This window comes from Juglans regia, chromosome 6 (assembly GCF_001411555.2).
Source record: "Juglans regia cultivar Chandler chromosome 6, Walnut 2.0, whole genome shotgun sequence".
In the NCBI taxonomy this organism is placed as follows: domain Eukaryota; kingdom Viridiplantae; phylum Streptophyta; class Magnoliopsida; order Fagales; family Juglandaceae; genus Juglans; species Juglans regia.
The window spans coordinates 811164-882270 of record NC_049906.1 but is presented as its reverse complement, the minus strand read 5'-3'; the positions used below and the strand labels follow the sequence as shown (position 1 = coordinate 882270).

The 71107-nt window shown below is 36.7% G+C and overlaps 8 protein-coding genes and 1 pseudogene across 10 annotated transcripts in view; 6 read left to right on the top strand and 3 right to left on the bottom strand.

The window, feature by feature from the left end:
- Positions 1-13895, top strand: part of LOC108991521 (somatic embryogenesis receptor kinase 2) — a 17922-nt gene extending 4027 nt beyond the window's left edge. The window contains exons 4-11 of the mRNA XM_018965797.2: positions 179-322; positions 999-1070; positions 1188-1259; positions 1347-1459; positions 11424-11555; positions 11632-11973; positions 12322-12716; positions 13363-13895. Of these exons, the coding sequence (XP_018821342.1) occupies positions 179-322; positions 999-1070; positions 1188-1259; positions 1347-1459; positions 11424-11555; positions 11632-11973; positions 12322-12716; positions 13363-13677 (1585 nt within the window). The 3' untranslated portion in view covers positions 13678-13895. The remainder of the gene's footprint in view (positions 1-178; positions 323-998; positions 1071-1187; positions 1260-1346; positions 1460-11423; positions 11556-11631; positions 11974-12321; positions 12717-13362) is intronic.
- A 2131-nt stretch (positions 13896-16026) lies between these two features.
- On the bottom strand, positions 16027-19949 carry LOC108991522 (IST1 homolog). Its single transcript, XM_035690999.1, has 7 exons — positions 19852-19949; positions 19590-19762; positions 19177-19309; positions 18932-19035; positions 17736-17907; positions 17498-17638; positions 16027-17407 (listed from the first exon to the last, which is right to left on the bottom strand). The coding sequence occupies exons 2-7, from the start codon at positions 19637-19639 to the stop codon at positions 16394-16396; spliced, it is 1614 nt and encodes a 537-aa protein (XP_035546892.1). The 5' UTR covers positions 19640-19762; positions 19852-19949; the 3' UTR covers positions 16027-16393.
- A 579-nt stretch (positions 19950-20528) lies between these two features.
- On the top strand, positions 20529-26521 carry LOC108991523 (angio-associated migratory cell protein). Its single transcript, XM_018965799.2, has 11 exons — positions 20529-20732; positions 20866-20919; positions 21069-21110; positions 21491-21610; positions 22709-22854; positions 22937-23084; positions 23183-23266; positions 24390-24505; positions 25080-25150; positions 25786-25876; positions 26097-26521. The coding sequence occupies exons 1-11, from the start codon at positions 20630-20632 to the stop codon at positions 26322-26324; spliced, it is 1203 nt and encodes a 400-aa protein (XP_018821344.2). The 5' UTR covers positions 20529-20629; the 3' UTR covers positions 26325-26521.
- Positions 26522-28635: 2114 nt separating this feature from the next.
- LOC108991524 (protein EPIDERMAL PATTERNING FACTOR 2) lies at positions 28636-29563 on the top strand. The gene is made up of 3 exons (XM_018965800.2): positions 28636-28793; positions 29070-29128; positions 29300-29563. The coding sequence occupies exons 1-3, from the start codon at positions 28676-28678 to the stop codon at positions 29495-29497; spliced, it is 375 nt and encodes a 124-aa protein (XP_018821345.1). The 5' UTR covers positions 28636-28675; the 3' UTR covers positions 29498-29563.
- Positions 29564-40129: 10566 nt separating this feature from the next.
- On the top strand, positions 40130-49499 carry LOC108991526 (putative 1-phosphatidylinositol-3-phosphate 5-kinase FAB1D). The gene is given in 14 exon segments (XM_018965801.2): positions 40130-40399; positions 41293-41583; positions 41718-41751; positions 41845-42480; positions 42829-42976; positions 43056-43397; positions 44053-44868; positions 45339-45673; positions 46013-46139; positions 46267-46422; positions 46894-48354; positions 48426-48695; positions 48868-49128; positions 49130-49499. Coding segments are annotated over 13 exon segments (4968 nt in total). The 5' UTR covers positions 40130-40399; positions 41293-41354; the 3' UTR covers positions 49283-49499.
- A 141-nt stretch (positions 49500-49640) lies between these two features.
- Positions 49641-52988, bottom strand: LOC108991527 (annotated as a pseudogene).
- A 266-nt stretch (positions 52989-53254) lies between these two features.
- LOC108991529 lies at positions 53255-56360 on the bottom strand. 3 transcript variants are annotated; one of them, XM_018965809.2, is made up of 2 exons: positions 56133-56360; positions 53255-53821 (listed from the first exon to the last, which is right to left on the bottom strand). In XM_018965809.2, exon 2 carries the CDS (start codon positions 53786-53788, stop codon positions 53495-53497), a length of 294 nt encoding a protein of 97 aa, XP_018821354.1. In that variant the 5' UTR covers positions 53789-53821; positions 56133-56360; the 3' UTR covers positions 53255-53494. The 3 variants fall into 3 exon arrangements, with proteins under 3 accessions (XP_018821354.1, XP_018821351.1, XP_018821353.1); XM_018965806.2 differs by having other exon boundaries at positions 56206-56356; XM_018965808.2 differs by lacking the exon at positions 56133-56360 and adding an exon at positions 55116-55943.
- Positions 56361-58391: 2031 nt separating this feature from the next.
- On the top strand, positions 58392-59132 carry LOC118348749 (E3 ubiquitin-protein ligase RNF12-B-like). The gene has a single exon (XM_035691069.1). The coding sequence runs from the start codon at positions 58392-58394 to the stop codon at positions 59130-59132; it is 741 nt and encodes a 246-aa protein (XP_035546962.1).
- An 11791-nt stretch (positions 59133-70923) lies between these two features.
- LOC108991518 (protein ARABIDILLO 1-like) overlaps positions 70924-71107 on the top strand; it is a 2258-nt gene continuing 2074 nt past the window's right edge. The window contains exon 1 of the mRNA XM_035691068.1: positions 70924-71058. Coding sequence (XP_035546961.1) covers positions 70924-71058 — 135 coding nt within the window. The remainder of the gene's footprint in view (positions 71059-71107) is intronic.

Here is a 71107-nt window from a genome sequence, read left to right as displayed (position 1 = left end):
GCATCCTCATAGTGCAAATTATAGCTAAGTGACACTTTGGGTAACTTTAAGTTCTGAGTTGAACTAAGTTCATAAAGATTTACCCAGTTGCTAAGCTTATGATTTGTTATTTTTGACATCAAGTACTATTTAAAACCTTATTATTTTGTGCAAGTCATTTATCCTCTTTCTATGACAGGGAGCTTTACAGTAATAATATAAGCGGACAGGTTCCCAGTGACCTGGGGAATCTTACTAGCTTGGTGAGCTTGGATCTTTACTTGAACAGTTTTACTGGTCCCATCCCAGACACATTGGGCAGGCTGTCAAAACTGAGGTTCCTGTGAGTATACTCATACTTGATTTTCTTCAAATATTGTGGGCATACTTGTAAAATAGTCTCATATTGTGTCATTTTTGTATTTTTCATATCATGTTGTCTAGAGTTGGGCCTGTAGATAAGTAGAGAATTCTCTTTGAAAGAAAGGCCCAAGTCAATTTACTGGGGAATCCTGAGGCCTAACAAGGAGTCTAAGGGGTCCAAGAACTGCAATGAGCACATTGAGAAACAAAGATTTAGAAAGTTACATACTAGAACAAATAAACCTTCTATTCTTCATGTTTAAGATCAAAACTAGGGTTTTGATGCAATATGTCTTGATGAAATATTCTTGGGTAGTAAAGTGCGAACATATTTTATTGGCTGAATTCCTGAATTACCGGAATTCTTGGGTTATGCCTAGTTCTTGATTTTATAGAACTTTTTTTTTTTATATAAACAATTCCTGAATTGCCAGAATCTGTGGACTCTTGGCAACCAAATGGGAGAACACAAGTTTGACTTCCATATGTATTCCACGTTGCACTAATATATCAAAACAAATGGGTTATTTAGGTTTCTGGATACGTCCTTTTGATGTGTAATGATTCCTGATCATTTTGATTCTGATTTGAGTGGTATCCGTTGATTTATTCAGATCTTAACATTGTGTTTTCTTGTAATGTTTGTGTGAGGATAGTCGGCTTAACAACAACAGCCTAGTGGGTCCAATCCCTATGTCACTGACGAATATCTCGTCACTACAAGTGCTGTGAGTGTCAAGATAATCTCAATATTCAGTTTCTCTCTTCATCAATAGTGTGCGTGTGTGGGGGCATTATCTGATTACAAGAATTCGATGTTACCACATTGCATTTCCTGAATGCAGGGATCTCTCTAATAACCAACTCTCTGGACCAGTTCCAGACAATGGATCCTTTTCATTATTCACTCCCATCAGGTTTCCTTGCTAATTATGTTAACTGTAATTATCTCCACTGACATTGATTTTGAAGATTATGCTGATAGGTTGTTTTCCTATTTTCAGTTTTGCTAACAACCAAGGTCTATGTGGCCCAGTTACTGGACACCCTTGCCCAGGCTCTCCTCCATTTTCTCCCCCTCCTCCTTTCGTACCACCGCCTCCAATTTCTGCCCCAGGTGATCTTATTGCTGCTCATTATGATTTTGGAGCTACAATGATGCTCATTGCTATATGTTTCTGAGTATTCCCACATTTGGAGGCCGTGATTGCGATTTTTTTTTTTAATATTTTTCTGTTTAAGTAAACAATTGTATTAATAAAATAGGCATAGCCCAAGTACACAAGATGGTATACAAGAGGAAACACCTATCTAGGATGAAGAAAAGGAAACAAGAAAATCATGTAGGTCTAAACCATTAAAATCTATAGCTATGGCTCATAGGAATAACATTCTATTCTTTTTTGGTCAGTTAAGTTTCTTCTCTCTCCTAAAACACTTTTCTCTCCGTACACATGCGAAATACTACGTCTTTGGTTTTTCTTCGTTGGTGTTTTGTTAATGGCGTAAGAATATTTCAGTGATTACTGTAAGGTCCAAGATTATGAGGGGCCAATTTATAGAAGTGGTGATTGAATCCAAATGTTTTATTTTGTCAAAACTTGGAGATGGTGGTATGCGAGTAATAGAGAGAAGATGGAAAACAGAGCATTCGGTGGTGCTGGGTTTCTCTTCAATCTAGTGGCTTGTGAAGGTACTCGAGGAGTGTTTAAGCAAGGGGAAAAATGAGGTTTATTCGGAAACAAGGAATGGATATTGCAATATTATAGCACAACGTTGTGTTAATAGGAGAGGGAGATTTATTGAAGTATCAGAGTATAACCAGGGGGGGAGGAGGAATGCTATTGCATTCCTGAGGGTGAGAATGGATGGGGATGGAGGAAGATGAGGGAGACGCTGAGAGAGAAAGGGAAGGATGGCTTGAAAGTGGGTGGTTTGAATGGAGGAGGGTTTCGGAGTCTCGGGTCTGGGGCATTGAGACATCAAGAACGGTCGTATAAGGAGGCTTTGTCCATGAATGCTAACCTGCGTGATGGTGGTGTGAACTTGTGCAATGGCGGTGCGAACATGCGAGATGGTGGTAAGAGAGTTGCAGATAGAGGACAAGGGCCATGGCATCAGGAAGGAATGTTGAATCAATGTGGTGTGTCGAGCCATTCTGTGTGTCAGGAGTCGTGGGAAGTCAGAAGGAGATTGATGGAAATGCAGGGGCAGCTGCGTTCTCTGCAGAGGGACGTGGTTGTAATAGTGGAGTTTGCTGGTTCATTTAAGTGCAATGGAGGACACGGGGGTTCATAAAGGGAAATCCAAAGTTATGGATCATGGGCCGGGAAACACACAGAATAAGGCCCAGGAGAAATTAAAAACATATAAGGGTTGGGCTGTGTGGAGAAAGAAGAGTGGGCCGTCGCGGCCCAAGTTCAATTTACTACGGGCTGATGGGGCAGGGCCTTCTAGGCCTATTGGGTCTTCTGGGCCGTCTCAACCCAGGTCACAATCTAGACTCGGGTCAGCCCAACCCGATACGTCGGATGCGAGCCAAAACAAATTTCCACCCGAGTTGCACAGCCTCGGGTTTGTGCCAGATAGCCAACCAACGGCGTTGGGTCAGCCGACGGTAGCACAGACGGCACCGACGGTGGCAGAGGATGCCGCCGATGAGGTGTCGCCGGCGTTCAGTGCGCATCAGGCGTTGGTGGGTTTCGAGGCTCGCTCTTCTCTGCCAAACGAGGGACAGAAACTGCCGATGAAGGGAGGTGGGTTGTTTTCGACTCCAGTGGACCTATCTGTGAATCACTTGGAGGAGTTTGAGGTGGCTGAGGAGGAGAATGATTTGGATGACTTGATGCACTCCGTGGAGGATGAACTTTTCATCCATGAGGCTTGCGGGTTGGAGGAGCTTTCGGTGGGGGGAGGTTTTCAGAATAATAAATTGGGGAATCCAACCCCATTGAATTACTATTTTCCTGATCAAGTCTCAAATTGGGTTATACACAAAGCAAAGGAAATCCAAAATGTGGAAGGGATTGTTTGTGATGGGTATGAGGAGCAGTTCATAGCTTTGTTAACTGCTATGGAAGCTGGACATAGCCAAAATAAGAAGGGGGAATCGAAGAAAAGCCGAGAATTGAAAAGATTGATGTGGTCGATGAATTCGGAAAGTAGTTCTAGTAGGAATAGGGCAAAAGGGAAGGGGCTAACGGTTTCCCAATGAAGCCTAAGATTGTTTCTTAGAATGTCCGGGGTCTCAACGTGGTAGAGAAACTTCTTCGGATTAGGCATTTAATTCGTGAGTGGAAAGCGGACATTGTGTGCTTACAGGAGACGAAACTGAAAATGATTAGTAGGAAGATTGTGCGGAGTTTATGGAGCAATGTGTATGTAGACTGGGTATACTTGGCCTCTTCAGGGGCATCGGGAGGAATTGTGGTGATGTGGGATAAGAGAGTGGTGGAGAAAGTGGAGGAATATGTAGGGAGATATTTGATAGCATGCTCTTTTAAATGTGTTTCAGATGGTTTTTCGTGGGCATTTGCAGGAGTGTATGCGCCTAATCAAGATATAGACAGAAGAATGTTGTGGGATGAGCTTGTAGGGGTGTATAGTTGGTGGGAGCTCCCTTGGTGCATTGGAGGGGATTTCAATGTGGTTCGTTTCCAAAGTGAATGTTCTGAAAGTAGAAGATTGAGACCAGCAAGTTTGGAATTCTCGGAGTGTATTTTCGACTTGAATTTGATTGACCTTCCACTTGTTGAGGGTGTAGCAACATGGTCCAATAATCAGATTTGGTCCCGTTTGGATTGATTCTTAATTTCACCTGAGTTGGAAGGTCATTTTCCTGATATCTGGCAAACACGTTTGGTACGCCTAGCTTCAGATCACTGGCCAATTTTGCTAGATTGTGGAGGTATTCGCAGCGGTAAAAGGTATTTTAAGTTTGAGAATATGTGGTTGAAGTCTGAAGGTTTTGTGGTAAGGGTTAAACAATGGTAGAATTCGTACCATTTCGATGGTACACCCAGCTACATTTTTGCTAATAAATTGAAAGCGTTAAAAAGAGACTTAAAGATGTGGAACCAACAAACTTTTGGCAATTTAGAAGATAATAAAAATACTAAGTGGGAGGAAATACAGGAGTTAGAAAGACTACAAGAAGGGAGACCACTTACTGAGGAGGAACAAGCACATAAAATTATGCTAGCTGCAGATCTTGAGAGAATAATTCTACAAGAAGAGATGTCGTAGCGCCAGAAATCAAGAGCTCTCTGGCTAAAGGAAGGGGATTGGAGCACAAAGTTTTTCCATAAAATTGCAAATTCTCATAGAAGAAATAATACCATCGAGATGCTGAAAATTGAAGGGGTTGAGTGTAGAGAAGAAGAGGTAATAAAAGATTAAGTGGTAAGTTTCTTTGGAGAGCTTCTCACTGAACATGTGGAGTGGAGGCCTACCTTGAATGGATTGGTTTTTGATACTATTGAATCGGAGGAAGTCACAAGGATGGAAAGGGCTTTTGAAGAGGAAGAGGTCTATGATGTAGTGAAGAAAATGGCAAAAGATAAGGCCCCCGGCCCTGATGGTTTCTCCATAGGTTTTTATCAAGATTGTTGGGAGGTGATAAAGGTGGATCTTATGAAGGTGTTTCAGGAGTTTTTCTTGGTAGGTAAATTTGAGAAAAGTCTTAATACCACTTTCCTTGCTTTAATCCCTAAAAAGGTAGGGGCTTTTGAGATTTTCGATTTCCGGCCTATTAGTCTAGTGAATGGTACATACAAGATCATTGCTAAAGTGCAAGCAAACCGTTTGAGTGGGGTCTTGGGACAGATCGTTACTAAGCCTCAAAATGCCTTTGTGAAGGGTAGACAGATACTTGATGCGGTTTTAATTGCTAATGAGTGCCTGGACAGTAGATTGAAGGCTGGCAGCTCAGGACTTATGTGTAAGATAGATATGGAGAAGGCATATGATCATGTTAATTGGGATTTTCTTCTATATCTACTGGGTAGGTGTGGATTTGGAGAAAGCTGGAGGTCGTGGATCAGATGGTGTATCTCCACGGCAAGATTCTCTGTGTTAATCAACGGCAGTCCATAAGGCTTCTTCCCGAGCTCTCGTGGTTTGAGACAAGGGGATCCATTATCTCCATTACTTTTTGTTATTGTTATGGAGGCACTAAGCAGGATGATTTCAGCCTTAGTGACTAATGGTTATATTAGTGGTTTTCAGATTGGATCGCCGAATAGGGGTAGCACTACCATTTCACATTTATTGTTTGCAGATGATACGCTTATTTTGTGCGAGGCCAATTCAAATCAGTTGAGGACTGTGAAGTACAAAATTTGAGTTGGTGCCTATTGGAGAAGTACAAAATTTGAGGGTGTTGGCTAGTACACTGGGTTGTAAGATAGCGTCTCTCCCTATAAGCTATTTGGGATTACCATTGGGTATAGCCTCAAGGGCGCTTTCTATTTGGGATATTGTGATCGAGAAAGTAGAGAGAAGATTGGTAGGTTGGAAGAGAATGTATTTGTCAAAAGGGGGCCGGATTACGCTTATTAAAATTACGCTTTCTAATCTACCCACTTACTTCTTATCCTTATTCCTTATACCGGCAAGTGTGGCGGGTCGCCTTGAGAAGCTACAGAGAGACTTTCTGTGGGGGGGTTTAGGTGAGGAGTTTAAATTCCATTTAGTCAAGTGGGAAATTGTGTGTCGTCCTATCTCCAATGGTGGGTTGGGTATTAGAAATTTGAGGATGTTCAATCGGGCACTACTTGGCAAATGGTTGTGGCGTTATATTAAGGAACCGGCTGCCTTATGGAAGACTGTGATTGAAAACAAATACGGTGGTTTAGAGGGGGTTGGTGTACTAGAGAAGTTCGAGGGGCCGCTGGAAGGGGGCTATGGAAACACATTAGAAGAGGATGGGTGGTTTTCCATCATCATACAAGATTGCAATTGGGTTCAGGTTCAAATATCAGATTTTGGAAAGATGTTTGGTGTACCAATAGTACTCTAGAAGACTTGTTTCCTACACTTTTCGTGATTGCAAATGCTAAAGATGCCATGGTGGCAGAGGTAATGGAAGTCATAGGTAGAAACATTCACTGGAATATCAACTTCTATCGGGCAGCATAAGACTGGGAGATGGTGAGTTTTGTAGATTTTTTTAGTCTTTTGTACTCTTGTCACCCAAATATCCAGCATGCAGATGATTTGTGGTGGAGTCCAACAAGGAAAGAGGTCTTCACTGTTAGCTCATTTTACAAGGTACTCACACAAGTTCCTGACATACAATTTCCCTGGAGAAAGCTTTGGCAGAATAAGGCTCCTCCAAAAGCTTCTTTCTTTGTGTGGACAACGTCTTTGGGGAAGATTCTTACTACGGATAATCTAAGAAAAAGAAGCATAATTATAGCAGACTGGTGTTGTATGTGTAAAAGAGGGGGTGAATCGGTGAATCATTTACTTTTACATTGCGAGGTAGCCAGGACTATTTGGGATGCGGTGTTTTACAGAATGGATTTAGCGTGGGTTATGCCAAAAACTGTGTTGGATGCTTTGGCTTGTTGGACCTCAATTAGAGGAGTGCGTTAGATCAAAGCGGTTTGGAAAATGATTCCTATCTGTATTATGTGGTGCTTGTGGCAGGAGCGCAATGAGAGGATTTTTGAAGACAAAGAGATCAATTGCGGAGCTAAAAATGTTCTTCTTTAGGACCCTTTATACTTGGGCTATTGCCGTGTACTGTAATGGCATGGAATTTCATGAGTTTTTAGTTTCTAATATTCCCACCTAATTAGGATGGGAGCATTAGAACTTCTTTTCTTGTAATTGACAGTTGTGGATGAATATATACTTATTTTACTTATAAAAAAAAGGAATAACATTCTAACAAAAAAAGATCTAAGATCCTCAAAAGATCTCTCATTGTCTTCGAAAGTCCTGTCATTTCGCTCCTACCATAAGCACCATAGAATACAAATAGGAACCATTTTCCACACTGCTTTGATTTGTGGAACACCTCCTAGATTTGTCCAACAAGCCAAGAGCACCTCCACTCTGGCGGGCATAACCTACGCTAACTCTAATTTGTTAAACACCGCAACCCATAACGCTCTAGCAACATCACAATGCAGTAGATGATCCATAAATTCACCACTCTTCTTGCACATGCAACACTAGTCTATTATGATCACTCCACGAAATTATCTATCGTCAAGATCTTTCCCAGTGAAGTTTTCCATACAAAAAAAGTCGCTTTGGGGGGCGCCTTATTTTTCTAGATCCTCTTCCATGGAAACTGAGTATTATGCACTTGCGTGAGAGACTTATAGAACGATCGAACCCAAAATGTGCCTTTGCCTGCCCGTACCCACCACAACTTGTCATTTCCTTGGATGCTTGGTCTCACAAAATACAAAAGTCAGAAGAACTCCTCTAAACTACCAACTTCCTAGTCTTGAGCCGCCCTGCTAAAGATGATGTTCCACTATATTTGATCCGTAGCTATCACCATAAAATCAACGACGGAAGCTTTTTTCTTACATGCAATCCTGAATACTAAGGGGAATAAATCTTTTAGTGTATTATTTCCACACCATATATCGCTCCAGAATTTTATTCTAAAACCATCTCCCAACACAAGTCTAGTATGACAAGAAAACACCTCTCATCCCCAATTAATATGCTTTCAAATCCCACTCCATGAGGCCCATTTACCTCTCTGCTACACCAACCCCCCCCCCCCCTTTCATATTTATAATCAATCACCGACTTCCATAGAGCTTCTGGTTCCGTGTTATATCATCACAACTATTTCCCAAGTAATACCCTATTGAAAATCTTTAGATTTCTAATACCCAACCCACCCAAGGGAAGTGGAAAACATACCGTAGTCCATTTGACTAGATGGAATTTAAAGTCATCCCCCATGCCACTCCAAAGTCTCTATATAGTTTCTCAATCCGGATTGCCACATGCTAGAATTGGGAATAGAGATTAAAAAAAAAAAAAAAATACGTTGGTAGATTAGAGAGAGAGTACTTTTGATTAAAGTGATCATGCCCCCTTTCGACAAATACAGTCTCTTCCAACCAGCCAATCTACATTCGATTTTCTCGATCACTGTATCCCATATTGTTACAGTCCTTGAGGCAGCCCCCAATGGTAAACCCAGGTAGGTAGGGCAAACACCTTGCATCCAAGAGTATTAGCTAGTTGTCTAATATTACGAGCATTACCAACTAACACTAATTCTAATTTTTCAAGGTCTACTTTCAAACCCGATGCTGCTTCAAAGCAAAGTAGGAGTGCCCTCAGTGCCCGCAATTGGTTTTGTTCTGCCTCACAGAATATAAGCGTATCATCTGCAAATAACAAATGAAAAATGTTAATAATACTTTTAGAGGGGTCACCAATTGAGAATCCAGCCATGAAACCACTACAAACCAACACCGAAGTCATTTTGCCCAGTGCCTCCATAATAATGACAAAGAGGAGTGGGGACAGTGGATTTCCTTGTCTCAGACCTCAAAAACTATTGAAGAAGCCAATTGGACTACCATTTACCATTTACTAGCACAGAGAATCTCGCTGTTGATATGCACCTTCTAATCCATGAGCACCATCTCTCCCCAAGCCCACACCTCCCAAGCAAGTAGAGTAGGAAATCCCAATTAACATGATCATATGTCTTCTTCATATCTAACTTACATAGAATCCCCGAGTTACCAAATTTTTGTCTACTATCTAGACACTCATTGGCAATGAGGACTAAAGGCTCCATTTGGGTACTAGAGTATTCTGAGAATACTCCACTAGTATTTATTAGTGGATTATATTTATTTGAATTAATTCCTATGTTTTATCTATGTATTTCGGGTATAGACAGATTTGTACAGCTGTATAGGATTTATAATTTGAATATTTAGATTGGGTAGATAAGTATAGGAAACATATCTTATCCAAGATTTGAATCCCTTTAGGATAGGAAGTCAGATTTAGAATTTTTGATCTATGTAATCTATTTGTTGCTATTTAATGAATGAGAAGGAACAAGAGGTATTCAGCCAAAGAAAATTGTTACTATTCATTATTTTATCATTATTTTTCACCTATTTTTCATTTCTTTTTAGTACTATTTAGTACTATTTAATATTTTATTATTACTTTTTTACTATTATTCACAGAATATCTGAGATCATCACACTATCCAAACGTAACCTAAATCTAGGATTTACCTTCCTCGGACAAATGCGTTTTGTTATAATCTTCCCCAACACCTCCCCTAATCGGTTTGCAAGTACATTAGAGATGATCTTATACACCCCACTCACAAGACTAATGGGCCGAAAATCTTTGACATCCGATGCTCCAATCTTCTTAGGAATTAGTGCTATGAATGTGGCGTTAAGGCTTTTTTCAAATTTTCCAGCCATGAACAGCTCCTGAAACACCTTCATTAAGTCCTCCTTCACCACTTCCTAACAAGTATGGAAGAATCTCATAGAAAATCTATCCAACCCAGGTGCTTTGTCTTTGGCCATTTTCCTCACCACATCATGAACCTTCATCTCCTCGAAAGGCCTCTCCAACCTCAAGACATCTTGGGCCGCCACCCCATTTGTTCTATATGCAAATGTTAAAAAAAATCAACAACATGATCTCTAATTACAGGGGCCTCGGTACATGTTGCACCCTCTATATTCAGCATCTCTATAATGTTGGTTCTCCTGTGAGAATTGGCCATTCTATGAAAGAATTTTGTACTTCGATCCCCTTCTTTCAACCACAAAACTTTAGATTTTTGGTACCATGAAATCTCTTCCAGCAAAATAACCCTCTCTAATTTAGTAACCAGTAACTAAAAACTCAGTAACCGGTAACCACCTCTGACTTTTGAGAAATTTCTTCTAAGGAAAGAACCCGGCCCTCCTGTGTCCTCTCTAGCTCCTAAAGCTCTTCCAATATGGACTTCTTTTGTTCCCCTATATTGCCAAAAGAGTGTGTTCCAAATCTTCAAGTCAATTTTTAAAGCTTTCAGTTTATCTGCAAGAATGAAACTAGGGGTTCCATCAAACTGATATGAGGACTACCGTTGCCGAACCCTGTTCACAAAACCTTCAGTCTTCAACCACATGTTTTCGAATTTAAAATACCGAAACCCTCCTTGGATACCACCACAATCAAGCAAAATAAGAAAATGATCCAAGCACAGACAAGACAACCTCTTTTGACATACTTTTGAATACTGAGCTTCCCAATCCGAGGATACTAAAAATCTGTCCAATCTAGACCAATTATGATTATTTAACTACTTGAATGCCCCTCCCATGAGAGGTATGTCCACCAGATTCAAGTCGAAAATAAATTCTGAAAATTCTGTCATTGCTGGTCGCATTCTACTATTTTCTGAGTGTTCACTTGGAAATCTTACAACATTAAAGTCACCACCTATACACCATGATAATTACCACCAGCTAATTCTTCCCATAACATACTTCTCTTGCTGTCCAAGTTTGGCCCGTAGATGATTTTTCATGTGCTTTCCATTGATATATCATTTTCAATGTCCATTTGAAATTTATTTAAGCAGTAGTCTTTAGTTGATTTTTCATATATTATATAGCAATCAAGAATTTTGCTTCTTCTTTTTTTTTTTTTTTTTTTTAAGTTTTTGAAGTTTTATTTTCTTCTGCTGAGCAAATGCATATCACAATCAGAGGCGATGTTCATTTTGGTTCTCTATTTGCAGGTCAATTGCATTGCATCTTGCATAGTCTGATCTCTTCTTGTTTTTTTTTTTCAATGCTATTGATTTTTTAGTACCTTGGTGCCATTTTTTCTTTTTAATTACTTCAGTTAAAATTGAGATGAACTCTGACTCCAAATCATTTCTTAATGCATTGACAAGTAACTCATTCTATTAACCTAGGTAATTTTCAGTGGATCACATCTATGTTTGAGGCATGCTTTTGATCATGCTTATGTTTTAGGTTGTTACCATGTACATGGGGCCATATCAGAAGTGGAGACGACATATCTAAGTGTTCTAATTTTTCCTTTTCGTCACATTTCAGGTGGTAATAGTGCCACTGGGGCGATTGCTGGAGGAGTTGCTGCAGGTGCTGCTTTACTGTTTGCTGCACCTGCAATTGCATTTGCATGGTGGCGTCGAAGGAAACCTCAAGAGTTTTTCTTTGATGTACCTGGTTAGTTATATAAATAAATGATGGGTCTGTTTAACTTGTTTGCTGGATAGATTATCACTTCTTACATCTGTTACAGCCGAGGAGGATCCAGAAGTCCATCTGGGGCAGCTTAAAAGGTTTTCACTGCGAGAATTACAAGTTGCAACGGATAGTTTTAGCAACAAAAACATTCTTGGTAGAGGTGGATTTGGGAAGGTTTACAAAGGACGCCTGGCAGATGGTTCACTGGTGGCTGTAAAAAGACTGAAAGAAGAGCGTACACCAGGTGGTGAGCTGCAGTTTCAAACAGAAGTTGAGATGATCAGCATGGCTGTGCATCGAAACCTCTTACGGTTACGAGGATTCTGTATGACACCAACTGAGCGGCTACTTGTTTACCCCTACATGGCTAATGGAAGCGTCGCATCATGTTTAAGAGGTATAGCTTGTTAATATTTTCTGAAATTTTGTACCGATCAAAAAAAATATTTTCTGAAATTTTGCAATAATTTTTTACTGCTTCTATATGGACTTTTTCCCTTGTCCCATTGATGGGGGATTCTTGTGCCTGTTATCTGCTTACAACTTTGGACCCCTGCTTGCTTTTTTTTTCTTTATGTTTTAACATGGGTTATATTTTTTTTTTTCATAAAATAGTAAAAACAGAGTATGTAATGACTTATATGTGAACCGCTTACCAATAAAAAAGTGTGAACCAATAACAACTTTCTAGAAGGAATGATGTTTTTTTTTAACTAATATATTCTCGTTATATGTGTTACTCTAGAACGCCCACCATCTCAGCCACCACTTGATTGGCCAACAAGGAAACTGATTGCACTGGGATCTGCAAGGGGTCTTTCTTATCTACATGATCATTGTGACCCAAAGATTATACATCGTGATGTGAAAGCTGCAAACATTTTGTTGGACGAGGAGTTTGAGGCTGTTGTTGGGGACTTTGGGTTGGCAAAACTTATGGACTACAAGGATACCCATGTTACAACCGCTGTACGGGGGACAATTGGGCATATAGCTCCAGAGTACCTATCTACAGGGAAGTCTTCTGAGAAGACTGATGTTTTTGGGTATGGGATCATGCTTCTAGAGCTAATCACTGGGCAGAGGGCTTTTGACCTTGCTCGGCTTGCAAATGACGACGACGTCATGTTGCTTGATTGGGTATGTGCTTCTATCACCTAACCAATGCTTATTGGTTCAATTCACTTTCCTCTGCCATTTTATTTTCATTAGCTGACACCTATGTGACAACTTTCTCTTGGACCTAGGAGAAAGTTCGTGTGGAAACCCAATAGGTAAAACTTGACTCTTGATGTTTGCATTTGTCATGTACTTTTAGAAACAAAAGGACGTTTTGTAGCAAGCTTTGGGTAGATTAATACTGTCTGGTGATATAGGTCAAGTTCATAGGTTGCAAATTCTTTTGGCTGATGGATATGAAGGTTATTATGTTTCCTTTTTTTTCCCACAAAAAGCATCTGACTGGTTAAAAAAAGGCTTCAGAGCTCTTGGCACCCCTTTGTGTTGTGAGAATTAGATCCCCAAGGGTTGAACGAATGCTTGTAATCAAGATCATCCAGTTTTGAAAGCCTTGTTTATACTTTTTTTTGATAAGTGCCTTGTTTATACTTGTTTATGTGGTATTTGTTTCTTTCCCTTTTAAGCCTGCTGCACCTTGCATAGCTCTTACTCTTTTCTAAGACAAACAGGAGAAAACAATGAAATATTTGTTATTTGTTTCATGGGCTTAAAAGTGCTCAATGGTAATCAATATTTTCGACATCTAATAGAACTGTGCAATTTTCAGGTGAAAGGACTTTTGAAAGAAAAGAAACTTGAAATGTTGGTTGATCCTGATCTTCAGAAAAATTACATAGAAGCGGAAGTAGAGCAGCTAATCCAGGTTGCACTGCTTTGTACGCAAGGTTCTCCAATGGACCGGCCGAAGATGTCAGACGTGGTGAGAATGCTCGAAGGCGATGGGTTGGCGGAGAGATGGGATGAGTGGCAAAAGGTAGAAGTTCTCCGCCAGGACGTAGAACTTGCTCCTCACCCTAGCTCTGATTGGATTGTTGACTCCACAGAAAATCTACATGCTGTTGAGTTATCAGGTCCAAGGTGACCCTGGCTCAGTAGAAGTAAAGAAAGAAATCATATAAATTTTTTTTTTTTCCCCGCTTAATGACAATTTTCTGATGATGTCTCCTGTAAGTCCACTCTGCATTGTATTCATTACATTTGTGCATACGAGTCAGCTTTGCCGAGGTGCAATGTGTATCATTTGCTGCAGTTCGACGAAGCTTTGATGATTTTGGGTTAGATGAAGCTGCGGCAGTTTGATCTTTTGTGCGCTGTCATGTTTATGCACGCGGTTTCTAATTTGATTAATGATTTGGGAGGGAAAGTAGTGTTAGAAAACCTTCCCACTGGAACTCTTCCAATGGCCCACTGAAGCATTTACGCCCGCAATTGGGGTTGAAACTTGAAAGAAATGAAATTCCAGTGGATCGTTTCAGGCTGGAATCTTTGACCAAACCAAGAATTTATAAACTCCCCAGTCTGAAGCTAAGGTAACGAAGCTCATTAACAATCGTCTCACAACAGATGATTACTATGTCCCTTGCATTGACACTCATGCCTGATTAGCCTCGTAGCAATCTGTGAATATGAATACATCCCTTCTTTGAACAAATACCTTCTGAGCAAACTAAGCTGGCAGATGATCGATGGCAGCAACTCTATTTGGAAGTTAACCCTGGTGAACAAATACCTGAAAAACTCCTCTTTCTTTGAAATCTCCCCAAAAGTTTCGGACTCTTGGGTTTGAAAAGGCCTCTTAAAACAGAGGGATTTGCTAAAGGACAGTGCGTGCTTCCAGATCAATAATGGCACCAACACTAGAGTCTCTTCCCATTCCTCAATCTGACTCTATCTACAAAGACCCCACTCTACATGTGTCTGAATTGACTTTAGAAGAACCAAGGAGTTGGAACGTCATTCTTCTTCAAGCTCTTTTCCATCAAAATACAGTGAATGAAATCCAAAAAAAAAAAAATCCTGTTGCTCAAAGTAATTTACATTCAAGGAGAGATAATTTGGTCTGGACATAACATGCTTCTGAGAAATTCTCAGTAAAATCTGCCTATACAGCAATTACCTTGAACTCCAATGATCATCAATCCCCTTTACCTCTGAACCTGTGGAAAAAAAGTCTGGAAACTTAGAGTACAGGACAAACTTAAGCTGTTTACTTGGAAAGTCCTGAACAATAATTTCCCCACAAAATCCTTTTTGAAAAATTTATTTCCTTTTGAGTGATAGTCAAGCAGCTTGTACTATTTGCAATTATGAAGAAGAAACCCCTACTCATTTGTTTCTAAAATGCCCCTTCACTAGGATTCTATGGAGACAGTCTCCTTGGCCCCTGGACAGTTCCTTTTTTGCATCTATAGGGAATATCAATTGGATAAAGTGCTTGTTAACACCTTCAAAATCCCTCAACATCCCTTCACTTGAAGAGCACCAGTTTCAACTCTTTGCCATTATTGCCATGGCCAATAGTATCTGATTTCTGAGAAACAAAATTGTGCATGACTCTATCCAACCAAACTTGGAAAAATTTGTAGATGGTGTACTTAAGAATTTCAAAGAATATTGTAATGCTTGGCGGAATAAGCAACTGATTAATCCTCTGAATTGGAAAGCTATACCAAAAAACCATTTTCTGCTAACTTCTGATGTAACTGTGAGAAGCACAGGCAGTACTACCATAGCAGTATGAAGATCAGAGGATGGATCCTTGATTTTTGTTATAACCAGCTTCATTAAAAGTCAAAATTCCAATCTAGGCTGTACACTGGTATTAAAGAAGCAAAGGCTCAATAGATTAGAAAAATCACAATTGGAGGGGACTCCCAAATGGCAATCTTTGCGGTTGAGGTACCAGAAAAAACTGCAGCTTGGATCATAGAACCAATTGCCAGGGATACTAGAGTTCTTCTACAATCTTTTGAGAGTCGGAACAGTAGGAAAATACATCGAGATCACAATCGATGCGAACATTCTATTGCGCAATGGACAGCTTCCAATTGCTTATATGGAATCATTCCCCTTATTTCTATTCCACCTTGTCTTTTAGATTTCCATAATGGAAAAACCCTCCTTACTAAGTCTGTAATATTTTAGCTACTCCACCGGATGTTGTTTGCTTCTGTTTTCAATGCATGGCCTTGATTTAAAAAAAAAATACATCCCTTCTATACTGTCGTTTTTTAAATTTTACTCGATTGCTAAGCATGAAATTCTGGGTTGGAAAAACTTACCAAGAATAAGGAAAAAAAGGTAATATACTACGTTGGAAGAACCTAACGTAGGAAGGATCGCCAAAAACTTCTTCATGGCTGTTGTACCAAGTTCTACATTCATCCCATTAACTCATTTGAGTCCGATGTTAGACATGAACAACCAGATGTCTCCGTGCCATAGCAATAGATGCTTGTCAAAAATAAAATAACAAACAAAACAAAATCAATGCATGTTTGTACACTCAACATACTGTAGAATCAACCATCAAGGTTGACTTAACATACATTAGAATCAACCATCAAGGTGACTTCTTAAAGACAAGCAGTTGAATCTTCTTGATGCTAGACGCTCGTAGATATAAAGGGATTTGATACAAATTATATTCCATAATATCTAACGACTGCACTCTTTAAGAATAAAAGACGAATAAATACCACAACGTAAAGGTTGTTTGAGCATGCATCATTCACTCACTGGTATGACACTGAAACAAAGATGAACAAAGGTCTTATGGTATGTATATATAACCCAACTTAGAGTTCATGGGTGGATCGGGAATTGTCCATGGAAGAGTGAGCAGCAGAACCAAGATTTGGATTCTGTGATGTATACAAGTTTGGGTATGAGAAGTATGGATCGTCATCCATTGAAGTCGGTCTCTGCAGCCGGTGAGAAGCAAGGTCATTCTCAAAATCATGATCAATGGGATGACCGGAATCAAAATTCACTCTGATTGTGTCAAGTGAAGAAAGACTTGATGCCTCCGGTCTCTGGCAGTCTTCACGATCTTCATGAGGTTCAGGGAAATTTAAAACCTTATCATCAGAATTACCAACTAAGTTTTGATGATCAAAATATGGATTTTCTTCACCAGCAGACTGGTTGGCAATATCCTTATAAAATGGGTTCTCGCAGTCCTTGTCAGGGCATTGGTCACTATTTTTCCTGGTGAGCTCATCAATTCTGACCTGTGCAAGACTAGCTGCTGAGCGAGCTGCAGCTGCTGCACGCTCAGCACTTTCAGCAGCAGCCTGAGCAGCAGTCAAGACATCCTGCAAATCCACATTGACCTCACTTTTTGCTCTTGAGAGAGAGGTTTGTGGTTTACTTTGTGCCATAGAAAATGATGCAGAAGATAGCGATGGGGGAGAGATAAATGGCAAGAACTGAATATCTTCCACACCACCAACAGGAACACTAGGCTGTTCATCTTTGTTAGCAAAAGAATTTTCTCGCATAATTTTATCAGGTTCCAACTGTGGCTGCTTTGAAGGAATGTCAATAACTCCAGAATGCTTTGATGATTCATGATCGATATTAGGGTGTGGAGCAGCTTGTAATGGTGGGGCCAGTGCTGGTGCTGAAGCAACATTTGCATTTGGCTGTACCAACACTTTAGGAACTTCAGGAAGATCTAGTGAATCAAAGCCAGAATCAGAATCTGGGTGATCTTCATGGGGCTGCTCAGCTGCAGAGTACAATGTTTCATCATGTTTTTCTTTAGGAAGGGGTAATGCAGACCCACTAACAAACTGAGTTGAACCATTCTGGCAAGAAAACAATACATGTAAGGGAGCAAGAAGTTAACAAGGATTTGAAAATAGATAGACTAAAAGGCAGGGAAGTATTTCACATACCAATAAATCTTCATGAGATTTGTAAAGCTCAGTTTCAGAGGCGGCTGGATCCCAATCTAACTCATGCTCTTCAGCTATTTCTTTCAGAAGCTTTAGTTTCTTTTCAGGTGAAGGAGCACGAATTGATAGCAGTTCTATTAACTGCATTGTAATTCAGAAGGAAGATGCCATCATAAGTTAAAGAAAAAATATTAGTTATCCTCACAATTAAGGCACCTAGGAGAGAAGCTCATGAAACCTGGCGATTAACACCACAATCTGGCATGAGCTCTGTTGTAGCTGATACAAATTCTTTGCCATATTTAGTCGCAAAAAGCATTTGAACCTGCAGCAACTCTGGTAGATCTGCACATCTTGGTGCTGCAAAGCACACACTGGATATTGCTTCCTTCAAATCTAGAGGAATGTCCCTGAGAAACATTAAGGGTTTATATATGCAACAATTGAAGATAGCACAAGTCTTGACTGTACGTCACTAGAAAGCTTCTAATGAATATTAAATCTTTTGTTAACAGTTCACAAGAAACTAATGAATCTAAATAACCAAGAAACATGGCTATACATGTAATAACATTCATGGTGTGAACGGGAAATAAGTGGTCAGTATATTAGAAGGCATAAACAGATTGACAGTGTGATCTACAGTAAAGTTCCAAGAAATTCAAAGTAAGGAAACCAATGAGCTTTTCTGTAGAGATATAATAGACTTAAATGCTGACTTAAACTATGAGGTAGCTGATAAAGATGTCATTAAGGCAGATGAAGGAAATCTGGGAACGTTGAGAAATACAAACAACAGCATGAACTCCATAAAAGTATCATCAATAGCAAAGATAACTCATAGGGTCCATCACACGCTTCTTAAAAAATCATAACACTAAAGCTCAGTGAATTTGAAAATCACACAAACGTCACAAAAGTGGATCAAGAACTAAGACATTTTTGTTTTCATCCAGATATGCAGACTCTTTTCCATTTTGGGTCTCGAGAGTGTCCACTTCATTGAAAGTGGAAAAATAAAAAGGAAAGCTAAATGGTACCTGCCGAATTCCAAGCATGCGTCCAAGAACCCCACTTTAAGTGGGACAAGCACTAGATAATGATTCTTTTGATTAAAAGTTAACGGAATTGCCAAATATATTGCTTAAGTTCGTTACTCCCACTTCTGTCAAACTTTCGAACCACTAAGTCAAAGACTTCAAGTTTTATCCATAGCCCCCCAAGTTGATTGTGAACCTTGAACGCTATCAATTTCAGCTTCTAGTTCGCTATGTTTTTACTAATTTAACAAAGCATGATATGGTATATGAGTACCACATACCAAAATATTAAGCAAAGAAAATACGTAAAACATATTTTTTTTTTTTGATAAGTAGAAAATACGTAAAACATAGTATAAGAAAGTGTACTAATTAGTATTATTAAAACGTTAACCTTTGTGATTCAATAATTGGAAGGCGGACAACAATAAGCTCACAGAACAGCTCAATGATCTCCTGAGCAGCCATCATATTCTCTTCTCTAACAATATGCTCAACCTGAAAGGATAATGTAAACGAATCGTTACCACCCTGCATTGCCAGAGTTTCATTTTTTCCTTTCAAACTAAGGCAATGGATTCACCAAAATTGGTTGCAAAAGACAGTGCATTAAATCAGAATATCTAAACATAGTCATACTCGAATGCGAGCGGTGGCTTCTTGACCCGTCTCAAGAAGCTTGGCAATGTCACGGCGCATCTGCTTTATCTGAAGCTCTCTCCTATTCCTCAGCAACTTTATCCTCGGAATCGTCAATTTCAGTAGGGTTTTACTGTTATATACATACATAAACAGATACAAAGGATTTATATAGCAATCTTCCAAACCCAGAAAACTTCGAATCAGTAAAAGAAATCCCATTTTTCACATTTACAAAATATAGATTATCCAAACCATTCGCAATCCCTCCGTTGGTAGCGAAGAGAAAGAAAAATACAGAAAAGAAACTCCAACGTAAAGGTAAAAAAAAGCAATTCAGCTGAGTTGTAAACCAATCAGTATCGAACACATAAAACAGGTAAATAGAGAGAGAGAGAGAGAGAGAGAGAGACCATTTGGCAGCTTTGAAGCCCTTGTTGAAGAAGGAATCGAGCATCGACATGATCCAATGCTTTTCAGCTCACAATCGGACCAAACAACGGAAAAGGAAAACTGAGTCGTCGGTAATTGAGAAGGAGAAATGGAATTGGAGGATGGGAAAAGGTTGAACAGTGGTTAACCAGCTCTGCTATAATACCAACAGTTTAGGCTTACGGACGAGACGCGTATTTACAAAAACAAAATAAAAAACGAAATCCGAAAGCGTTTGCTTACGAACGAAGGTAATTAAAAAAACACGAAGTGAACGCGCGGGGATCTTCTCTTCCCTTCTGATCACCTCACCTCACCTCTCTGCGGATTGATTGCTCTAAGGTCTCAGTTATGGTGGGGACCACTTAACCTTGAAAGGTAGCTGCTTCTGGCGAAGCTGCATGAATGCCTAATGGGCTTCTTGGGCCGCTACGAAGCCTTTTCTTTCATTATTAAATATATCCAGGCCATTCTCAATCGCTCTTGTGGGCTTATATTTTCAGATTTTGGGCCTCCAAAGTCCAAAAAGAGATGGTAGAAATGTTATACAATAAAATTTATAGTTTAATGGAATATATCATATTCTTAAATTCTTTTTATTATAAAATAATATAATTTTTAAATTTATTTTAATAAAAAAATTAATCTAAATGGAATATATCATATTCTTAAATTCTTTTTATTATAAAATAATCTAATTTTTAAATTTATTTTAATAAAAAAATTAATTTAAATGGAAATTACTCGTACAACTCCATATAATTATATTTAAAAAAAATTAAAATTAAAATTCAAATAATATCTATTTTATAATAATAATTTTTTTTTTCCTTTTACCATTAACGAGAGTTTTCCGTTACTGCAAATAAAATTTATCTTTTATTATTATATATTATGTTTTTTAGCTGCGGCACTTTTTCATTCTATTTAGTATTTACAACATAAACCCTTTAAAACCTCTGTCGTCTCTCTCTGTTAGAAGCCGCTCAGCAGAAAAGGAATCAAGAGGAAGAACTGCAAAATGAAGGGCCCACCGCCACAGCATGTGGAAGAAGACGACGAAGATGGCGAGTTGTTTCTCGATGAAGCCGATATTGTTGAAGAGTTCCCCGTCGATGAAGAAGGTCCTCTCTCTCTCTCTCTCTCTCTCTCTCTCTCTCTGTTCTCTAACTTTACATGTTTGTATATGTAATTATGTTTAGATATATGATGTGGTCATTTATTTCTTTTATCCTATGTGTGTTTCTGTGGATGCAGATCTTCCTGATGCAGACGACGACGAAGCTGGCTCTGATGATGCAGATATTGATGGTAGGCCACTCAGCTTCCAATTCATCCTTATCTAGTCTACGTATGCGGTTTTTTACAATTTCTGCGTCATCAAAACTAAGAAAAAGTACGTTCTTTAGTTCATTTTCAATATGATTAGTTCAATTTATGAGTTTTTTTGTTGTTTCCAGAGGAGCCCGATGATTCCGTGCATATATTCACCGGTCATACCGGTAAGAACTTTCGATTTCTATATTTATGCCTTTTAAGCATTTCCTCTAAAACCTTACACAAATATTATTGCATCTGATACAAGCCTATCGGACCGCCCTGTCGCCTGTATATGTTTTTTATTTAGTTCCTGTATTATTTTGAAGGGACTTACCTAGTTCGTAAGTAACTCTTATTTTGAATAAACTTATGGTGTTACTTCATTATCCAATTCTTAATTTGTGCGAATTAGATACATATATAGGACTAATTGATTATGCTCATCTAGTTGTGAATTGGGATCAACATGGCTTTGAATTTCATATCCTGATGTGTGAAGCTGAGTACATCCTACATTTTATAACTACGAATTTATGATTATGTTTTACTATTTTCTTCACAGGTGAGCTTTATACAGTTGCCTGCAGCCCAATGGATGCTTCGTTAGTGGCAACTGGGGGTGGAGATGACAAAGGATTTCTTTGGAGGATTGGGCATGGAGATTGGGCTTTTGAGCTCCAAGGTATGTGCAAGGTACACCAGTTATATAGTTTTCTCCCTTGCTGTTTACAGTGGTGGGGCAATATTTTCCTCCTACGAAATGATAACCACATTTCATTCTTAAAGATTTCTTTTTTATAACATCAAACAGAAAAATAGAACTTTCTATTATGTTGTAGAAAGGAAGGCCCTACCACGCCATTAATTTCACATATTATAGGAAATGAAATTATATTCACTATTACCCAAGTGTCTAATTTTATTTTTTTTTATCGGTAAACAAATTTATATTGAAAAAGAGTAGGCAAGAGCCCAAGTATACGGGATATATATAAGTGCAGTGCCTAAGCGTGCTAGTTTAGTGATACAAGGAATTCATAGAAGGTCATGCCATGAAAATCAATTACAATCGACCAATGTAGTAAAGTAGTGAAAAATAAGTTTCTAAGCTTATCCATTGACTGCTCTTGATTTTCAAAACTTCTTGCATTCCTCTCCCTCCAAATACACCACCATAGGCACAAGTGTCTAATTAATTGAAGTTTAAAAAGTAAAACGTTAAACTAGCAGTTTATCTGGTTCAAACATCATAAGAAATGTATAGATTGATTCAAAATTAAAAGGTTGATAATTGTTGTTTTCCTTTCTATTCTAGGGTATTCATATATGTTGAGAAGGGGAAAAAAAAAGACAATATGATTTTAGACTCATGGTTCAACATTACAGAGTACCTTGTAAAAATGCATTATTTTGAATTGACCATCAAGTTTTCTTTCCAACATTGTCAATTGGCTTATTTTAATAATTTTTAAGTAGCTTCAACACATACTCCATGTTTCATTTGTACCTTCCTCTATAGTGGGTGGACCTTTATGAACTTTTAGGTTTTAAATGTGAGGATTCCTATTTTTTTTTTAATTAAAATGAAGGCAACTGACCGCATTAAGTTTCACATGGCTCGACCTGACCCCTCATTGAAGATTATTGTTTGCTGTAGTGGCTTGCACATGAGCCAAATTCATCATCTGTACCTGGTCACTGGTAAAGCTTGCATAAGCTGGGTCCTGGGGCTGTTCATCTCCAAGTTCTTAATCGAACCTCTCTTGTTTTTTTTCTGCAGGTCATGGAGATTCCATTTGCTGTTTAGCCTTTAGCACCGATGGACAGTTGCTGGCATCTGGATGCTTGGGTGGACTTATTAAAATCTGGGACATACCGTCCCAAAATCTCAAATTTTCACTTGATGGTCCTGGAGAGGGCATTGAGGTGAATTTGTTATGTACTATTGGACATAATATGTTGTGCCATCATATATTCAAAATAAAATTGACTGTAAATTTCCTTCCAGTGGATCAGGTGGCATCCAAGAGGACATTTGGTCTTGGCTGGTTCGGAGGACTCTACTGTTTGGATGTGGAATGCTGATAAAGGTGCCTGCCTCAATACATTTTCAGGTCATGGTGGTAGCGTCACTTGTGGTGATTTTACCCCCGATGGTATCGATCTACTCCTTTGTGCTATTTTGGTAGAAGGAAATTTTTTATTATCTATTTCACTTATTTCAGTTTTTTTAACCTTTTTCCTGTTGCTTAAGGTAAAGTAGTCTGTACTGGTTCTGATGATGCAACATTGAGGATATGGGATCCAAAAAGTGGTAAAAACATTCATGTGGTAGGAGGTATGTTATTGAATTTCAGCTCCAAATCTCCTGTTTTGTTTTTCTAATGGAAATTCTAGTAGTTAAAATTCAACCTCAGAAAGGAAAGTGTAGAAGTTTCAACCTCAAGAAATGAAGTATAAAAGGAACTGTCAAAACTCTTAAATAAAGTGACAATGGATAATTCATGATCTGCAAATTATTTGTCGGAAACCAAAAATATTGGCACATTTTTAAGCCACTTGAGGAAGAATCTAGAAAAGCTTTCCTCATTTGCTGAACCATATGAGGTAGGGCAGATTTAGAGAATCTGTCTGTGTGCTCTGGTGGGCTTAGGGTGTGAAATTAGTGGGTTAAGGACTTGGGATTTTATTATGATGTGATTAGGGTCTATAGTTTAGAAAATGGCTTGGAAAGCATTGGATTTGAAAGGGTTAAAGGGGGCCAAAACAAAGAACACATGCTGGAAGAGTTCTGTTCTGTAAAATAATTATGTTAGGGTTTGTTTCATTTGTTATTTGTGGCCAAAGGCTTAGGGATCATATGTCAGGTTTCATGGTTTTTTTAGGATTAACGAAAGGGTTTGATTTGGGCTTGCAGAAGAGATGATAAGACGCCGAGATTGAATTGAATCTGTTCACAGCTGTTGATGTGAACAGTAATTTTTTTTTTTTTTTTCCTATACGAATCAACTCTAAATCATTGAGTCCAAAGGCACCCATATGGACTCTTGATAGAAACTTCTCCTAATAGGTGTGAAACTCTTACTTTGACTCATGAAGAAACTCATGGCCCATGACTATGGCCCACATCCCGTAATTATAGAAATTTGAAAATACCCTTTTGATCAAACAAATTTGAAAATATCCTTAACTCTAGAAATCCAAAAAGATATGATAAAAGGTGCTCAGTAGTCAGGAACCTAACAAGGCATTATCTCTTGTATATGTTCTGTGTACTTGGGCTATGCCAATTCTTATAATGATATTAATAAAATTGATACTTATAAAAAAAAATAGTCAGGAATCTAGATGGTGGAATATGCTCTCTGATTTTGATTAGTTTTGTTTAAAGAATATTGGCATGAAGATGGTACTTGTTTTTGGGCTTTGTTTGATGTTCTTGGCACTTGCATCATCTCAAGGTCACGCATATCATACCAAGGGACTTACATGCATGGCGATAAGCTCCGATTCTACGCTTGCCCTTACTGGTTCTAAGGATGGTTCTGTTGGCGTTGTGAATATAACAAGTGGGAGAGTAAGTATTTTTGTTGCATATAATATTCATTATGCAAGTTTGATATCAATTATTAAAGTAGCTGTCAAGGTATAATTTAGCTATTTTTCACTGTGGAGTAATCAACCCCATCATTTTCTGCTGTAGTGCTGGGGGCGCCCAGGGTAAAGGATTCTTTTTTTCTGTGCTCAGGCTCCTTGGGTTCTGTAGGATGCACTTCTTTTTTGCTGTCCTATGTGGCCAAATGGCCCTTCTGACCACATATCATTGGAACTTTTTTTTTTATTTTTTATGAATAAACATATCATGGTGAACTTAGTCTGGCTCATCTGGGGTCTTTAGGTGTTATAGCCTTTTAAGTTTGATTCTGCCTAGTACTCTTGCGTTTACTTTGTTGCATGTGTTAATTTCCCGCTAGGTTGATCGTGTCCCCTAATCACATTAAAATACAGTGTCCATTTTGGTCACATCTCAATTGAAAATTGATAGTGTTTGCACATATTTGCTTGTTTAATGTGATTGAAAGTATTGGTGAATGTGGTTTTTCCTAATTTAAATGCTGCCCTGTAATATAGTTTCATGATGCTCCTGACAGGTTGTTAGTATGCTCAACTCTCATTCAGATTCAATTGAATGTGTTGGTTTTGCACCAAGCTCCGGAGCAAGGTAATCAACTCTCTTTCTCTCTCTCTCTCTCTCTCTCGCGTGTGTAGATGTCTATGTATATATATACACATCAATTGCCTTGTAACTTGATGTCACTTTCTCCCCTTCTTATGAGCGATGTCTAGGGATTGAGTCCCTATACCCCTAGCTCCTTATATAAAAATAAAATGTGTGTGTGTGTCTGTGTGTTCTATTAGTTACCCGGGAAAAGCAAAAGGTGGTTCTATTCATTGTAAAAGAAAATCTTATGAAGAAAATTTTTGTAGAAATAAGGGGCATAGCTGAAATGAAAGACCTAGGACTGGAGGTTTGACACTAAAACTAGAGCAGGATCTATAGATTAGCACCAAAATTCAAAAGAGTCAGATTTGGGAATGAAGCTTCAACAACTGATAAGCACTGGAATTCTTATTATAAGTTACTATATAGGATAATGAGATGCTAAGTTGACCTCCAACGGAAGAAGAAATGGAAAAAGAACTTGCTAAAAAAACATATTTGCATGCGTATTGGTTGGGAAAAATGTTAGTTATGGTAATGGATATAACCTCTTCTTCTTTTCTTTTTTTTATTATTATTTTTTTTTTATGAAGCCCATCAGTAACTCTTATGTGACTCAAAATTATGAGTGGCAGCTCGCTTTGGGCGGCAACAGGAGGCATGGACCAGAAGCTTATTATCTGGGATCTGCAGCACTCCATGCCCCGTAGTACATGCAAACACGAGGTTTAAATGTGTTAGATTTTGGGATCTGCAGCACTCCATGCCCCGTAGTACATGCAAACACGAGGTTTAAATGTGTTAGATTTTGTAGAAAGTTACATTCTATTTATTTTAATAATTTTCCAACTTGTACTCGTCCGGTCAGTTGTGTTGGCATACTTAAACTCAGTAATTTAAAGATTTACTTCACAAATCTAAGAGAGGGAGCTCTACCTTCTGACAGGATGGAGTGACATGCTTGACATGGATCGGCGCTTCTAGTTACTTGGCTACAGGTTGTGTTGATGGCAAAGTTCGAGTTTGGGACAGCCGCTCTGGTGATTGTGTAAGAACCTTCAGCAGGCATGCTGGAGCAATTCAGTCCCTATCTGTATCTGCTAACCACGATTTCCTCGTTTCAGTTTCACTTGATGAAACTGCCAGAGTCTTTGAGATTGCAGAGTTACGCTAAACAAATCAAACTTTTTTCTATGCTTCACGTGGAAGTCTTCCTGGGGTACATCGCATTTGACATACAAAGAACAGATTGAAATTTACTAATATATAATTAATTGTGACGATATTTGCAGCGACTCAGACTCAGGTACTTCTGTAAAGTTTCTTCATTTATTATTGGTTCTTCTTGTGTTGTTGTTTTAGATAAATCCAGAATCAGAGCACTCGCATCTCTTTAATGCTCTTCTTTTATATAAATGAATGCAAGTAGTTTAATGCTCTTCTTTTAATATAAATCTGCTCAATGTTTTGGCTATTAATGCCTACTACAAAAGTGTGATTTAACTTTAATCATAAACATTCATCTGGATTGTATCTCCCAATAACTGAAAACAACCTCGACTGGGCTAAAATGTCCTGTTCACCCGACAGAGTATCAGTTTTTCTTATAGCTTTTTCTCTGAGCAAGAAAATTTTCGACGTTCAAACTTTAAACTTTATTCAATTCCCATAAGAGAAAAGCCTGTCGTTCAAGATCTTCAAACAAAGCGCTGTGAGAGCATTGGCGCAGGCCCATAACTTAATAGGCTTAGAAAAGTTACTTCTCAACACCTAAAGCTACGGTTGCCTCTCAAGGCAAAATAATGTGTAAATTAAAGTAAGTTTGGTGGAAGAAACATGTCCGGAAAGGGCAATTTAAGATTAATAATCAAGGTTTTAAAAACCATTCCGTTCTGGCCGGAATGGCCTGAATTTTCCTTGTCAGAATAGTAACTAGCAAGGTGTAATGGGTTGTTCCGTTTTGACTTAAATTTTTACTATTTCGGTCCACTCCAGCCAAATTTTGGTGTGTCGGCTGGAACACGTATTCTGGTTCGAAATTAGGCTAAATGGAAATTTGGGAAATATTTTTAAAAGAAAAGGGCAAACTTGTAAAATTCTCAACCCTTTTCATCACAAATATATGCATTATTTCCCGTACAAGCAAGTTAATAAAGCCCTTAAAACCCAATAAAAAATAAATAAATATTCGAGAAATGTTAATACATGAATTGAAATAAAGTAAATGGGCAAGAGAGGCAGTTAGACCTGACGATCTTTTCAAGGAAATCAGAAACAATGGTTTGTCAAAAGGGGCCCATGGCAGCGTATATGCACTATGTTTTTTTATGAAGATATTTGATATTTTTTTAACAGTTTTTTTTACATCGATTTTTTTAGCAGTGTGATTGAGAACTAATTACAAGTTAAAAATATTATTGAGTTTTTCAAATATATATATTTTTAAGACTTGTATTGATATTATTTTATAATAAAATTTTTTTATATATACATCGACTATCCCAAAAAGGGTATATTGAAATGTACCAGTACCAAATTATTCCGTTCCAATACTTCAACCGGAATGGAATTCAAAACTGCGTTAATAACCCCACCTCCCTCTATAAACGTGTATGCCCTCTAATCTTTATAGGGGTGGGCACCATTCATCCATAATGAGTTATTATATTATAAGTCGATGTGTATAAAATATTATCAATATTTAATTTGTAAGATTTGAATTTTAAAATTTATCTTTTAAATAAAATTATATCATGTAAGTACTTTCTATATGTATTGTCCACACCGGCTGATAAATAGAGTTATTGATCCATAAAAGATTTGGAATGAAGAAGTTCATTAAAGCTTCATTTAAGCCAGAGAGGCCGCAACTTCACGTTTATGTCAGAGACCTTCTTCAATTGCTCTTCAACAGATCATATCTGACATTAAAATATAGTTCTTAGCTGCGTATCCACGTGAACTTCCTCATATCTCTTTCCCACTTCTGTATTCACTAATGTCACAGTTTTTATCAGATTCAGGCCGATCAAGTTTCAACGTGATCCATCTAATTAGCTCATGCATTGCTCCCAAATGATCATTACATATATATAAATATATTAATATCTCACCTTGCATCTATCTATCAAATTAATGTTAGTAGATCGCCTTGCTAGCTAGCAAAAGTTGCAAATCTGAATGGAAATATGATGTTGCAGAACAGTTTCCAAACAGTAAAAAAGTGCAGTAGTACTCAGATCAAATGACTTTACCCATGTAAATCTTTAATGGCTATGGTCATCTTTAGTGACCCAGCAAAACATGTGAAACTTTCAAAAGATGACCGTACTTACTGGATCATGTGAAATGCACCGGTTCAGGTTGTACCTCTTTCTACATTCACAACATTGTCCCTTTTGACTCTTTGTATATAAATATGCATCGTTTTTAGTTAGTTCTGTCCATAACCTCTGCAATACAATATCTGTTCTCATATACTCAATCGTATTTGCTAGCTAGCTGCTGCTGCTGGGACAAAGAAACATGAAGAACAACAACTTATCTCTCGGAGCCCACGTCACTTGTTTCCTGGTTTTGATTTTCTTCATGGGAGTTACAATTACTAGTAGTAGAAGCCTTCCAGTACTGAGTAGCACTCATTGTAAGTGCATCTTCTTCTTCTTTTTCACCCTTTGAAAATAAGAAATTAAACAACCACCTTATTCTCATCAACAGAATTACGAGTACTATGTCTTCAAGTTATAAAATATCCACTACAAGAAAATTGCTTATTTGCGGCCAGTTAATTTCAGCGAAATAACAATTTACAGTTAAAATGAGTCTGTTTTGGTCACAAATACCCGTTTTTCTTGTAGTGATTGAGGAATTTTGTCACAATGTTTCATTCATTTTGATCACTTTCTGCTACATATTTCAGTCAGTTTCCAGGAAGAGGGCACCAAGTTTGGAGATCAAGGTCGTCATGTCTCCCCACAGGTCTGTCTGTTTTCCATAATTGATTGCCTTTTTATGTAGTACATATATCTATATATATATATATATATATATATATATAGTTCCTTAGCTAGAAAGCACATTATAAATATTTCAATGAAAAGCACAACGCCAGAAGATATATTAATCAATGACAATGACATGTATATGTAGGAATTAGATGCAGAAGAAAAGCTTGGGATCATGAAACCATACCAAACAGGTTCAAGTTTGCCGGACTGTTCTCATGCGTGTGGTCCATGCTCTCCATGCAAGAGGATGCTGGTCGGCCTCAAGTGCTTCACAGAGTCATGTCCCACTGTTTACAAATGCATGTGTAAAGGAAAATACTACCCTATTCCTTCCAATTGATGATCTAACACAAACTCCACGTGCAAGAAGCACAGCAATGGTTTGATGTTTCATCGAAATCATGTGTATTGATCATGGGCCTTCCAAATATTTTATAAAGCATAATTAACCCCTCTCTACTTTTTTTTTTTTTTTTATAAATCTATTTATTGAGAAATGACAGTCGTGAGTGTGCAAGTGTCGTATAATCATTTTAAAAAAAAATGAATAAATACGGAACTCACATGAAAAAATAATAATTTTTTAATTGCAAACCTCACTCTTTTTCAAAGCGATTACATGGCATACTTGCGTACTCCACAACTGCATATAACATTACTCCTATTTATTTACGCATGCAGCACACCGTGGATATGAAAAATTGTAACGTCAGAGTATATATATAATTTAGGCACCATACTCATATATTGCATGCCATTTTTTTTTTTTTTTTTGGTGGATCCATGCACGTTTGGACCATTGCCAATATAATTAGTTAATATTAAGAGAGTTGGATATACAATAGAAAATTTTTTTTCTCTTTTTAAATAACAAAAAGATCTTTTTTATAAATAATTGCATGATTTTTCTAGAAAAATCATGCAATTATGCGGTTTACTTAATTTTCTTAATCAAGCCCGGCCTTTAATTTCAACAAAACCCACAAAAAATCTCCCACACACGAACTTAATTGATCAAACCTAACATTAATCTATTGTCAACATTAACACTTATTTCATTTATTTTTTTTCCTTTTAGCTAAATCATAATTAAGTTGTTGAATTATTTGACTAGTGGTTACAATATTGCATATCCTTCCAATGAAAAGCTTAATGCTTCAACTCCACTCAGATCCCACGATACATATGAAAGTATCATTTCCCACAGACTGAAACCTCCTCTTGATCTCAAATATCAATCTGATTATTAATTAATTAAGTCCTAGATCGAATAAACATACTTATATAGAACTATTTAACCTTTCTTTTATAGAAGAGGACGGAATTCTAATTTTATTAATAAATCTTCATTTATAGCAGATGAATATCTTATAGAAAAAGAGCAAGACATATATATATATATATATATATATATATATATATATAGTGATATTTAACCTAAAAGCATATATATCCTTCAGCACATAGGACAAAATTCACAGATCATGCATCAAGGGGATCAGTACATACTAATATATATGGAATCAAATTGAAACTACATCAATTTTTGAGTTTATTTTTGTAAAATCATTTAATTAGTTGTGCCTGTAGCACTTTTCTATAAAAAGAAATATTATCGTCAGATCATTATTAAAAAAATATAAAAATATAAAATTTTGCACTCTCAAACCTATATTCATAAGTTTTATATACTTTGCATCTCTGATAATTTGATGCTATATAATTTATGGTGCAAAATGTAAAACTTACTTAATACATGATGATAGTTTTGAGAATGAAAAGTACTGTAGTTATTTATTTATTTTATTTAAAAAAATGATTTCTTATATATTTTGTGGCAGTGATGATTCTAATGGCTGCGGCAGGGTCAAGCTCTATATAATTGAAGCTGTAGGAATACTCTGTTTAAAAATAATAATAAAAAATAAAAACATGAATAAAAATGGAGATGTTCTGAAATTGACATGCATGCTAGCTGGGGAAGACTAACGAGTGCTTTGGATTCAAAGATGAGTTAAGATAGTTTATAAATAGTAAAATAAAAGTTGAATTATTTTTTGAATTTTGTGTGGAAATTTAAGAAAATTGTTTTGAAATTTAAAAAAATTGAATTGTTTATTATATTTTATGTGAAAATTTAAAAAAATTATAATTATGAGATGAGATGAATTGAGATAGGTTGAGATGGATTACGAATACAAACGAAATCTAAAGCCTTGATGGAAAGTCATGAATTGCTTGCAACACAATTTTCTTAAAAGAAGTTGAATATAGTTTAACTGTCAAGAATGGACATTAATGTTATTTTTTCCTTTTTTTTTTTTTTTAATTTGTTTTCCTATCGTGAGTAGTATCGATGGAGACTTTATCCGATCGAATATTTCTCCTGATCACGTTAACGCGCGGTTCCAAAAATAAATACATAAACATTGTGCAACTAGGCTTTTAACTATTAATTCACCCACACCATATAAAAATATAGGTATTATTTTAAAAAAAATATTAAAATATTTCATAAAAATAATTAACATACGTACAGTACTTGACATGGTTTGATGTGGTATATTAAATTTGTAAAACTATTTTTATTATATAAAGTAGATCTAACGTATTATATGAAATCATGTCAGTTTGTAAATTTATTTTTATGAAATCTTTTTATAATACTTGTCAGTATTAATAAACTATCTTATATAGTAAAAACTCTAATCGAAGACTAGCTAGCTCTCCTAATTATATGAAATCATGTCAGTTTATGAATTTATTTTTATGAAATCTTTTTATAGTACTTGTCATTATTAATAAACTATCTTGTATAGTAAAAAAACTCTAATCCAAGACTAGCTAGCTCTCCTAATTATAAATTACATTTTCTTTAGATCAACCACATGATGATTACAGTTTTAGTTGAACTGCAACTTGGAAACTTACTTGATCTCTTAATCGATCGATAATTGAAGTGATCGATATCCGAGATTCAAACAAGGACTAATGTATTTCGCTTTTTGGGATGATTGGTAGTTGGGGAGATCAAGTTGCTCATGATCAGCACATGACACAATGACACAATTGATACAAATTTTCTCTTATGGGGGGGTCCACCATTAATACATGAAACACCAAAGTCACTTTGGTGATAAAAGTCTCTCAAGTTGTATAAAGTTGAACCATTCTTGTCTAATATTGGATATATATAACGAGTAGTACTCATCACTTATATTAATCTTAATTAATAAGATGAAGATCATCGGAATCCACAAGCTTAATATAAATTTTTTGAGATGATAAATGAATTAATTTGGGCTTATATATATTAATCATGTTGCTTATATATATATATATATAATTTTCTTTCTAAAGAGATAGGTCGTTAATTATAAATTGTTATACATCAGCTATTATTCACTTTTACACTCTATATTTATAATTTTTTTTTATAAGATGTGAGACAGTGAATAGTAACTGATGAAAATAATTTTTTAAATATATATACAACAACAAAAGGTACCCAAGATTCAATATTATTAGACAACATGAGCTAGCTAGAGCCTATTTTTCATGCATCAATGGCCAATCGCATGACATGTTTGCCGGCCACCCATTTATATATATATTATATAAAAATAACATCGAGAAAAAAAGCATTGACATTAGTTGGCTACCCATAATTTTAAGGCAAGATTCGGAAATACCAGATTTTAGGCTACGTCTCAATAAACGTCAAAGGATCAGCATATGCATCATGTATCATATAATATCATATATATTATATATATGTTGTTCTATTTCACCGATAGCAATTCATCACCGTCTCTCTGTTGACTCCCCAACCGAATGACCATGACCCTACATTTACTCATCATCTCCAAGATCAGGGCCGGATCATCGTAACCCTACATACATACATATACATATGTATGTATGTAGGGTTGTTCTTGCATGCGTGGAGGTTTATACCAATACATTATATATGCATGTGATATAGGGATCGATCATGTCCGCATGCATGCATGGTATATGAATGTTAATGTCAAGGACGTCGGTTGAATTAATGGTATTGATCTTCTAATCTATAACAACGTACAAAAGCTTAATTTGTTTCTATTGAACAACATGGTACGTACCATGCATTCATTCTTACAATATTAATTTATTATAAATTGGTTATTTAAATTTAAAAAAAAAAAATATATATATATATATATGTATATATAAAAGGTCATATCTTCGTGTTGGAATCAATTACCAAAGCTTCTAATTATTAAGCTCATATATATCTTCTTCACCTTATATATGTAATTTGTTATTATTCACACCTTTTTTGAACCTTAATTTGTTTTTTTATTATTAAAGCAAACATCCTATTGCTTGCACTCAACTTACAGCTTGTTTGTTTCGTTAGTCTCTCTCCCGGCCATAATTAAAATTAAATGTTAAAAATAGAATTTATTATTATCATTATTTTAAGTTATCCACTTAGAGGGATAACTTAGAAAGAGACTCATGAAAAGACTTCAAATTAGAGGGATCCCTCTTGGTAACTGAAAAGATTTCATATTAGAAAGAGACCAAGGTTAAGATATCAGAAGGAAGAAGCTTTTAATTGGCAATTAGCAACGTGGTTGAGTTCATTTTGTCGATCAGAAATTATATTTACAGTTTTAAAATATGTAAATCTCGTATTTTTAAAAAAAATAAATAAATCTAAAACTTATATAAAAAAAATCTTTTTTTTTAATAACAGACTTCACTTTTTTTTTTAAAAAACAAAAGAGTGATAAGAACTTATACAACTTAAAATTATATCTAGCATTATTATTACTCTTTTGTTAAAAAGATAGTCTTTTCTTTTTAGAGAGAGACTAACTGCTGAAAAAATAATTGAAGTATTTATAAGCAATGATTATATATATATGAGAACTATCATATTTTTTTTCCCTCGGCAATGATAATGTTTAAGCTGCAATCATCTGTATTGACAGTGTATTATGACCTTTTCGGTTTTGTTGGTATTGCTTCAAAAATGGAAAAAGAAAGTGGCATTCCTTTTTTCAATATGGGATTGAAGTGTTATGCTGTCCAATCAATGGTTTTTTCAGTAAAAATAAACTTTGTTTCAAATAATTCAATAAGTTGAATATTGATTTTTTTTTTTTTTTTTAATGTCGGGACTTTTCTAAAGCAGGGCCTTTCAGACTTATTCTGTATAATAAATCTCGATCCCATACATTGCATTTTTGAAAATTTCTTTATACAAAACTAGTTAAATGTCATATTTTAATTACAATTGGAGATTTAAACGCTCTAAAAGAAATAATGTTTTAGTCATATATTTTGAATATAATTTAAGGGCATTGAGGTAAATAAATAAATAAATACAGAGTTTTTTTTTTTTTCATTAAGAAGATGGTTATAAATTCAACAACGTGGATTGGAAAATAAGTTAGTTCCAAGAACTTATGAAATTAAACTATTTCTGGCATTGTTGTGGTCGTTGAAAAAAACTAGATATGTATTTATCTGAGAAGACTTCAAATGGACAAAGGCCACCGATTATGAAGGAATCGCAGCCAAATCATTTCACATTAAATACAATTCCCATTCCCATTTTCTACAGTCAAGTCAAGATTGGATCATGATATGATAAACCATCTTGGTTTCAATCTTTCAAAGACATGACTTGACTTCCTTTCAAAATAGTGCTTAATCAAATTTTTTTAAAATTTAAAAAAAATTAAAGTATTTATTATATTTTATATAAAAATTTAAAAAAATTATAATGATAAAATGAAATAAGATAAAATCATTTCTGTATTCAAACAGGTGCGGATGTAAATTCATCTTTATTGGCATCTACAATTCTCTACATGATATGATAAACCATCTTTGTTTCAATCTTTCAAAGACATGACTTGACTTCCTTTCAAAATAGTGCTTGATCAAATTTTTTTAAAAATTGAAAAAATTCAAGTATTTATTATATTTTATATAAAAATTTAAAAAAATTATAATGATAAAATGAAATGAGATAAAATTATTTTTGTATCCGAACAGATGCGGATGTAAATCCATCTTTATTGGCATCTACAATTCTCTTTATAAAATTTACATAGAAAAAGAAAAGGAAAAAGGAAAAAAAAAACGTTTTGTTTATTTTATTAATTTTTTGCTTATTGAATTGAATTATATATTCAAATCTTAGGACAAATGTGGGGCTCTGATGGGACTGGCCGTTGGTTGCAAAGTCCTTCCTGTTGAGGAGCCAAAATTTTGAAATCATGTATTCATCATCATCAATTTGCTTTGCAATTTGAATTTTCAAATTTACATAATATACATGTTTTCAATTTATTTCTAATAAAATAAAATATAAAAATCTTTTTTCATTTATTAAAAAAATGAAAAGAAAATTTTCTTGAATTTCGGGTATTTTGGGGATTAACAATTAGTATTGCTTTCCGTTCAATCCACGGCTTCCGTTTTCAATTATTTTCCATCCTCTGTCCCATCTCGGCATTCCACGTAACGAAAAGATGGAAATACCTTCACTTCACGGTTTAAGGGCAATTAGGTAATCTACTGTAGCAGAAATGACGGAAACACTCTCCAACTTCCACGCATCAAGCTACCATGCGATTAGCAACCCCAACTTCAATTATTGAGTGCCACAACAAATCCCGGTGCTCCTGGAGTTTATCCGTCAGGCCACTCAAAGTCCGACAAGTGGCACCGGATTTCAGCCGTAAAAAAAGTCAACATCTGACGACGGTACTACAGTGTTCCCCCTTGCAGTTGATAAATTGCGCTGTATTAACCATGGTTTATTCATCTTTTATCTTTATCTTCGTATAATATGTCTTTAAATTTATCTATATTAATTTATACATCTTTAAATTTTTACTAAATAATACATTGTACATAATTTTAAGAAATATTATTCACTATCTAAATATTATTTTTAATTTTTTTTTCTCTCCTACCCATTTAATTTTATAGAATTTATATTAAGATAATTTAATATATGAAATTTATATTAAGTTGATGATATAAAATATTTTTTAATACATATTAATATTTTTTAATAAAATTAGTTATTTTGATGTATGAAATTCTTAATATTTAGATATATAAAATTTATATTTTTGAGCACATGATGCTAATTATAAAATATATAAAAAATAATAATTTAAAAAATAAAAAAATAAAATTTTATTATTTATTTAAAAAATACATAATTTAATGTGTGAATATTTTTTCATAAGTAAAATTAATTTTTAAAAGATGTGAATTTTAAAAGTACATAAAAAATAAATAAATAGTAGTAATCTTACATGTCAAAATCAAGGGTAGGAAAATAGAATTACAGGAAAAGGAAAAGCAAGTTGGAAAATACCTCGTAAATATCCCAATGTCCGTACTATAAGCGACAAAGCCGTCTTATTGGGGACAATGTTTTCAAACCACCCCATTCTTTACGTTTCTTTTGCAATTGCTGCCCCTTTGTTTTGATGTATTTAATGCAAGGCGAGAATTTTTTTTTTTTTTTGTCGTTTATTTTAAAATATTATTAGATGTGTTGTATTAAAAAATAGAAATGATTTTAGATATAAAGAAATTTTATAAAAAGTAAATTTACATATTAACGTAACTTGATATAATACGTTAGATTATAAAAACTATTTTTATTATAAAATAGATCTAATATATTATATGAGTCATGTCAATTTATAAATTTATTTTTATAAAATAACTGTAGTACTTCCATATAAAGATATCTAAATTAAAATGAGCATCAACAATTACTTATTAGAGCTATGGCAGCTAGGTTATTGCCAAGTCTAAAATTTAGCTAGAATGTTATCTTTTAGCCATAACATGGACTTCTAGCTATATTAGTCCACATTGGACTAGCTATCTTAAAATCTAAATAATAATAAAATATTATATATTTTAATATTAATTTTTTAATTTTTTTTAATATTTTGCAAACACATTTAATCTCCACAAAATGCCTATCACAGATCAAATTCAACAACATTTCCACCAACATTTAATCCAAAAGTTGAGAAATCTACCAACTTCAGCAACTACCAAACCAACGAAACAAAACCTGTTGCTACCCAGCCATAAAAATAGTTCATAAATTAGTTCCTACCCAACATTAAATTCCACCAATAAAACAAAACATCTATACTGATTTTCACCAACTTCAGTACCAGTAGCTAGTCAAATTACTAATTAAAGTTTTACAAAACTCCTCAAAACCGTGAGGAACTGCCAAGAGATGCTCCACAACATAATTTTCTGCCACAAAATCAATGAAATGCCATTTGTTAGCCCCTCCAGAAAATTGAAGCTTCAAGAATAGTCTAATTTAACCTGCAACCTAAATGCCACTTGTGACTAAATTTGTAAATATCAACACTATAGAACTCCACAAATGCAACATATATATATATATATATATATATATATCTAAAGGTGAAATCATAACTTCATATCTCTGGTTTTTAGTTTAAACAAAATTTCATGAAATTAAAAGAAGTGTGACAAGAGGATTGTAAAACTAGATTATGAGCATTGTAAAACTATATTGTGATCAAATGAGCATAACCAAATATTGTATCAACCATATGAAGAAACAAACATGGCTCATATTAGATTTACTTCATCTAAAAATCTGCACAATGCATCATGTTCATATCAGAATCTTGTTGATTATATTTACTTACTGTAAATCTACAATTAATGAAACGTAAAAGTGGCAATTCTGTCTAGTTCAGAGTATACAGAAATTCCAAGCAGCTCCATGTAAAAAAAAACTAAAATTTACAATGTACGATAATTTTCAACACAAAACAGAGCTAGTAGTCCAAATTATTAGACTTGAATTTGAACCTCTCAAACTGTCTAACAAAATTAAGATCTTCTTACAACTGAAGTAAAGAATTCTTTAAAATGAAGAAAACTATTTAATTGCTTCCGTGATATTGGGCTGCTCAGAACTCTTACCCTCTGGTCTTCATCTGGTTGCATCAGACTTCAATAATTAACATTATTATTGACAACTATATTCTAAGGGGTCAACTTTTTGAGGGATATTATAGCGTTTGCTCTTGATACATTATGTTTGAAGAAGTTAGTTTTTTAATATATCTCAACAAGTAACATAACTAAGCATCCATATCAAAATTACTCTAGAAAGAGTACCAAACAATAGACTTGAAAAAAGAAACAGACACAAGGGTATCGTAACTCCAAACAAACCAACAAGTAAGAAACAAACACAGGGGCATCATCTGTATTTTCAAACAAACCAACCACAACTTACAGAAGATTTTCTTTACAAGAGTCAATTAGAAGATGATCAACTAACCAAACTTTTGCTTTACTAACCCAGTGAACTCTTCAACTAAACCAAATATGCATAATCCAATCTTTAACATGAAACTTACGTGCATCAACAAGTAGATATTTGGTGAAATGTAGACAACAGAAAACTTTTTCAATTGGTTTTCGATTAGTTGTTCAACCTTTTCAAGACCGGAAAACAAAACAATAAAAAAAAACAAGGCTCAATAAAAGAATAAACTCCACATTGTATGAGAGTGTAAATCGAAACTCATGTAAGAAATCCATGTAAATCGAAACACATGTAAATCGAATCCCAAATTGGAAATCAGTTTGTAAGAAATACTCAAATGGTGATTTTGTTGTGGAGGAAATTGAAGAGCCTTCTGGACGATTAGTGGAACGAAACCGATTCAACAATTATTTCTCCTTGCAACGCAAAATAAGAGGTGATTTAATCACTTGAAGAAGATAAAGTGAGAATCGGGGAAGAGGGAGAGAGGAGACGGCACAGAGAAGAGCGAGGAAGAGAAACTTACGTTGGAGAGAACGAAAACGACGGTAATTGCTGGATAAGGCGACAATTGGAGAGAATGGGACGCTTGCGGGCTGAGGAAGAGCGACGTCTCAGCAAGAATGGAGCTAGAAGATTATAGCTTGCGGGTTAAAGAAGAAAAGGGCGAAGAAGAGAAGAAACTTCAGGAGAAAAAGAAAACAAAGAAGATAAGGGAGTTTCAGGAGAAAGATGAAATGGAGGGTTTCGGGGATGAAGATAGAGAAAAACCGAGCGAAAGAATCAGCGGGAAGTAGAGAAATGATAAAATAATAATTTGGCCCGTGAATGGTAACTCGCCAGATATAAAAAGGAGCTAACATATACTATAGCATAAATGTTAAACTTCAGAAATTTAGCCAGGCCAATGTGAACGTTTTTTTCTCATATTTGCTTCTAATTTAGACTAGCATTGGCAATGGCTAGCTCTTATAGAAAAAAAAAAAAAAGTTCGAAGACTATCAGTTCAATCTTCAAATGTGATGAACCAAATGTCAAAAGTTATTAGGATTTTTTGTCTTCGAGCGGAGAGAAAATATAATGTCGTAAGGTAATATATTTTATAAAAATTAAAGATTAATTTAATTCATCTCGTTTGTGTTTGTTTGAAAAAATAAATTTAACATATTCGATCATATTATTATATTATTTATAAGAGCTTGAGATAGAGAAAATAGAAGAAGAGGAAGCTTATATAATTAGATTATTGACCCATTGGATTGATCTAGCACTTGTTTAATAAGAGCCACGGACATTCCAAGTGTATGTTGGAAAAGATTAAAAAGACATGGGGGAGATACAAGAATATCAAGAATTACAGGGGGATAAATGAAAAAAAAAAAAACTAAACGCTGTTTACACTGGGTATAGCTGCCCCAAATCTAGCGTATAGCTGTATATACTTGGTTGTATTCTACAATGTTATTTTCACGCAATTAATTAATTTTTCTTTTTGTAAATTCAAAAACTTTTTTTTATTCGCGTTGGTTTTCAACAGTGTGGATCCCACTCTTAAAATACACCTTCCTCTATAGTCTGGATTTTCTCCAAATTTCAATCTGCTTTTTCTTTCCCTTAACTTCATTCATTCTTCCTCATGTTTCTTCCCTCTTCTGTATCTCTCTCTTTCTAAATTCTTTATCCGTAGTAGTATATTCTCTTGGACTCTCACACCAAAAAACCTACTACAATTCCTTGCTTTTTCTTTCTAAAGCAGAAATATCGGAACTTTGTGTGTTAATAGAGATTTGTAATCTATTTTGTTTTATCCATATATATTTGGGATTGATTGAGGTGGAGGTCAGAGCCATATCCTTGTTCTTTTGGATTGCTTTGATAGTAAGTCATTCACTTTTTTACTATTTAGTTGGTTTTTCTTCTTTTAAAATTCTATACGTCGCTTTGAGCTGGAAATGGAAGTTTCTTTGTGTAATCTTCGGGTAATATGGGAAATATTTTGAGCAGTTTATTTGGTTACCATTGTGAAATCTTGAGGGATTGATTGGAGAATTGAAGTTGGTTGTTTAGCTTCGAACAGAGTTCTGTGTCTGTGGGTTTTTCTCTGTGCTGGCCTTTCTGTATTGAGTTTTCCTGAGTACTTGTTGACTTCGTGGTCGGTTTGAGGTGCTCTGGGTAGAGGTAAAGATTCAAGATTTGCTGGGTATTTGTTCTCACTTGTTTTTCTCCATCTTTGAGGTGCTCTAGGTAGAGGTAAAGATTCAAGATTTGGGTATTCATTCTCACTTGTTTTTCTCCATCTTTTTATTGGATTAGTAAAATTGGTATGCTGATGATTTTCCTTCTCTTTTTAATGGGTTCGGGACTAGGTGTTTGGATGCCTTGTTTGTGATAATTGGTTTCTAGGATGTGATTGATTGGATGTGAGATTTCATTGCTGTTCCAAAAGTGTTTGATAACCGAAGAACTTCTAGTGATCCTTTTAATTTTTAGATCTTTAGAAAGAAATACCATGTAAACTACACCATTCTTAGGAATTCTTTATCTTTAATGTTTTCTTGTTAAGGTTTTGGTTTGGTTCATGCACGGGGGTTATGATGATTGAATAGGTTTTTGACAAAGAGACTGTTGTTGATATGATTTTCAAGATTTATGTTTATATATCGAAAAAGAAGTATCTCCATTCTTTTACTTGCTTGTTAATTGATCTTTCCCGTTTGCTCATGAAACCAAGAATTGTTAATTGATCTTTTCCTTTTGCTTGAACTAAATAGGTTATAATGTTGGATCTTGTCTAGGAAAGCCCATTTGCTGCATTTTTCTATTTTGGGATACGATGTGTAGTATGTGTCATAATTGTGGTGCGGAATTGTCAAAGTTGGAGGAAAAGAAGAGACAGGATAATGGGAATTTTCTAAAACTACATACTGGTGGTTCTTGTAAATTTTGTCGCAAGAAGCAAGAGGGAGAATCTATAAAGTGGGATGGTGCGAGTCAGCATGAAAAACCGATGATCGGTCCAACTACTTCATTGTACAGCAGTGATAGCCTTGTATCTAATTGCAGTAAATTTCTATCTTTTTATGTCTTTGATATATTTTGGCTAAATCCGACTTCATCCTGGACAGTGCTGTAGTTGTTTGAACTGATTTTTTTCCTCTATAAAAAAATTTAAAAAATTAATGTTCTGCTGTTACAGGTGAGTATTCGGTCGATGTAAATTCATATGACAGGTAATCTCCTCTGCCGAGTGTGGTGCTGATAGAATACCTGTCCTGGATATTCTGAATGAGTTATGATTTATCATATTTCTACTAATCTGTTAGGATTAATGGACAAGAAATTACAACGGATGATGGTCAAGAGAGTTGTAGAAGGATGGAAAGCAACCCAAAGGAAAGCAGCAATGGTGGTGATAGGCATATTGCAAGAGATGTGGAAATACAGACAACTAAGGGTCAGGAAGCAAAAGATGGTGTTTCTGGAAATCATGACCAATCCTCTTCTGAAGTAACTGAGAAATTTCAGTCTATTGACAATGAACTGGATGCCGAAATCTGGGAACCTCCGGAAGCAGAAGACCCAGAGGATGACATGGAGGGGAGCATGGCTTATAACGATGATGATGATGACGAGTGTGGTGATGGGAGTAATTGGGGCAAACCATTTGCTTTGAGTCGCTTTAGAGATGAACGCAGTGGGAGTTACAAGTTTAAAGTGGAAAAACAGAGGGCAATGGAAGAGGTGATAAATGGGAAGTTCAGGGCACTTGTATGTCATCTTCTGAAATCTGTGGGTGTTGGCTCTTCTGGGGAAGATGGTGAAAGTTGGGTGGATATAGTTACTTCTTTATCATGGGAAGCTGCTTCATTTTTGAAGCCTGATACTATTGATGGCAAAGTAATGGATCCAATCGGTTCTGTGAAAGTGAAATGCATTGCAACTGGTTCTCGCGGCCAAAGGTAATAGTAAAGCCCTTCTTTCTTTCTTTTTTGTATTAACTCTTTTTTTTTTCCCCTCTTATTTCTACTTGAGCATTTTTCTAACATAAACACTAGGCTTCTCTGACATAAACATTAGGTTTCTACTTAAAAGAAATGTATATGCTTGTGTTGACAACTTAAAAAAAAAAAAAAAAAAATGCTTGTGTTGACAAGCAACACCAAATGGCATTTAACTCATTTAGTGCATTTCAATAGTGTGCCAGATCACCTCCCAAATGTCAGTTAGTAGATATGAGGTGATTCCCTCTGTCTTAGTTGTCTCCTTTCCTCCCATCATGGATACTTATTCTCAATTTGATGTTGCAGCCGTTTAGTAAAAGGATTGGTCTTCAAAAAGCATGCTGCTCACAAGCACATGCCAACTAAGTACGAGAATCCAAAGTTGTTACTGATCAGTGGTGTCCTTGGTCAATCTTCTAGTGGGTTATCATCATTTGCTTCAATGGCACAGGAGGTAGCCTGATCAGACCATTCTCAGTTTTTGCACCTGAAAAGTATACTACATCCTTTTCTAATATATTATTTGCAAACAGGAAAAGGGTTATCTGAAGTCGCTCATTGATATGATAGAATCATGCCATCCAAATGTGATTTTGGTAGAAAAAACTGTTTCTCGTGATATCCAAGAGTCTATTCGTGCAAAAGGAATGACTCTGGTCTCTGATATGAAGCTTCATCGCCTAGAGAGAATTGCCCGTTGTACTGGTGCACCAATTCTATCATCTGATACTTTGACCTGTCAAAAGCTAAAGCAATTCAAGTCTTTTTATATTGAGAAATTTGTAGAGGAACATGCCCCTTGTGGTGAAGGGGGTAAGAGGCCAAGTAAAACGTTGATGTTTCTTGAAGGCTGTCCTACGCGTCTTGGTTGTACGGTCAGTCTATTACTTCTCGTTATAATTTTGTTGTATATTTTTAATGAAATTTTAAATTTTTGGTTGGGCTACAGTTGTGAACCCCCCCAACCCCCCCCCCCCAAGTTGTTTTTTTGGTTTACCATCTTTATTGAACTCAGACAGGCCTTGGCACGGAGTCAAGTAGTGGGGTACTGGTTCCACTAGCTATATGCAAAAACTAGTTAAAATTTTACAATATTCCTAAAATAGAAAAAATTTGAAAAGTCAATCTGAAGGACACAACAATCTCATATGACATACTTGAAATAAAATAAGAAATTAATAACATGCGCAATACAGTATTAACTGTTGAGTTCTCCTTATGCAAGATAATGTAAAGGATAGCTCCACCGTATCTGTTTTTTCTTTTTCAAAAAATTTTAATTATTAAATCCTTGAATCAGAATTTGTGAACAATGTGTCAAAAAATCTTCATCATGTTATTGTAAGTGATAATTGAATTTAGGCTGCAAAGTTAACAAATCTATATTATGTTACTTTATCTGTTTAATAGACTTCTTGGCATTTTTGCAATGAATGTTAGAATTTTTTTGTCTAATTTAATATATTTTTGTGCCATAATTCTCACGGTGTATGGCAACCCTTTGACTTTCTGTATGACATGACATTGCAGATTTTGCTGAAAGGCTCACACAGTGATGAATTGAAGCGGATTAAATGTGTTGTGCAGTGTGCTGTTATCGCGGCGTACCACATAATTCTTGAGACATCTTTCCTTGTTGATCAGAGGGCAATGTTCTCTACAATTCAGTTTCCTGAAGTGGAGAATGTCCTGCCGACTGATCAACAATCCCCTAATTTAGGATCTGGGAACTCAAGTGTTCCTTGCGATGGTGATTGTACCACAAATGGGACATGTGCAGTTGATATTCCGATCTCCAATGGATTCCATGCTGAAAATAACCACAATTCAAACTTAGATTCGGAAAGTAACTCCCCCTTAGCTTATGAAACATATAATCCAGCCATTTTTACTGGGTTTTCGTCTCTTTCAGCTTCGTTAAAGAAAGTTGTTGGGGAAAGTTTCCCTTTTGCATCCTCTACTTCGTATCAGTCCCTGTCATCATACTTTGGATTCAATGGAAGTGAATCCAACGGTCATATAAGTAAAGCTGCTTCTCTTTTAACAACTCCAGAGGCAGTTGACGACTGTGATATGGAGGCTAAAGGTAGTTCTGATGAAGAAAAGTCACCTGATGGTGGGCAAGTCTCTTTAGAAATAAAAATAGATGGTAATAATGAAGACCAAATGCAAAGTTGTGATGATGTCAACGCGGTGATGGATTCTCAGAGTATTTTGGTTTTGATGTCTAGACGGAATGCTTTGAGAGGGACAATCTGTGAGCAGAGCCATTTTTCTCATATTATGTTCTACAAGAATTTTGATGCCCCTCTTGGAAAGTTTCTGAGGGATAATTTACTCAATCAGGTTTCTCTAAACATTCACTTACCAAGTCATCTTTATAGTTATGATATTGTGAATCACTATGAATAAGGTCCTGAATGGGTTAAAGCTTAATTGGACTTAATTGCTCATATATCATTGGAACTTAAGAGTGCATCACTATGTTAGGTTTCTGAAAGTTGCTTTTGTGATTTCGTCGTAAATAGGGTTCATGCTTCTAAAGAGAAGGCTCACTCTTTTTCTTGGGATCTTGTATACCTATGTACTCACTAGGGCCTTGTGCTTTTCTTTCTTTTCTTTCCCCTTTTCTTTTAAATAAACAAAATCATTTTCTCCATCAAAGAAAGACAAGAAGAAGGGTTTTTGCTTTTTGGTGCGCTGACTTAAGTCACCTTCAGTTCAATGGTAGGGTGGGTTGGAGTTAGTGCCCAAATTTTTTTATGTTTAGCTTGCATTAGGTGAAGCTAGCTCTGATAGAAACTTTGCATGTGCAGAGAAGCCAGTGTGCCACATGTGGTGAATTACCTGAAGCTCATTTTTACCATTATGCTCATCATAGTAAGCAGCTTACCATACAAGTTAAACGGCTTCTTGAGGGAAAGCATTTGCCTGGGGAAGCAGAAGGGAAGCTTTGGATGTGGAGTTGCTGTGGCAAATGTAAACCCAGAAATGGAACCACAAAATCTACAAAACGAGTGTTGATTTCCACTGCTGCTCGTAGTCTGTCATTTGGAAAATTCTTGGAGCTCAATCTCTCTCTCTCCTCTTCATCTAGCAGATTATCCAGCTGTGGCCATTCTCTGCAAAGGGACTTCCTTTACTTCTTTGGGTATGTGTCATTTATCTACCCTTTTTCCTAATTGTATGTCTGTCACGCATTGGATGTGAAGCGAAGAAATATCTATGATCTGTTCAAGTGGGTTTTCACTCTTGTAGAGAGGATTCTCTACAACTAGTATCTCTTGTATACCATCTTGTGTACTTGTGCTTTGTCTATCTCTATTTATAATATTATCGATTACTTATAAAAAAAAAAAAAAATTCTCTACAATTAGTCACTGAGGCAATTATTTGTTTGCACTGGAATGAAGTAGGCTTTCAAGGGTGTACCTGGTAATATATGATTTTAAATAATGCTTATTATGGTAACTTGATTCGACAATTGCAGGTTAGGCCCAATGGCTGCAATATTCAAGTACTCTACTGCTACGATATATAATGTTTCTTTGCCTCCTCAGAAGCTGGAGTTCAGAAATTTAGTCAGACAAGAGTGGCTGAAGAAAGAAACCATGAATGTATGTCTTTTTTATGCTCATATCTTGATTTGTGATAATGTTCTAGAGTTTTGTTTGGCTGGAAGATATAATATTGTTGTGACTCACTTTTAACTTATTTTATTGTCTTATCCTTGTTTTCTTCTAGGTGTACACAAAAGGGATGTTAATGTTCACTGAGGTCGCAAACTCTTTGAAGAGGATCAGATCTCAATTTTCAGGCAAACCTCTAAACTTGCAAGGCGTATCACTAGACTTATCTGACATTGAAGATTTGTTGAAGCAGGAAAGATCTGAGTTTGAGGTTCGTTTTCCTTTAGTACATACTCTTGACAGGTTGCCTTGTAATGGATAATACACAGGACTTTCAAGCTTTTGTATGTGCATGTGTGATGTGTTTCATCTGCACATATGTTTGTGTTTACAAACCCAATACTTTTTTTTTTTGTAAGTATTTACAAACCCAATACTTAACCACTAGGCATATAAAATCTGGGGAAAATTTTGTCCATTGGACTCTAGTGATAAACTTGATGGAGAAATTGCTCAGTCCTCTTCTTGAATGAGGATTGTTTCTCCTCCTAGTCTCAAATTTAATGGCTGTATTAATTTTTTCAAGTTTTGACATTTGTGTACAGGACATTTGTTCTTTTCATACTCGTTTCTATTATTAAAATGCAACAATTGCATGTTATCTTCTTTTATACCTAAGTTAGTCAAATTGTTCTTTCTTTTTCTTTTTAGGTTCTGTTATAATAGTTATGATATAAAACAGGTAAACATTCAGAATGCTGTTTTTAAGAATGGGAATCCAGACCAGACTGTTTACCAACTTCTCAGCTTGAACCAATTATTATGGGAACTTCTGCTTGAATCTTGCATTTGGGATCGACGCTTGCAGTCTTTACTCTCATCTGATCCTGCAGCAGGCGACTTTATTACTGCTGAGAAAGTAAGGCTGAAACAAGTTAACTTAAGGATGGATGGCCCTGCTGCTGGAGGCAATGTGGGCACAGAAACAATTTTGGAGAACGGTAATGTTGGCTTTGATGACGGTGCTGATTTGATAGTTAATTTAGACACAGTTGAAGGTCAAGCTCCAGAATCTAGTGATGGTGGTGATTTATATAATACATCCAATGTGGCTGAGAGTGAGATGCCTACTGTCGATCTAAGTAGAAATATATCATCTAAAGATGGGTTCGTTGCAGAACAGAATGGCTCTGCCCATTGCGGGTCTCAGTCTGGTGATGATAACTGCCAAGCAATGGCTCTTCCTTCATTTGATCATGTACAAGTGGACAGATCAATTCCCATTTCCGCAGGTCTTGGGAATACTGATGATGTTTCTGAGTTACATGGATCAAAGCAGGATAGATCTTTGCAGTCAGCAACGTCCAGCTTAAGAAATTCGTCTGGATGGCCTTGGACACCATTCTCAGAAATACAGCCAGTAGACATGAAGGATATCCTGAAAGGTTACTTGCAGAAACCCGAATCTATCAGTAGATATACTCCAGAATACATTCCCACAGCCTATCAACTGATCATTGAGGAAGGCCCAAGGCTGCACATCCCTCTTGAAGGTGATAATTTTATCGTGTCAGACTATGAGGGTGAACTCTCAAGCGTAATTGCATGTGCTCTGGCCTCCTTGGAGGATCGGCATGTTCCTTTAGAAGCTCTTGATGGGGATAGGAGGAGAGAGAATGGAATGGTAGCCAAGTCATTTGAAAGTTTACCCAGCCTACCTCGAATTTCCCTTTTTCCTTCCCCGTATTGGTCTTCTAATGGTTCTTCAGATTCAGATTCAGTCCATTTTACACCTAGCATTTCTTTAGAAGACTCACGGTTCTCCAGTTTTGATGGTTTGAATTTGTTGGATTCTCATATTCCTCCTGAACCTTTTAATCCAGTTGTCAACCTGCATGGGAAGGGTAAATACTCAGTAGCTTGTCTCCATGCCAATGAGTTCCGTGACCTACGCCATCGCTGCTGCCCATCTGAGGTTGATTACATTGCTTCCCTTAGCCGTTGTAGGAACTGGGATGCCAAAGGTGGGAAGAGCAAATCTTTTTTCGCTAAAACATTAGATGACAGGTTTATCATAAAGGAGATTAAGAAGACAGAATTTGATTCGTTTATGAAGTTTGCTCGGGATTATTTCAAGTACATGAATCAGTCATTTGAATTGGGGAACCAAACGTGCCTTGCCAAAGTTCTTGGGATCTATCAGGTTTGTTGGGTTGATTTCTCACTTTGTATTGACTTTGCATCTTAGTTCTTATCATATGCATTTCTTGGCAGGTAAATATAAGGCAGGCAAGAAGTGGGAAAGAGAACAGGCATGATTTGATGGTCATGGAGAATCTTAATTTTGGTCGGAAAATCACTCGCCAGTATGATCTTAAAGGTGCTCTTCATGCTAGGTACACTGCAGCAGCTGATGGTTCTGGCGACGTTCTTTTGGATCAGAACTTTGTCAATGACATGAATTCCTCCTCTCCCTTGTATGTTAGCAATAAAGCCAAGCGTTTCTTGGAACGAGCTGTTTGGAATGACACAGCTTTCCTTAATGTAAGCTTGCAATTAATTCTCTCTTTTCCGCAGTCATTTATTCTTGAATTTTGTTTTTCATTCATGAGTTTTATTGATTCAAAAGTTTCACATAAATCCTGGCTTCAAACATTTTCAAACGAAATATATATTATTGGTTCGGCTGACAACTTCATATTTGTTCTATCTGCAGTCTATAAATGTTATGGATTATTCTTTACTTGTGGCTGTGGATACTGAGCGGCGGGAACTTGTATGTGGTATCATTGATTACCTAAGGCAGTATACCTGGGACAAGCAACTAGAGACTTGGGTGAAATCTTCACTTGTTCCAAAGAATGTTTTGCCGACTGTCATCTCTCCAAAAGAGTACAAGAGGAGATTCAGAAAGTTCATGTCTTTGCATTTCTTGTGCGTCCCAGATTATTGGTGCTCAGAATTATCCTCCGACCCATTGTGAACCTTGTGGTGTCAGAGATGATCATATTTTTCAACCAAAATCCCAGCCCCAGAGGGAAGGAAGGCTTAATGGTTTTTCTACACAAGTCTTTGAACTGTTAATATTGATTATTATTTTGCTGCTGCTCACTCCTACAGTTTACATATAGTGTAAATAGATGAGCATCTTGGTTTATATGCCAACCCTGTTATTCTGCGATTTTTAGTGGATTTCTGGGGATAGATCCATTTTTCTAGGTCCAAAGTCCACTTTGAGATAAGTTTTTGTAAAGCCTTTTGAGAAAGTATAGAGAGTTGCGATAGTTGGAAGACTGGCGATCATATCAATGAAAAGTTGCAGCCCCCAAATATGTTCGTGATACATCATTGACATTGCTGTTTTATTCATTCATATTTCACCATCAATCAGCATTCTCGGGTGTAAGCATTGTAAAGTTGGTCTCGACGTTTCTTGATTGTGTTTATGTCAGCTTCATGAAAATGAAAAGTTCTGACAATAGTAACGACCCCTTCCATGCAAAACAGTGCTAGTTGTTAGTACTAATCATATCAGCTGCATTTTGTCTGTCTTGGTCTATTATTCCCAAAGAGTTCAACATCCAGGGATGCAATTTTCGCTGAACCTTTTTCCACGTGAGTCACAGCACCATCCAGAGGAATTGGCCCAGTGCCAACCGGATACCCATTGACTTCCTAAAAAATAGGTTGAATGCAGGACATATTTCGACGAAATTTATCCTTCTGCTCTTTGTAAAAGGTTCCGAGGTGATCCAATAGCCAATTTGGCTTTAAGGCATCGTTAACCGCCACAAAAACTGAGAACCCTGTATAATCTATCATACCTTCAAACGGGGAGCTCAATGTTATCACTGACAATAACAGATATAAAGAGACTTTGAATGACTTCAAAAAGTCGGCATTATTAAGTAGGAGTGTCCAATTTCAATCGGGCGGCACATGATTGGGAGATGAGTAGTTTTGTAGATTTTTATAGTCACATATTCCATACGACCGAACAACCAGCATGAAGATGGTTTGTGGTTGACACCTGCAAGGAGGGGTTTTTACTATTCGTTTCTTTTATAAGGTTCTCATACAAGGACTTGATACACCGTTTTCTTGGAGAAGGCTTTGGAGGCACAAGGCACTCCCCAAAACTTCATTTTTTGTGTGGACAATTTCCTTATGCAAGTTTATCACCACGGATAATCTGAAGAAAATGAGGGTAATTATTGCAAATTAGTGTTGCATGTGTAGAAGAGGGGGTGAGTCGGTGTATCATCTACTTTTACATTGTTAGCCAGCCAGGGTACTCTAGAATGAGGTGTTCAGTAGAATAGACCTAGTGTGGGTTATGCTAGAGACCGTGGTGGAAACATTGGCACTCTGGACTTCTATTCGAGGCATGCAACATATCAAAGTGATTTAGAAGATAATCCTTACCTGTATTATGTTGGTGCTTGTGTCAGGAGCACAATGAGCAGACGTTTGAGGACAAGGAGAGATCGATGGAGGAGCTAATTTTTTTTTTCTTTTTAGAACTCTTTGTACTTGGGCCATTGTTGTGGACTTTAATGGCATGAACCTTCATGATTTTCTTGTTTCTAATGCACCTACTTAGATAGGGCATATGAATTTTGTAATTGGCATTTTTGCCTGTTCTTTCATCAATAATACTTGTTTACTTATAAAAAAAAAAAAAAAAAATTAAGTGGGAGTGTCTCCAGCTGGGTGCAAGCAGAACTCTGATGTTCTCATCCCTCTAATTGGCTGGCTCCCTACTAGTGGCACTTGGGAAGCCTTCTTCCATGATAACGCCCGGCTCATTAATCAACGAGTCCCACAATTTCTCTCCAACTATGCCTCCCTGTTAATGGAAAAAGATAATGTTACAAGCATGATTGGGGTTTGGATTGTTCATAATCGAAAAAGGCAGCTATTTTGGAGAAACTCTTGCAAAAATGTTGTGAATAGATGCCAGTTATCTTTTATGACACAGTAAAATATGATGAAGAATATTATGGCAGGAGGAATTGAGGAAGTTGAAAATACCATAAAACAATAATAGAATAGCATATTAATCTGCAATTAAAAAATACATAAACTAAGCCCTGACCATGAAAGAGATTTATAAATACATACCACTGACCCGATGCCTATGTTTAGCCCCTTTAAACTAAAGAAGCGTATGGCATCTCTGGTCTTCTGACAAAATGCGATCTTGGTAGTAGATGGGTGTATGGCACAATTACATCTTTGAGTAGCAAAACTTGGGTGTGTTGAATCATATCTGGGGAGCTACCATTTGATGATTTTGAGTCAAGCCAGCACCATCCACAAAAATCTACAACCAGGAGAATAGCTGGCGCTATCTCAGCTCTGACATGCCACATTGATTAATATAAGATGCAAAAACATGCAACAAATCATTTGTTTCTTTCGTTTCTTTCTCTCTGTCAAGCACTGTGATGACTCAGGCAAAAATGATAGAATGTCTCTTTTCATTCTGACTCTAGTTTTTGTATTAAAGATAATTCTTTGATAAGTAAAATAAAGTTTTACTGAATCAAGTAATAATCTCAGTTTGACTTAAAACTGTAGTTCTGAAAGATTTTGTTACACTCTAAGCTGACATCCACCAAATGATAAGAGTCTAGCCAAATCTGAACTTATATCTAACTCAGGGAAATCAAGGGAAATTACAATACCAAGTTGCAAATGAAGAAACTGGAAATATAGATCGGTCATATCCGCTACATAGATAATTTTGGAAGCGTGAAGCTTTAATCCTGAGAAGCCAGTTTAAAAATCTCCATATTTATTTGTTTTAGTGGTTATCTTATAAAGTCTACATATTTATTTGTCTTAGTAAGCTGTCTTTAGAGTATATCGTCTCTTTAACTCAAATACTTTGAAAGCTTAAACGCCAGCATACTTGTTCATTTTAGTAGTTGTCTTCAATGCATGTGAGGATTGTGAAGACAATAAGCTGACCGGTTATCTTTATCATTTAAGTATGATCAATGATATCTACATAAGATTATACACAAATTAGTTTGTATCTTGAAGTTTCTCGTTAAGGAGAATAGCGTACAACTAAATCATAAAATCATTGTCGTTTCCTATTCTATTCTCATCATTCTCAGTAACTTGAGTAAATTCAGAAACAAGTTCATGAATTTATAGAATACGCCGAGCATTAATAGTTAATCGTACCAAAGCCATCAATTACTGATATCCACAGGGCATAATGGGTCGTGAACAATGCTAAAAACCAAAACTGAAAAAGGAAAAAAAAGATAACTGTCAGAATAGACAATTTCCCGCCCGCCGGAGCGCTTCCAAGCTGAAGTTTTCGTCTACAAATCCACAACCAGCCCTCGTTTCCCACCTTCTTATTAAACGCTCCCTTCGCCGTTCCTAGCTGCACTCCGCACTCAATGTCGTGAAGAAGGATACGAAAACGACGTCAAAAACACGCTTGGCAAAAGAACCAGTCCGCAAGTTTTCGGCGGTCAAGAGGTCCCCCATGATCCAGTACTCGGTGGGGAGATGGGTCGACATGATCTGGCGATCGGATTCGGCAGAGAGGCGGGCATCGGAAGACCAGTACTTGTCGAGGAGGCCATAGTGGAGGGATCTGGGGAGGTCGGCAACGTAGACTTTGATGGAATTGGGACGCTGTGGAGGGGTGGTTTGAAGAATTAATTGGGTACGGCGGCTAGAGAGGAGGAAGATAAGGAAAGGGAGAGAGTGAAGATGAGAGTGGTAGTGTGCTAGGAACAGAGTGGGAACTGAGCAGAGGACAGAAGAAATGGTGGTTGTGATGTGTTTTGGTTGTGTTCTGCTCCTCATTACTACTCTCTGGCTCAGCTGGCTCAACAGGATCAATTTGATTCAAGTTCCAGACTTTACTTGTTGTAAATTTCTGATGAAGAGAATGAACTATTATCTTGGAAAAACATAACAAGTTTGATGTTAAAGATTTTGATCTTCAAAATTATGTTGGGGAAGAAATTCAGGTAATATTTCCACCCATGCAGACCTAAATGTATTTTCATTGCATATGCATTAAACCACTGAAACCCGTAGGTGATGGTATAACAGAACCAAAGCCCAACTTCGCCAAGTGACATCAATCATCAAAAGAATACCAAGAGATTAGAAATATGGACAAAGTATTAAGAACAAATTCAATTTTTCAAAATGGTTACAAATGCTCAAACTCTTCCAAAGAAAAAGCGAGTTCAATTGCACCCGTGGCAAAATACAACTAGTACACAGAGCAAGGCATTGCTCTAAACCTATCCCACGAGAAGAGCGTTGTACTCTTCCTATCCTAGAGTCCCAGACTCACAAAATCAACGCTCCAGCACCACCTCATCAAAGTTCCAGTCTCTCACAAGATCCCTTCTCACAGCCCGGCTTCGGACAAGTCGAGGGGCACCCACATTGTTGCCTGGAATTGTTGGTTGTGGGGTCACTTTGGATGATGATGTGTAACAAGAGGTTGCCGCAGTTGGGGTTAGCGATAATTTCCGGGTTAAGCAATTGGCAATAGCAGAACATCTTCCATCATTGTCAGAAGTTGAAAAACTCCTAAAAGAGTGCGAAGGACTTTCTACACAGTGACACACAAGACACTGCAGACTCATGTTTGGACTCCTGAGCAATCTCCCAAAAGTTGTCTGTGGCGATTATATAGGATGATAAAATAAAAGGAGTTGTCAGAATTATATTACTGTACATGAGAATTTCCAATTGACATATAGAAAAAGAGAATAATGTAGGAGTCTTGAAACCAAATTGAGGTTTACATATTGTGTGTAAAGGGTGAAGCGAAACAATTATCCATTAGAAATCATATTCATACTAGTGCAAGTTGTCAAGACTAATGAGCTTTGCTATTCATAAGTCCCACACACCACACACCACACACCACAATTTCTTTTATTTTTTTAATTTTTTTTGGTTTTATTCTTCTTAAAACAATTGAATTCTTCTACTCATCATCCATATACCACACATTTAATAAGAGAAAAAAATAAAAAAATAACAAAAAGGGTAGTGTGTGGTGTGTGAGGCTTATGAATATAATTTTTCTATAAATAAACTACATCAATAACCAGAAAGAAAACTTGAGGTTCAAGTGGGCTACAGAAAGATAGAGAACAGAGCATAAACTTACTACAAACATTAATCATAAGATATAATCCAATGTCCTAGAGTTTGGGGGCAGACCAGTAAATTAAATAGCAAAAACTTAAAACTGCATGTTTCAGTTTGTATTTAAATAACGGTGTAACAACATATACACATTTGTATAATCTAATGAGTTTGCTCTATACTGATTCTGGAATTGCTACTCCGGCTATTTATCTCTTCAGTAAGGTTGGACGTATATAAAAGACTATGGATAGGAAGGATAACAGCAATATACAGACAGGTATGGAAGACCTTATTTACAAAATAATTCATTCCTGATAGCAAAAATGAACACAGAAGTACATCCACCCGAGTAAAACCATAAAACCATCCTTCCATGGTGTTCAAATTCAATTATTTTATTCAATACAACAGTAACACAGCATCCCCACTCATTTTGTGAAATGTAAAAAAGTTTGCAGCAACAAAGTCATAAATAGAATAAAAATTACAAAATCGTATCTGTTCCCATCAACATTTCACACATGGCAATCACCCCACAAACCCACTATTTTTATGCTCACCACTTGTTATTGCACACAATAAAGAAACCTTTTCTTAAAATTTTGGTGTTAATGAACGTAATAAATTGCAATTGGTATTTCTATAGGAGCATTAGCCTTCTTTCCATTATATAGTGCTTTTTGGGAAATCATAGAAGCAGACTAGCTAAAATTGTCCTGCACATCAGCTAAAATTATCCCCCTGTAAGGAAAAGAAAAGAGACCCTACGTGACAATTTTGGAAACGTGTTCTGTTCTTTATATCACCCCTCACCTGGCCTTGCTTGTTAGCATTGGCTATCGGTCAATTTCGATTCCTTTGATCTTTATGGTGCTTATTCTATATTAGTTTAGTCATAAAGGAACTAAAGTTTCGCCTTTCTTGAGATGACTGCATGCAACCCGTGGAACTGTTTTGACCCATCTGTTGCATTCACCACTTCTTCCTTTGAGTAGAACCCCAAACAGAACACAAAATGAGTCTCAGAATGTGAACTGGGTTGACACTTCAATTGTATGAAAAATAACCATAGAGAGAGGAAGACATGGTTGATAAAGTTCCAGAGCATATTTCCACAATATGTGAGCTTATATGATGTGTTTTGTTTACATCACTGATGTAAAATCATGCGCCTCCATCCCTTACTTCTAGTGAAAGGAGAAGCCATTTGATGCAACAAACATTTTTACCAAGTCCCCTATCTTGACAGTTAGAAGTAGGACAGGCTATTTCCTCGGCACACATCCAAAACCACGAACTGCCCAAAGCCAATACTGGTCCTAGGTGTTCTATTCAATGAAAAAAGCTTTCCATCCTTCAAAGCAGCCATGTATGCCATGCTCCTAAAAGGTGTATGTATGCCCTAAACAAGAACAATAATTCTCATACAAATATAGCCGAATCCGATTAACGACCTACATAAAAAAAAAAAACAAAAGGCTTTATTTTCAATCGCGCAAAGTAATGTCTATGCGGATCGTATATACCACAAACCCATAGCCTAAGAACCTCACAGTAACAAACAATTATCTTGCTCCCAGCACTCCAAAATTAAAAAAGAACAGAAACCCACATTAAGAAATAAGTATTTTCCTGAAATTTTTTGCTATTGAAGAAAAAAAGACAAGAACTTCGAATGACAAAATTATTGAAAGTTACATCCATAACTCAAATATTTGAATACCCGAAAAAAGTCAATTAAATGAAGAAGCGAGCGGATGATTGCATAGGATCGGGGCAAAGATTAATATGTATGAGCTGAAAGAATTTGCAAAAGGTTCTGAATCATACAATGGGAAGGAAGCTGTAAAGTGCTTAAGAAGAGTGAAACGTGAAGGAACTAATTGAGATCTGAGCAACACACCTCTTCCTCTCTCCGTATGTCAGTCTGTGTGGTGGTGTATGTTCAATACAGTGCCGTGATGATAGAGTTGGTGTTGATTCATGGGAGGCTGTAATGAGGGATCTAAGAAAGTGGACTTCATTTTATATGTGGGAGAAGGAGCAGAGGGCGTTCAGATTCTGTGGGCATCTACAAAGGAGCGTCTCTGTAATTTCCTAAGCTGTGCGTTTAGGCTCCACCTCCTTTTCTTTTTCTTTATTTTTTCGTAGTTTTTCATTTTTTTTAAAATATTATATCTTCTTTCTTACTGATGAAGAACCACTCAAACTTCATTTATTTTTAAAAAAATCTCATCTTATTTTATCTAATCATTACAATTTTTTAACTTCTAATATAAAATAAATTCAACAATTCAACTTTTTCAAATTTCAAAACAAAAATAATATTAAAAAATATATTCTAACAATACTTTATTCAACTTTTTAATTTAAATTTCAACTTATCTCAACTCATCTACAAAAACAAATGAAGACTAAGAGATTTGGATATGATTTTCATTATTTTTGCTCTTAATTTAGAATAAATAAACTTATTTATATCAGAGACAGTAAATATTAAAACTGTGCGTTTAGGCTGTGCGTTTAGGCTCCACCTCCTTTTCTTTTCCTTTATTTTTTCGTAGTTTTTCATTTTTTTTAAAATATTATATCTTCTTTCTTACTGTTGAAGAACCACTAAAAGTTCATTTATTTTCAAAAAATATCTCATCTTATTTTATCTAATCATTACAATTTTTTAACTTCTAATATAAAATAAATTCAACAATTCAACTTTTTCAAATTTCAAAACAAAAATAATATTAAAAAATATATTCTAACAATACTTTATTCAACTTTTTAATTTAAATCTCAACTTATCTCAACTCATCTACAAAAACAAATGAAGACTAAGAGGTTTGGATATGATTTTCATTATTTTTGCTCTTAATTTAGAATAAATAAACTTATTTATATCAGAGACAGTAAATATTAAAACTCAAAATTCAATTTTGTATCTTATTGAGGGAAATTTTGAGTCATCGTTACAAATACGTACGTACAGAAAGCAAAATGTACGTTGTGAGTTTGGTAATCGGTATAATTTAGAGCCATCTAAAACTTTCAATCCTAGAGTATTTTATCCCTTTAAACTAAAAGGGATAATCTTAGAATATTGCTTTAATTTGAAAAAAAATTATATCAAGGGATAATTGGAGATAATATTTACTAAAATAAAGAAATACAGAGATAAAAAATATTACGCGAGCATGAGCACATATGTGTAAGTAATGATTTGTACAAGTTTTAAATATACAAATTTTACACAATCTTTTTGCAAAATAGTGGTTCCCACCATAAAAAGTAGAGTTGTTATACTCAGTAGCTTTATACCACACACTTGCTGAGATAAAAATAAAAAGATAAAAAATAAAAGTAGATGAGTAGTATAGGCCTGCTAAGTAGAATTTTTCTAAAAATTATAGAAAAATGATATTTGTGATCATAGGTTGTGCAAGCTCTGTATACTCCATTTGAAAAAAAATGGATATATCAAATATATGCAAGTCTCATACAGTCATTTTGTAAAACAGTGGATCCTACCATAAAAATATAAATAAATAATATAATCTGCAGTCTTGGGCTGTGCAAGATCTACGCATTCCTTTTAAAAACAATGGATAAATAAAAAAGAGTTGAAACTTGCATATTTTAAAATTGCATCTAACATTACTATAAAATATAAAATATAAAATATAGAAAAAATTACTTTTTTAACAAACTATTACTCATGGAATTATTATCGTAAACAATTTCTCTATCTTTTATTCGGTTACAAGAGATTAGAGATGAGTTATATAATTTATATTTATTGGTTTGCATAATTAATAATAATACATTAAGGAAAATAAATAAATGAATGAATAAAAATTGAAGCCGCGCGCGGGAGGTCGCGCGTTGCATGTCGGATGGATATACACGAACAAGAGCAATTAGGTTTAGGAAACCTAGCAGTAGTCGGTTGCTCTAATGCTATATATATGCGATGATCCGATCTCATAATTCTCACGTACGTATACATTTTTTTCATTTGGCGGCAAAGATTATTGCCTCTGATCCTTCATTCGATCTTTGAGTTCTCGTTTTTCCGGTATTGAACGAACCGAATCCATGGCTTCCCAAGCAGTGGCTTCCGAATCCTCTGGTGTGACTCTGCAAATGACGGCAAGAGAGGTGAACGGCTGGGGCAACCTCGAAATTCGCTACGTCAGTAGTCGCCGAGAACACGTGCGGACCCCCAACGGCGTCTACATCCCAATCAATGATAACTACAGCTACCATATGATACCTTCGCTTTTCATCCGAGTTCCTCCCCAGGTGGTCTCAAGCCCGGAATGGCACCGAGCCTACCTTAACTCCAAGCTCTCTTCACGGCTCAACTTCGAAAACGCACCAGTCCGCGCGACCGTGGCCGAGAATATCTCGTCATTCGCGTTGCAGCATCAGGCAGCCTCCCGGTTCAAGGGGTATTTGATGACGGTCGAGTTGAATTTCTTCCACGAGATATTTCACGAGGAGATCATCAGACCCTCTACTCCTATAACGTACTTGAGCGAAATAGGTTCGTTTTGGGAAGCCACCGTTAATGATGATGATGGGGATTTGGCACCCAATGGAGGCGCATCAAGAAGTGCGATCGTCAGATTGATGGAGAAGGGGAGCTTTGTTGCGAGCAAGAGCGATCAGGAGTTGGGAACGTGCAGCATATGTTTGGAGGAGTTTGCATCTTCGAATGGGGCAAAAGATCAGCTTCTTCGCATGGATTGCTCACATGTTTATCATCGTGCTTGTATATTGCCCTGGCTGCAGAAGACGAAAACATGTCCAACATGCCGTCGCCAAGTGGATTGATCACTCACTTTTTTTTCTTTTCTCCCTTTTAATTACTTCAGAAACTTTGATCCATTCATGAGTCTTAATGTACATTCAATCTTGTTATCAAGTCTTTGATCCAGAAATATTGCTTCTGTTTAATTAATAGAAAATTTTGAGGAGGAGTTTTGATCTTTTATGCGTGGCACCATGAGTAGTTCTGTTTCTTGTTTAATTTCTGAAAAAAGATATTTACAATAGTGAATTGAGCAACTGTCGCGTAATTATTTTAAAAAAAAGTAAATAAAATATGAGACCTACATAAAAAAAATTTAATTTTTTAATAATAAACTTCACTCTTTTTCAAAGAGATTACGTGACGTCTACTTATAATACTACGTAATATTATAAAGATTATCTTGTTATAAGGTAGATCATCTGACGTTGATCTCCATATAGTTTAACTTATCGGTCCATGTTTCAAAAAAAGAAACTTATCCGTCCAAATTCTTTTTGGAATCCATAATGATATCAATAAAAAATATATAACGATAAAAATATATATACTTCAATTATATATAATACATTAATTGCTATAATATTGATATTATAACGTGGCCATGCATAATGATATCAATAAAAATATATATAACGATAAAAATATGTAATTATATCAATACCATAATTAATTGGTGGACTCGTAGACTATATTTGAAAGAAAAAGTAAATAAAAAACACAAAATTAACATGGGTCAAGAACTGTATCAACGGTTTAGACCCAAAATCCGACGATCCGGACGATCAAGTCGGTTACTGTACAACGAAGGGAATCAACGTACGTAAAGCAGTGACTCAGTGAGTCGGTGAGACCAATATATATAGTACACACGTTCGTACATGCATATGCGTTTTCATATAGAGCAGTGCCTATATACAATCCTTTTTTTTAAAGGACTGTATTGCAGTGTATGAAATGATCAAATTTTCCCCATTTATAGGCTTGATTTGACTATATTATCCCTATTTCTTTTACAACCTAAAGCTAAAACAAATTGCAGATTTTTGTTTTCTCTGCCGCACGCGGCCTACAACTCAATCTCCTCCAGCATCGTTGTTTTCTCTAAATTACTTTATTGATTCCCAAAATATTGCAACTACTATTGCAACTACAACATAGGGCTCAAGACTCAAGGAAACCCAAACTAAGTGCTATTTTCAATTCTCTTGATAGTTAACATCATAGTTATAGCCGTTATCAACAAGCTTGGGCAACTAGCAAAGGAAGGGTCTGCGGCTAGCATTAACACCTCTTATTTTTACATGGACTGCATGCGTCTTCATGAAACTTGAAAAATTGGATTTAAATTAGACCATTAGTTGTAAAACCAGGAGCAATGTATACCCAGACATGGTAACCTCCAGTGAGAGGAGCAACCTTAATAGCACAGATAATTCCAACATGATAAATAATTCGCGACAGCTAAATATTGAAAGCTAAGACATTTGGTTGACCATGCTTCAAACAACATAAAGATATTTGGGCGACGGCGATGGGGCGAGGGGGGGCGATTTCATACGTGGGGGCATTTCAATTTCGTCTGGGGGATGTTTCATCGTGGGTTTTCGAAGACCAAATTTCCCTCTATTGAAACGCAGAGTTTCATTTAATAATGAAACACTGCGTTTCATTAAGCTTGCAATGCAGTCCTCGATGGGGACTGCAATAAGAATGTTCCTTTCATATATCAACTTCATTCATTTTTGGATCTCTCAGTTACTTTTCGTCCTGCTTGGTTTCATCTTTGAACTCGTGAACGTTTTGGTCCTAAAATCAATGGCTAATACTACTCCTACTACTACCGGAGGTTTGATCTAGACATGATGAAAATGAGGCATGTGTTTCTGTTGAGTATTGTGGAGTCTGGTCCACATCGCTAGAGCGGAGGCAAATTAGAGAGTTTGCTCAAGATTGCTCGATAGTAAGCTCTAGTAGATGCAAGTCAGAGAGTTCACTCGAGACTGCTCGACAGTGAGCTCAAACGAGACACAAACCCTAGTGTTCGCTCGACTCCGCTTGAGCCAATATTGATTTGGTCATTCGCTCGAGGCGCGCTTGACACGCCGTTCGAGCGAAGTACGCAATTTTTCCAAATTAGGGTTTTCAACACTGTTTGATATATATTTATCAAGTTTGTCATATTTTGTACGACCCTTCAGCCAAATAACTGAGAGAGGACAATTGACAAGAGCGCATATCGTGGGGGTGAACAAAAAGTCCTAGAGAGTGTGAGTTGAGATTAAGTGATTGTAAGCTCAGCTGTTAATAAGATTTTTGCAGCTCTGTGGACATAGGCAATTGGCCGAACCACGTATATTGTGAGTTGTGTGCTTGATCGTGATTGCTTTTACTTTATTTGCCATTGTTATGTGTACATGTTTGCATAACATTTCACAAAAACTGGTATCAAGAGCTAAGGTCGGATCTGAAGGAGAATGATGGCTGGAGGATAAAGTGAACGCACCCGGGATCGAGAAGTTTGACAGCACTGATTTTGGGTACTGGAAGATGCAGATCGATGACTATCTCTATGGGAAGAGCCTCCATCTTCCATTGTTGGAAAAGAAGCCGAAGAGCATGGATGATTCTAAGTGGACCCTGTTAGATCAACAGGTTCTACGTCTTGTTCGGCTAACCTTGTCCAAAACAGTGGCACACAGTGTCAGTAAGGAGAGAACCACGATGGATCTCATGGCGACTTTATCAGGTATGTATGAAAAACCGTTTGCAAACAGTAAGGTGCACTTGATGAAAAAATTGTTCAATCTAAAGATGTCGGAAGGTATGTCTGTTGCCCAACACTTAAATCAATTCAATACAATCACAAGTCATCTATTTTTTGTAGAGATTGAGTTTGACAATGAGATCAGAGCGTTGATTTTGTTGACATCGTTGACAAATAGTTGAGAGGCAATGAGAATGGTTGTGAGTAGTTCAGCCGACAAGACGAAACTGAACTACGACGACATACGTGACATGGTACTTGTTGAAGAGGAGCTTATGAGAGACTCGGGTGAGTCCTCAGGTTTTGAATCGGCCTTAATTCTTGATAATAGGGACAGAGGACATGACAGGTCAAACTTCAAGAGCAGATGAAAGAGCAAGACGAGATCTAGGCAATAGATCAGGTGCTGGAGTTGTGGCAAGTCGAGCCACATGAAAAGAAACTGCATGAATCAAGAAAGTGTTGAGGATGATGTTGTGAACGTAGTGACAGAAGAAATTCATGATGCTTTACTTCTTGCAGTGTACAGTCCGATTGATGATTGGGTGTTGGATTTAGGGTCTTCATTCCAAAGTATCTTACATCGTGAAATCACGCAGAATTATGTTGCTAGTGATTTTGTGAAGATGTATGCAGCTGATGGAGAGACATTGGTTGTAGTGGGAGTGGGTGATGTGTACATCGCACTTCCAAATAGGAGCGTGTGGACTTTACAGTAAGTCAGACATGTTTTAGATTTGAAGAAAAATCTGATCTCTGTGGGACAACTTCATGACAACGGTTTTGCCATAACGTTCTCTGTAGGAGCTTGGAAGATCACCAAGGGTGCGCTGGTTCTAGCGCATGGTAAGAGATCTAATTCTTTATATTTAACATCAGGATCCAATTATGTGTAGGAAAATACAAGAGTGCAAAAAGGCAGGTTTGATTGCGTAAAACATGTGAGGAAGCCAAAGAGAGTAAGCTTTGTTATTCCTCATGAAAGCCTGTGAAAATTGGCTAAGGTATCCAAGATCGGTTCGAGACCGAATACTCCTAGTGCAGTGGGAGTTGTGAGTCGCCCAATGCTGACTAAGAGCGATGTACATGGAAGACTTCAGTGCGTCTTCTAGCTTGAAGATGGGAGCTGTGAGTTGCAGAGATGATAGAGCGTGGCTGGAAACAGTGGCTAGCATGTGGAGGATATCATGTTTGAGGCAGAGGGTGTACCAGTCTCCAAATGAGAGAATTGTTTAGTACTGTGGAGTCTGGTCCACAGTGAGTATTGTGGAGTATTGCTGGACCAAATGCAAGTCAAAGAGTTCGCTCAAGACTACTCGACAGTGAGCTCGAGCAGATGCAAGTCAGAGAGTTCACTCGAGACCGCTCGACAGTGAGCTCGAGCGAGACACAAACTCTAGTATTCGCTCGACACCCTACTCGAGCCAATGTTGATTTGGTTGTTCGCTCAAGCGAAGTATGCAATTTTGTCAGACTAGGGTTTCCAGTGTCGTTTGATATATATTTATCATTTCGTCATCGGTTGGGGCTAAGCTTCTGCGGATGGAATGCTCTCACATTTATCATCCTTCTTGTATACTCCCCTGGTTGCTTGACATGTCCAATACTTGTCCCACATGTCGTCTGGATTAATGAACGAGAGATGTTCTTGCCCCCAATATTTTCTCTCTTTTTTGCTCTAGAAAATTCATTTGATTTTATTTCATAGTACGTCATAAGTACTTACGTACGTACGTACACTTGTATTTCATTTGTTGAAGGGCTTGATTTGGAAGGATCAAAATCTTAAGAGTAGTGCTAGGCTGCCGGCCAGCATTGATCGATGGGCGTGCCGCTTAGCACAAATTCATCTTTTAGTTTTTTTCAATTTTTTTATTCTCAATTTTTATTATTTTTTATTATTTTTAAAAATATAAAAAAATATCAATACACTCATAGTTAATTCCTTAACTATTAAATAAAAAAAATATTAAAAAAAATTAAAATATAAGAGGTGTCAAAGTAGCATTTTCCAAATCTTAATAATGTGTTGAAGATATAATGATGATGATCGGCACCGCCTCTTTCTCTCGTATCGCTGCCTCAATGGATGATCTTTGCCTTTTAGGGCTTATTTGAGGAGCAAAATGAGATGGGAATTTTATGAATAATATAGTAAAATAGTTTGTAAATAATAATGAGATAGTTTGAGTTGAGTACTATATATTTTTTAGTTTTTGGGAAATGAGAGAGAAAAAGTTGAATAAAAAATATTATAAAGTTAAAATATTGTTAGAATATAGTTTTAAAATATTATTTTTGTTTAGAGATTTGAAAATTTTGAATTTTTTTTTTATTTTTTGTTTAAAAGTTTGAGAAAATTGTAATGATTAGTTTGAAAATGTTGTAATGATTAATTTAAAAATATTTATATTGGAATTATGTGTAAGAAGAAGATGAGATGAGATGAAATAAAATAATATAAGATGATATTAAAATTATATAATAAGATTTATTTTCAAATAAGGCCTAAGATGATGTTTCTTTACCAACTCTGCACATACAACTAGCTACCTAATAAGTCGCTGCCTCCCACCGTCGCTCTCTCAAGTTCTCGACATCTCTCCTCACCTTCTGTCCCTTTTCTCTTATATTATGTTATATCTTGTCATGACAACTTTCGAGACATCTTTTCAATCGGTCGATTCAAAGCCCACCTCCAACCTAGTACGTAGTAGTGGCGTTAAACCCAATTACTTGGGGCTATAACCATAGAGAGAGGAAGACATGGTTGATAAAGTTCCAGAGCATATTTCCACAATATGTGAGCTTATATGATGTGTTTTGTTTACATCACTAATGTAAAATCATGCGCCTCCATCCCTTACTTCTAGTGAAAGGAGAAGCCATTTGATGCAACAAACATTTTTACCAAGTCCCCAATCTTGACAGTTAGAAGTAGGACAGGCTATTTCCTCGGCACACATGCAAAACCACGAACTACCCCAAGCCAATACTGGTCCTAGGTGTTCTATTCAATGAAAAAAGCTTTCCATCCTTCAAAGCAGCCATGTATGCCATGCTCCTAAAAGGTGTATGTATGCCCTAAACAAGAACAATAATTCTCATACAAATATAGCCGAATCCGATTAACGACCTACATAAAAAAAAAAAAAAAAAAACAAAAGGCTTTATTTTCAATCGCCCAAAGTAATGTCTATACGGATCGTATATTCCCACTCTAACCCTATTGGGAATAACTGTATATCTATGAGTAACTCAAAGTATAGTAGCGGAAATAAGCAAAAGAAATTGCTGACAATCACACAGAAACAACGCCAAGATTTAAGTGGTTCGGCTCAAAGTGAGCGTACGTCCACTGGTGGGGTCGGTATCGGAGATTCCACTATCAACAAAGACGGAGTACAGAAGAATAATACAAAACTTCTTTCTCAAAGAAGTTATCTCCCTATCTCTCTAACTTCTCTCTCAAGAAATCACTAAAACAAGACCAAATAGGATTTCTGAAGTCTAAAAAACAAAGGAGGCGCCGTTTGGTATTTATAGAAACAGTGAATGTTCACTTCTGCGAACATTGGCTCGAGCGAAGTCTCGAGCGAGTGTCGAGCGAGCGTAGGTTTTGTACATTTCGCTCAAGCCAACAGATGAGCGATGTCGAGCGAAGCTCTCTGACTTGGATATCGCTCGAGCTGAATGTCGAGCGAGTGTCGAGCGAAGCCCTCTGCCTGAATTCGCTCGAGCTGGATGTCGAGCGAATGTCGAGCGAAGCTCTCTGTCTGATTTCGCTCGAGCTGAGTTAACCTCCGCTCGAGCGAACATACGACATTGCACTGTTCCATCTGAAGTCAAGCCACCTCTTAACAAATCTCCACCTTGGCATGAACTCTGCCAATTTCAACACAAAACCTCTAACCACAAAACCAACCCCCACCACCAAATCCCTTACGAGAATCACAAAATGCGAACACCAATCAAGTCCAAACAGAGTTTGAACTTGTATACTGCAACTGGCTTTGTCATCATATCTGCTGGATTCTCAGTGGTAGCAATATTCAAAATCTGTATAACACCCTCTGTAACAATCTCTTTGAGAAAATGATACCTGACATCAATGTGCTTCGTTCTCTCATGATAAATTTGATTTTTGGTCAAATGTATTGCACTCTGACTGTCACAGAATACTGAAATCACATTTTGCTGTAATTCCAAATCATTGATCAAGCCTTTCAACCAAATGGCCTCCTTAACAGCGTCTGCTACTGCCATGTACTCTGCCTCTGTAGTTGATAAAGCAACAGTGGATTGCAGTGTTGCTTTCCAACTAATAGCAGACCCACACAAAGTGAAAACATAACCTGTCAATGATCTTCTTTTATCTAAGTCTCCAGCATAATCTGAATCAACAAAACCAGTAACTTTGAAACTGAGATCAACATCTCTATCAAATATTAAGCCAAAGTTCAAAGTTCCTCTCAAATACCTGAGTATCCATTTCACAGCCTGCCAATGAGTCTTACCTGGATTAGCCATATACCTGCTAACTACGCTCACTACCTGTGAAATGTCTGGACGAGTGCAAACCATTGCATACATTATACTGCCAATTGCACTGGAATAAGGAACACTAGCCATGAACCGTTCCTCCTCATCTGTCTGAGGAGATAGGGAAGCTGAAAGCTTAAAGTGTGTAGCAAGTGGTGTACTTACTGGTTTAGAATCAAACATTCCAAATCTCTGAAGCACTTTCTCAATGTACTTTCCCTGGGACAAGTACAACTTTCCTGCTTTCCTATCTCTGAAGATTTCCATCCCCAAAATCTTCTTTGCAGCACCTAAGTCTTTCATTTCAAACTCATTTCTGAGTTGGGTCTTTAACAAACCAATGATAGATATGCCTCTAGCAGCAATAAGCATATCATCAACATATAATAGCAAATAAATGAAAGACTTATCAGATAACTCCTTATGATAAACACAACTATCATAGTTACTTCTCAAATAACAATGATCAATCATAAATGAATCAAAACGTTTATACCATTGCCTTGGAGACTGCTTCAAACCATGTAATGATTTCTTCAATCTGCACACATGATCTTCTTTACTTTCAACAATGAACCCCTCTGGCTGATGCATATAAATGGTCTCGTCAAGCTCACCATATAGGAACGCTGTTTTAACATCAAGTTACTATAGCTCTAGGTCATACAATGCTACTATAGCAAGTAGCACTCTGATCGAACTGTGTTTCACAACTGGAGAGAAGACTTCATTGAAGTCGATGCCTTCTCTCTGACTGAAGCCCTTAGCAACTAAGCGTGCCTTATATCTTGCATCTGTGTCACCCTGGATTCCCTCTTTTCTTTTGAAGACCCAGTTGCAGGCAACAGTCTTCACCTTCTTTGGCAACAAAACCAAATCTCATGTTTGGTTTTTGTGAAGAGACTCAATCTCTTCAATCATAGCTACGCACCACTGTGCAGATTCTTCATTCTTGATAGCTTCTGAATAACTGGAAGGCTCCTGACCTACAATATTCTCTGCCGTAGTAAGAGCATACATCACCATATCTGCATGAGCATATCTCTGAGGTGGTCTAATCTGCCTCCTCTGTCTACCAGTCGCTATATTGTAGTCTTGTTCACCTTGTGCGCCGCTACTCGAATCAGAGTCATGCTCATCTGCAGTAGCATGATCTTGGGTGCCACTGGGCAGGCCTTGTGGTGCTTCCACCTGAAACTCTACCCCATTTTGCTGTGGAGTATGTCTAACTGTACGATGTCTGGCAATACCTTCATTTTTGCAGAATTCATCAAACTCACCTCCGCAAAACTCCATACCATTGTCAGTGCGAAGTCGCTTGATTTTCTTGCCCGTCTGATTTTCAATCAAAGCTTTCCACTGTTTGAAGTTAACAAATACATCGCTTTTCTGCTTCAGAAAATAAACCCAAACTTTCCGTGAGAAATCATCAATGAACGTAAGCAAATACTGAGCTCCACCTTTTGATGGAACGGAAGATGGACCCCAAATATCATAATGAATAGAGTCCACAGAACTTTTGGTTCTGTGAACCCCTGTAGAAAACTGAACCCTGCACTGTTTTCCAAACACACAATATTCACAGAAATCCAATTTCCCTATCTTCTGGTCACATAACAAACCTTGCTTACTCAGAATGGACATCCCCTTGTCACTCATATGACCCAAACGCATATGCCACAAACGGGTGACATCTGAATCTGGATCATCTGAAACAGACACTGCAGCTGCACCTGTCACTGTAGAGCCCTGAAGGAAATAAAAACCATTTGTCTTATCTCCTTTCATCACAACCATGGAGCCCTTACTGACTCTGATAGCTCCACCTTCACCAGTGTACTTGAAATCCAAAGAATCAAGAGTACCCAAAGAAATAAGATTCTTTTTCAACTCTGGAATGTGTCGAACATTAGACAATGTCCAGACAATTCCATCAAACATCTTTATCCTGACTGAACCAATCCCAGCAATTTTACAGGCCATATCATTCCTTAACAGAACGGAACCTCCGTTGACTGATTCATAGTTAGTGAACCAGTCCCTCTTGGGACACATACGAAAAGTGCAAGCTGAGTCTATGACCCACTTGTCACTAAAGCGACTATTGGAGTCCCTAATTGCTAGAACAATATCTGAGTCGTTAGACCTTTCATCAGCAACACTAATGGCATTAGAGGAACTAGTGCCATCCTCTTTATTTTTCAATTTTGGACACTCATTTTTGTAGTGACCAAACTTATGGCAATAATGACATTTGACATTTTTCTTACTAAACTTTGTCTGTGAACTGCCCCTGGATTTACCCTTATACTTCTCTGAACCCCTGTCATTCGATCTACCCCTGCTTGAGGACCCATTAACAAACAAGCCACTAGCTTGTTCATTAGTGCTCTTCACACTCAATTTATTCCTCAATTCCTTAGAATTCAAAGTAGATTTTACATCTACCAAGGAAATTGTATTTCTACCATACAACATGGAATTCACAAAGTTCTCAAAAGATATGGGTAATGAACACAAAATAATTAACGCTTGATCTTCTTCTTCAAGCTTAATATCTATGTTCCTCAGATCCATAATGATTTTATTAAATTCATCTAGGTGTTCAGAAATAAGAGTACCTTCCTTCATTTTGAGAGTGTATAACCGTTGTTTCAAATACAAACGGTTGGTGAGAGATCTCTTCATGTACAGATTCTCAAGTGCAGACCAAAGACTAGTTGCAGTCTCCTCGTCAGCAACCTCCCTTAAAACTCCATCAGATAGTGACAAAAGAATAGTACTATATACATTTTCTTCTTCTTCTTTTGAAGGAGCCGGAGAATCATCAGATACCTTCTCTTCTAATACTTTTGACAAGCTCTGTTGTCGCAGTAAAGCTTTCATCTTGATGCGCCATAAACTGAAACTGTTCTGACCGTCAAATTTCTCCACTTCAAACTTAGCCATAGCCATCCCACCGGATCACACTGAGCAAAGCTCTGATACCAGTTTGTTGGGAATAACTGTATATCTAAGACTAACTCGAAATATAGTATTGGAAATAAGCAAAAGAAATTGCTGACAATCACACAGAAACAACACCAAGATTTAAGTGGTTCGGCTCAAAGTGAGTCTACTTCCACTGGTGGGGTCGGTATCAGAGATTCCACTATCAACAAAGATGGAGTACAGAAGAATAATACAAAACTTCTTTCTCAAAGAAGTTATCTCCCTATCTCTCTAACTTCTCTCTCAAGAAATCACTAAAACAAGACAAAATAGGGTTTCTTAAGTTTAAAAAACAAAGGAAGCACCGTTAGGTATTTATAGAAACAGTGAATGTTCACTTCGGTGAACATTGGCTCGAGCGAATTGTCGAGCGAGCGCAGGTTTTGTACATTTCGCTCAAGCCAACAGATGAGCGATGTCGAGCGAAGCTCTCTGATTTGGATATCGCTCGAGCTGAATGTCGAGCGAGTGTCGAGCAAAGCTCTCTGCCTGAATTCGCTCGAGCTGGAGCGAATGTAGAGCGAAGCTCTCTGTCTGATTTTGCTCGAGCTGGATGTCGAACGAATGTCGAGCGAAGCTCTCTGTCTGATTTCGCTCTAACTGAGTGAACCTCCGCTCGAGCGAACATACGACATTGCACTGTTCCATCTGAATTCAAGCCATCTCTTAACAAACCCATAGCCTAAGAACCTCACAGGAACAAACAATTATCACTACAAGAAATCAGGCCTTTTCCAGCGATTTTAAAATCGTCACAAAAAAAATCGCTGCAAATAAATGTTATTTCCGGCGATTTTAAAGTCGCCGCTCAATTTCCTATGCGAAGTTGGGAAATGGAGAAATATAATTTTGGCTTGACTTTTTGCAGCGATTTTTCCATCTTTAGCGGCTACTTTTTTCGCCGCAACAAAAAATTTTGCACTGTAGCGTGTTAATTTTCCGTCGAAATATAAAATCGCTGTAATTAATGACTTTTGCGACGAAAATTGTCGTCGTAATAAAATATACTGCAATTAAAACTTATTATCGGCGAATAAAAATCGCTGGAAAAAGCACATAAAATTTAAAATCAGCAGATTAGGTTTTTCCCTCATTTGTTTCCCTCGCCGAACTCTCCCCGCCCCCCTCTGCCCACATTCTTCTCCTTCAAGCCTCCGCCACGTACAGCCGTCACCGACGACCCCACCACGCCACCGCCACCTCTCCTCGACAGCCAACCCCTCCTTTTCCCCCAGCCCCGGCGCCAATCTCTTGCCTTTTCCCCAAATCTAGCCTCACCTCTCTCTCTCGGATTTCTCTATATAGCCGCCGCTGGAGGCGCCGTTCACCACCACCCACACCTCGGCGCCGTCGACAGTCCTCCGTCGGAGCCCCCTTCTCCTCCACGCCTAGCCGAGCAGCCCGAGGCCCTCCCTCTCTCCCTTGCTCTGTTCTTTGATTCTTTGATGTGTAGTTTTTTCGATTTTTGATGTGTAGTTTTTTCGATTTTTTTATTTTGTATGTTATTTGCTTATATGTTGTGGGTTTGCATGTTGGGAGTTTGGGTTGTGATCTCACATGTTCCACAGGTGCATAGAGCTTGTGCAGAGGGACAAATCCTTGACATGTTAGATCATCCTTTTCTTCCCACACTGTATGAATCATTTCAGGTTAGAAATATCTCTATAAATTTCAGTAATAAAGGAGATGGTTTTCAAT

Excerpts from the sequence above, each read along its gene's own strand:
- LOC108991522 (XM_035690999.1), bottom strand. The coding sequence starts at position 19,639 with ATGTCGATGCTCGATTCCTTCTTCAACAAGGGCTTCAAAGCTGCCAAA. Across the intron at positions 17,639-17,735 it reads ATTGTGGTGTTAATCGCCAG|TTAATAGAACTGCTATCAAT; the intron begins GTTTCATGAGCT and ends ATTACAATGCAG. Across the intron at positions 17,408-17,497 it reads AATCTCATGAAGATTTATTG|AATGGTTCAACTCAGTTTGT; the intron begins GTATGTGAAATA and ends TTTTCTTGCCAG.
- LOC108991523 (XM_018965799.2), top strand. The coding sequence starts at position 20,630 with ATGAAGGGCCCACCGCCACAGCATGTGGAAGAAGACGACGAAGATGGC. Across the intron at positions 21,111-21,490 it reads TATATTCACCGGTCATACCG|GTGAGCTTTATACAGTTGCC; the intron begins GTAAGAACTTTC and ends TTTTCTTCACAG. Across the intron at positions 25,877-26,096 it reads GTAGTACATGCAAACACGAG|GATGGAGTGACATGCTTGAC; the intron begins GTTTAAATGTGT and ends ACCTTCTGACAG.
- LOC108991524 (XM_018965800.2), top strand. The coding sequence starts at position 28,676 with ATGAAGAACAACAACTTATCTCTCGGAGCCCACGTCACTTGTTTCCTG. Across the intron at positions 28,794-29,069 it reads AGTACTGAGTAGCACTCATT|TCAGTTTCCAGGAAGAGGGC; the intron begins GTAAGTGCATCT and ends TACATATTTCAG. Across the intron at positions 29,129-29,299 it reads GTCGTCATGTCTCCCCACAG|GAATTAGATGCAGAAGAAAA; the intron begins GTCTGTCTGTTT and ends ATGTATATGTAG.
- LOC108991529 (XM_018965809.2), bottom strand. The coding sequence starts at position 53,788 with ATGAGTCTGCAGTGTCTTGTGTGTCACTGTGTAGAAAGTCCTTCGCAC.
- LOC118348749 (XM_035691069.1), top strand. The coding sequence starts at position 58,392 with ATGGCTTCCCAAGCAGTGGCTTCCGAATCCTCTGGTGTGACTCTGCAA.